At 39.3% G+C, this 60,991-nt stretch overlaps 6 protein-coding genes, 1 long non-coding RNA gene and 1 pseudogene across 12 annotated transcripts; 3 read left to right on the forward strand and 5 right to left on the reverse strand.

Annotated features, from left to right (window-relative positions):
• The first annotated feature begins 532 nt into the window (after positions 1-532).
• Positions 533-4,855, forward strand: LOC143892940 (uncharacterized protein At1g24485-like). Of its 2 annotated transcripts, XM_077397860.1 has the most exons (3): positions 533-669; positions 1,055-1,586; positions 3,144-4,855. In XM_077397860.1, exons 1-3 carry the CDS (start codon positions 594-596, stop codon positions 3,175-3,177), a joined length of 642 nt encoding a protein of 213 aa, XP_077253975.1. In that variant the 5' UTR covers positions 533-593; the 3' UTR covers positions 3,178-4,855. The 2 variants fall into 2 exon arrangements, with proteins under 2 accessions (XP_077253975.1, XP_077253974.1); XM_077397859.1 differs by having other exon boundaries at positions 1,055-4,855.
• On the reverse strand, positions 2,071-4,678 carry LOC143892939 (pectinesterase-like). The gene is made up of 2 exons (XM_077397858.1): positions 3,620-4,678; positions 2,071-2,898 (listed from the first exon to the last, which is right to left on the reverse strand). Exons 1-2 carry the CDS (start codon positions 4,560-4,562, stop codon positions 2,207-2,209), a joined length of 1,635 nt encoding a protein of 544 aa, XP_077253973.1. The 5' UTR covers positions 4,563-4,678; the 3' UTR covers positions 2,071-2,206.
• Positions 4,856-9,509: 4,654 nt separating the features above from the next.
• LOC143846476 (putative LRR receptor-like serine/threonine-protein kinase At1g51810) lies at positions 9,510-15,363 on the forward strand. Of its 2 annotated transcripts, XM_077354913.1 has the most exons (9): positions 9,510-9,793; positions 10,179-10,719; positions 12,027-12,493; positions 13,795-13,930; positions 14,265-14,336; positions 14,529-14,597; positions 14,682-14,753; positions 14,878-14,949; positions 15,032-15,363. In XM_077354913.1, exons 1-9 carry the CDS (start codon positions 9,718-9,720, stop codon positions 15,066-15,068), a joined length of 1,542 nt encoding a protein of 513 aa, XP_077211028.1. In that variant the 5' UTR covers positions 9,510-9,717; the 3' UTR covers positions 15,069-15,363. The 2 variants fall into 2 exon arrangements, with proteins under 2 accessions (XP_077211028.1, XP_077211029.1); XM_077354914.1 differs by lacking the exon at positions 15,032-15,363 and having other exon boundaries at positions 14,878-14,953.
• A 3,526-nt stretch (positions 15,364-18,889) lies between these two features.
• LOC143892942 (uncharacterized) lies at positions 18,890-24,379 on the reverse strand. The gene is made up of 2 exons (XR_013255659.1): positions 24,186-24,379; positions 18,890-19,644 (listed from the first exon to the last, which is right to left on the reverse strand). It is a non-coding gene; the product is annotated as an uncharacterized LOC143892942 (long non-coding RNA).
• On the reverse strand, positions 22,193-24,179 carry LOC143892941 (Tetratricopeptide repeat (TPR)-like superfamily protein). The gene has a single exon (XM_077397861.1). It carries the CDS (start codon positions 24,133-24,135, stop codon positions 22,420-22,422), a length of 1,716 nt encoding a protein of 571 aa, XP_077253976.1. The 5' UTR covers positions 24,136-24,179; the 3' UTR covers positions 22,193-22,419.
• Positions 24,380-28,775: 4,396 nt separating the features above from the next.
• LOC143892943 (polyubiquitin-like) lies at positions 28,776-41,512 on the reverse strand. 4 transcript variants are annotated; one of them, XM_077397863.1, is made up of 4 exons: positions 41,110-41,512; positions 40,131-40,488; positions 38,628-39,860; positions 28,776-30,401 (listed from the first exon to the last, which is right to left on the reverse strand). In XM_077397863.1, the coding sequence occupies exons 2-4, from the start codon at positions 40,458-40,460 to the stop codon at positions 29,022-29,024; spliced, it is 2,943 nt and encodes a 980-aa protein (XP_077253978.1). In that variant the 5' UTR covers positions 40,461-40,488; positions 41,110-41,512; the 3' UTR covers positions 28,776-29,021. The 4 variants fall into 4 exon arrangements, with proteins under 4 accessions (XP_077253978.1, XP_077253979.1, XP_077253977.1 ...); XM_077397864.1 differs by having other exon boundaries at positions 40,131-40,504; XM_077397862.1 differs by having other exon boundaries at positions 40,131-41,512.
• Positions 41,513-47,578: 6,066 nt separating this feature from the next.
• LOC143892944 (polyubiquitin) lies at positions 47,579-49,079 on the reverse strand. Its single transcript, XM_077397866.1, has 2 exons — positions 48,944-49,079; positions 47,579-48,681 (listed from the first exon to the last, which is right to left on the reverse strand). The coding sequence occupies exon 2, from the start codon at positions 48,679-48,681 to the stop codon at positions 47,764-47,766; it is 918 nt and encodes a 305-aa protein (XP_077253981.1). The 5' UTR covers positions 48,944-49,079; the 3' UTR covers positions 47,579-47,763.
• Positions 49,080-50,038: 959 nt separating this feature from the next.
• LOC143892141 (APO protein 4, mitochondrial pseudogene) lies at positions 50,039-54,633 on the forward strand (annotated as a pseudogene).
• Positions 54,634-60,991: the final 6,358 nt, after the last annotated feature.

A 60,991-nucleotide genomic window follows, 5' to 3' on the forward strand; every position in this document is an offset into this window, starting at 1 on the left:
ACTTTGAATATATATATATATATATATATATATATATATATATATATATATATATATAATATTTTTATATTTCTATTATACATATACTTAATAATATAAATTACTTATAATATTAATAAGTAATAGTTAATACTATTATTATAATAAGAAAGTAACTTATATTATAACTTTAATTAAAAGTTTTTATAAATTATAATTAATAATTAACCGGACCGAACCGATTATGTTCGGTTCGGTTCTACTGTGTACTACGGTTCGGTTCGGTTCTTATGGTTCATGGAACCGAGAACCGAGAACCGAAAAAAAGGGACCGAGAACCGAACCGGTTGGCCACCCCTAGGAAAATCATCCATCTCTCAACCCAAAAGGCCAAAACAACACGACCCACATCATGGTTTGACTTGGTCAACCCATGTATTCCTTTGCCATTCATTAAACTCTATCTTCAACTAGAGCCCTCCACGTGTAGACCCTGAAACACCCTCTATTACTCCCTACCGTTTCTTCCTCCTTAATCTCATCAACCTACAAACAAACAAAACCCCATTTTCCATTAATTTCAGAGTTGGGGGTTCCTCCTTTGCCCTCCTGTCATGTCGCTCTCCATCTTTCTCTTATGGCTAGTTAGCTTCCCTCTCTTTACTATCCATGCATTGCCTGCTCCTATAGGTAAATTAATATCAAAAGGTCCCCCCACAAAGTTAAAAAAAAAAAACATTTAACATTTCCATTCTTTCTTCCTTTCTCTTCTTGTTCTTGTTATGTTACTCACATCCATTTAATTTTATAGTTTTTTCTTAATGACACCCAAAGGAGAAAAACCAACTATTGCGATCTTGCATTCTTAGTGTACATTTTAATTTAAATTTAACATTAAAAAAATGTACATTTTAAATTTATGGGGTTTTAATAATATTTAGTGTTCTTAAGTCCATCATGTGCATTCTATATTTTGATCTTTTTAAGAGAATATTTTATCCATTTCTATTTCTCTGTCCCTCTAATTTTTCTTGTTTTGTTCTTGTGTGATCTTCATAAACACATAATTCCATAGGATTTCACATAAATTGTGGGGCATCTAACGAAACCACCGAGGGAAGCATCAAATGGATAATGGACGATGGCTTCATCAGCGTCGGGAACATGACGACACTCGATACGCGAGGCTTGATTCCAATTCTCGCTTCTCTGAGGTTCTTCCCCGACGAAACCGCGCGGAAGTATTGCTACACGATCCCTGTGATCAAAGGAGGGAAATATCTCGTGCGAACTACGTATTACTATGGAGGTTTCGATGGTGGAAAGGAGCCACCAGTGTTTGATCAGATCATAGAAGGGAGCAAGTGGAGCACTGTTAACACGTCTGAGAATTATTCGAAGGGTCTCACTTCCTACTATGAGATCATTGTGGCTGCTAGAGGGAAGCAGCTAAGTGTTTGTTTGGCGAGGAATGAGCAAACAAAATCAAGCCCATTTACTTCTGCTCTGGAATTGGAGGATTCCATGTATAACTCTACTGATTTCACCAAATATGCGCTTAGCACTGTCGCTCGCCATAGCTTTGGCTACAATGGCAAGACAGTGAGGTATGGAAATTCTTTTTTGTACTTCTTTTGTTCATTTACTTGTAGGGAAATGATATTTGCACCCACTTTCTCAGCATTTCACCCACTCATGGTTTTCTTTTCTAAAAAAAATGATCTGGACATACCCACATGAATTGAGCATGATTACAACCATTCATCAGACGTGCCCTTACATGGAAATGTCATAGCTTGAAAATCAAACTAAACAGACAATCTTGACCATCCATTTGGAGGACATGAATTTGCACTAAAGAAAATTGGGTTTTATCGGCAGTTAAAATCTCCGATAAAAGTCTTAAAATCTGTCGGTGTAATCTCTTAATCCGCCCGTAAAAATGGTGCTGGTAAACTTATACTGGCAGATACCCAGTATAGGACCCTAATATGGATTAATTCAATCAGTGTCAATATGGACTACCATAAGGGAGTCATCTCTAACATTCCAAACACCACACAGGCACACACATAAATTGACATGAAAAAAAGAAGCGAAACTCATTCCTCTCAATATAAAGCATAATAGAAAGCCTGCCACTTATTTCTCCACTAAGGATGTTATGAGTAGCCACATGACACGATAAAGATCTACACACACACATTCCCTCTGCAGTTTGAGAGATTCAGAGTCCTTCTGTAAAAGTCACTCCCGTACCCGTCAGCCATGACCCACCTTGTATCAAAGACCCCACTGTGAATTTCTTCGCCTCATTCGGATCCTTAATCACCCGATAACCAGCCCATTTAACTCGCCCACTCGTCCCAGCACCCGGTCCACGGTTCAAATACTCCCCGTAATACAAAGTCTTCAATGCAAAATCCCCACTCCATGCCATCCAACCCGCAGAATTAATATGATCACCAATATACGATTGCATAACAACCGTTCGCGAGTACTCCTTCCACGGACGGCCTAGATACGTCGGGAAACTCGCCTTCACCGGAGCCAAATCGGAGCTCGGAGTTATTTGGCAGTCCTGAATTGAAGTCCCAGTGTTCTGGTTCGGATCGGTTCGGCCTTGAGCTGTCACAAGGTTTTGTTGATTGCTCATCGGCTTTCGAGCAATGAGATTGCATTTTTGGAACACTACGGCCGCATCTCCAAATATGAAATCTACGGTGCCGGTAATAGTAGAGTCTCTGTAGAATTGACGCAGAGAGTGGGTGTAGAGAGTGTCTTGGTAGGCGTCGATTTTGCACCGGTTTATGACCGACATGTCGGCTCCGACTCGGAGTGCCACCGCTTGGTGCTTCTCTGGCCCTGCCGTGTTCTGAAACCAGATATCTTGTGCAATGAAACCATCTCCGACCGCAGCTGAGTTGCAAACAAAGAAAACAACATCAATTACTATAGATAGGGCTAAAACTCGTCGAGTCAAATAAAACTCATCTGAGTTGATTCGGCTAGCTAACGAATCTAGTTAGCTTGCATAGAAATATGTAGCTACATCACCAACAAATAAAACCCTTGAATTATTTTAGAAAAATATTATGAGAACATGACCGAGTTTACTGGCTTGCAAATGAAATGACTGACTGACTGAGGGTTTCAAAATGCAGATGTGGGTCAAAATGCGGCCAAAGCAAAACCTAATTAACTCGGTACAATGCGGTTGAGTACTCCGTAGACGCGGCTGAGTACTCACTTTATGCATTCATAACTTGAGAGTGTCAAAGGAATTTTGATTGACTTTGTAAGGTAAAATGAGGAGTCGAATAAGAACGTGGCCAAGGTAAAAGGGAGTTGATAGCTGTAGAAAAAATGAAAAACAAAACTTTAATGCTGAACATAGGACTTAGTATCTAAGATTTGAGATTTCAACTACAACAGATACTGGACAATGTATATAGTCATGCGTACGAAAAATATGTATTTATATTTGAGTTTTTATCGAGTCGCCTCTTACGTTTCGAGTTGACTCAAGTCCGAGTCGATTTTTTTTTTACTTTTTTTTAGTAAGTGAAAGCCATGAATTCACCCCAACATTATATACTATTTCAAATATCAATGTCCAAAAAAATTTCATATTCCATACCTACTGTTGCAGAATTGAAGGTTGTGGCTCCATCTACCACATTGAGGCTGCCTGTTATGATGGTAGAACCCATCCCATCACCAGTTAGCATTAGATTCTTCTTGCTTTTCCCTACCTCAACCTTCTCCTTATAAGTCCCCTTCTTAATATAAATCACATATCGTGACTTACTGTTATCCGGCGCCGCTGTAACTGCTGCTTGTACAGACTTGTAATTCCCACTCCCATCTTGTGCCACAACAACATTAGCATTGATGGCATTTGCCGGAGATTGAAGAAGTTTCCGGTCCTTGGCCATTAACCACGAGGGGAATTTCCCGTTCAACGGCCGGAATACTTCTTTTGAATCGGACGGCGAGATATGATTTAGAAGAGCAAGGGAGGTGCTTGCCAATTCTATCAAATTCTCAAGCTGGGCCTTCATCACTAGTTTGGGTGCACCTTGAAGCCCATCCAAACAAGTGACATGATTGGTGAGCACAGCACTAAGCCATGTATGCGTGTTAGCGTGCGATCCAACCGTTAAAGAGTAATCTAGAGCCAATATCGACTCTCCCAACCGATCTTGTGAAAGATCCATCATCTCCATACAATCGACTAAGCCCGAATCCTGTTTCGGGTCGTTGATCCGGCGCCGGATGCTGTCGGAAACTTGGGCAGCAGTGTTAATGTGGGTCATAGACCTTTTTAATAAGACTTGGAGGAGTTCAACTTCACTAATTGGTACGAGTCTAATTGTGGCCTCTTTGGAGATGATGGAAAGGCATGAAACAGGATTACGGGCGTGGGCACATATATGTAAGTGGTTCTTGGTGGTAACATGGATAGCTACAAGAGCACTTAGGCATAAGACTGTGGCTAATGAAAGTGTAACAAAGAGGGTTTTGCAAGAAGAGATCTTCCTCTTGGGAAAGCCAAGGAGGGGTTGATCTATTGTTGCCATGATGCAAGTGGATGCTGTCTTACAACAAAACCATCATTCCACTGGCCTTATATAGAGGTGGGAGCACTCCATGTGTGTGTGTGTGTGCATGTGTGTCTGTGTGAGAGAGAGAGAGAGAGTTTTGGTAATATCCTTTCTGTAATTCAATTATTTTACTTTGCTAGGTTCCAAGGATTTCCTTCCGCATTTATGTATTATATTCCAATTATTTTACTTTGCTAGGTTCCATGGATTAGCTTCAGCATTTGTGCATTATATTCTGAAATGGAATAATTTCTATATAATAGTCTGAACGAACATGTGAACTCTATGATTTTCTCCATCTATATGGAGTTGTTTATGGGAAATGATATCAACACTCACATGTTATGATAAGAGTCGCTCAAGTCTCTTGTCTTTGCAAGGTTCCAAGGGCTTGAAAGAGCTTTTTGAAAACTGTAATATACTTCTGACAGCCCTTAAAGTACTAAACCCTTGATCGCCTCTTATTAAAACATGTGAGTGTTGATATCATTTCCCTTGTTTATGGCTTGTTTTGTTTTTCTAATATGGAGGCTTGACTCTAGCCTTCCATGGACATCTTGCTATTTGTTTTTTTTTTCACGTGATTATGTTCTCTGATGAATAGGAGAGCAAGTGGTGTCATTTAAACCTTTCTAAAGAGTTTTTATATGATGAAGAGCCGTTCAAAGCAGTATTGGAGTACGAGATACACGTCTCATCCTTGATATTTTGATCCAACAGCAGCTCAGATTTTGACGCAAAAAGTGAGCTGCTGTTGGATCAAATATCAAGGATGAGATCTCCAATACTGCTTCCTAAGGCCTTTCATCATATAAAAAGTTAAAAACTTCCTTTCTAAATATCTTAAAAACTCCCTTTCTAAATATCTTCAAGCTATGGATAGGTCATAAGTCATCATGAAATCCACCAGCAAGCATTTTTCACACTCTTATGTTATAATAACGCTCTGTTTGGTTGCAAAAAGTAGGGAAGATGGCTGAGCATTTCTAGGAATATGAAATACCAAATGTTGTTTGGTTGTCATTTTTTAGCTCAAATCCCATTGGACTACTAGACATGGAAGAGACATCATTATTAGCTTTTTGCTTAGGTGGCGCCTATGTGGCAGGATTGTCCCCCCTACTTTTCCAATGCCAAACCTTGTTTTTGGTAAATTTTAGAGGGTAGAAGAGTAGAATATGAAATGCCATGTGTAATCAGTACTTTTTTCTCTCTTTCTCTCTCTTACACTATTTATTTTGTTAATGACACCCCTCCATTCTCCCACATGCTTTGACATCTAACCAAACACACTACCAAAATTCCCCAAAATTCCCTCTAATCTTCTCCGACAAGTCTACACATATCCCACCCTTGTCACCTCCTTGTTGACTACTACATCCACTAAAATCTCATCTAACCAAATAGAGCCAAGGGAAATGATACCTGCGCTTCTTAAGTCATCATGAAATCCAGCATAACAGAAATGAGGGCACTCGTTAAGGAGCATTTAAAGCACCTATTTTCATGCACCCCACGCATATATCCTCAGACACATTTATTACTGGAGCAATGATTGTAGTCGAGATTTTATTTCCATAATTACAATTTCAACAAAAGAGGCTTGGGTTTGGTTTCTACAAAAATACCCCCACCATGACAAAATAACAAGAATATCCTTATCTCATAAAGATAACGAAAATATCCCTACTTAAATCTCATGAAAAATGACAAAAATACTTATATCTCATAGAAAGTGTTAAATACACCTATTTCTTCGAAAAAAAAAAAAAACTCATATATCATGGAAAATAAAAAGATCGTATCTCATAGAAAATGATCAAAGTACCACTCACTCATAAAAAATGACCAATACACTTATATCTCATAGAAAATAATAAAAAAGACCTATCTAATGCAAGACAATTTACATGGTGGACGGCTCTGCACTTACGTGCAACCCGAAAAAAATACCGGTGGCCGCATTTTTTTGGTGATCCAACCATTCATTTTGTTGGGCCCGGATTTTATGCTCTAATTCAGATCTATTTTATTCTCTAATAAAATTTTCTCCATAGAATGATCTTAACCCTTTGATTTGAGAAGGTTTAAAATGGATACCGCAATATAAAAAAACTACATAGATCGGGGTTAGGATTGAAAATTATTTTTTGGGCACACCCCCAACAAATGAAAAAAATACGTGTGCCGACATTGTTTGGGTGGGTGATCGAACCATTCATTTGTTGGGCCCTAATGTAGATAGTGTGGGCCCGTAAAATCTTCTCCATAGAATGATCTTAACCCTTTGATTTGAGGAATAAAAAAAAATGCATAGATTGGAAGGTTAGGATCATCGATCCTATGAACCAAATACACTATCTCATGAAAATGACAAAAATAAACTTATATAATATAAAATAATAAAATATTTCAATCTCATGAAAAATGGGTTAAGGTACTTTGGCTATTATCTTTTATGACATAGGGGTATTCTTGTTATTTTCTCGTAATAGAAATGAAATTGTGGGAAACGGTTCTCTAATAATAAATGTGTTTTGAGGATAAAAGTGGAGGTACATGAAAATAGGTGCTTTAAATGCTCCTTAACGAGGGCACTCGTTAGCAAAACCCAATTATATTTTTCATCCTCTTTTCAGCTTTTCCACCCCTCCTTTAGCTTTTGCGCCCCACGTTTTGTTTCTTTTCTAGAAGTAAGTGCCTTATCATCATCTTCTGGTTTCAAAGAAAGACAAAAGGAAACGACAATGCAGGCACATGCCCTGTTTTGATCCCTTAATTTAGGGAAATGATTTCAACACAAGTGCACAACTATGTTTTGATACTCATTTTCTTGTCTTTTAGTATTTAATTGCCATTTAAGGCTCTGTTAACTTTTTTTCTCGGGAAAGGAAAAGAAAAGGTTTCCCGGGAATCTCACGTGGCATTAGAAAAAGAAATCCAAGGAAATCGTGTAGGAAAAGGTTTACCGCGCCTGTACACGTGCGCAGGAACTATGTAGGAAAAGGTTTCTTGAGAAACTGCTTGCCCACCCTTTTTCACTAGTTTTCTCGGGAAAGCAAATCCGACCAAAATAGTGGGATTTGGTTTCCCACACTTGTGAGAAAAGAGACATTTCCACATCATTTTTTGGCAATTTCCATGTCATTATTTGACATTTTCTACCTACGCTTGTTACTTTCTCAGGAAAGCAAGTGAACACCAGAATTCTGTCTTGTCAAGATAAAAAGAGGCTGTTTTCCAGGGATTTGCTTTCCCGGGAACGCAAGTGAAGAGAGCCTAAGTTTTTTTTGGAATGACAATAGAACCCAACAAATAGCCATTTCACACATTAACAACAACTTCCTCCTTTTTTTTTTCTTCTGTTCTCAAAATGGCAAAACTACCCCTCCCTGTACCATGTGGCATGTCTGTATTTGTTCGATTCCACTCTCAGTTAGGCAGCCAGTCTCCTTAGCAGTATTCGTTTGGAAAAGGAAATGATGTTTCCACTCTTCTTGTAATTTGTTAATAACATTAGGAAAGAGAAGAAAGTCTCGACCGTTTCTCAAAGAATGAGATTAGGTAGACTCGAAGAGAGAGAGAGACGGTTATATTTAGGAAACGTCAGTTGTAAAACAAATTGTTGTGCCATGAAGAGTAGAGAGAGCTTTTTATGTGCTGGAGAAGAGAGGCAGCTAGGGTTTTCTCTTAGAAGTGAGAATGCTTGAATTTTATCTTTTTTGGTAATTATGCTGGGGTTGAACCTTCGACGAGCTAGAGGCTCAACCCCCTGATGCAGACAATCTTGTTGAGACACGTAAACTCGTGTCTTCGTTATATGGTTTATGATTTGTTAATTATTTTCATTGTGTATGCACCATAAAAACTAAATCACACAAAGATGTGAAACAAAGTTTGCCTCATGATAAAATAATTAACAAATCATAAACTTTCAAAACTTCATTATTTACAACCTGATGCAGACAATCTTGTTGAGACACGTAAACTCGTGTCTTCGTTATATGGTTTATGATTTGTTAATTATTTTCATTGTGTATGCACCATATAGATCGTGTAAAGCCAAATGGATAATTACAACAAAGTGACATCAGAACCGTGGTTGGAGCAATTGTAAGCGAAACCAATCAAGAACAATGAAGTTTTGAAAGTTTGATGGAGATTCTAATGGGAGATGGTATTTCATCATGAGGCAACCTTTGTTTCACATCTTTGTGTGATTTAGTTTTTATTTTGGAGGTGTATAGATCGAATAAAGGATGATCTAGTCGAATGTATTGGGATAGAAAGCAAACAAAATCTGCTTAGATTTCTAAAATTTTCAACATGACATCCTATGTATATCCAATTGAAGTAGCAACCAATGGATCGGCCAGGGTTGAGTTATAAGTATAAAAGATTAAATAAGGCCATCTCCAATGGCTTAAACTTTTGGAGTAATTGGTTTTTTCACATGGTATCAGAGCATATTGCCTAGGTTCAAAATTCATTGATATTAAAATCCACATGTAATGGTCAACCCAAAAGAGGGGCTGCATGTGCCATATGTAGGCCAACCCTAAAAAGAGGGGTCACATGTGAGGGGGAATGATCAGGCTAAAGTTTAATACTTTGTTTTAAAAGCTTATGGAGTGATTCGACTCATGCTTGCTTCTTTTAGCTGCTATGTTGTATGAAACATACAACGATGAACGAAAATTACATGCCTATGTAATAAAAAAACCCACCCCTATTCAAAATAGAATTGAAACCTTATAAAATGAACAATGAAAACAAGAAAAAGAAAAAAGCAAAGCTTAAGAATTAAAAGACATTAAAAAAAACGAAAAGAATAATGATATGGAACCGAACATATGGCCTTTTGTTATCTTAAAATGGAACCGAACCAAACGAAAATCATCCATCTCTCAACCCAACACGACCCACATCACGGTTTGACTTGGTCAACCCATGTATTCCTTGGCCATCCATTAAACTCTATCTTCAACCAGAGCCCTCCATGTGTAGACCCTGAAACACCCTCTCTTACTCCCTACCGTTTCTTCCTCCTTAATCTCATCAACCTACAAACAAACAAAACCCCATTTTCCATTAATTTCAGAGTTGGGGGTTCCTCCCTTGCCCTCCTGTCATGTCGCTCTCCATCTTTCTCTTATTGCTAGTTAGCTTCCCTCTCTTTACTATCCATGCATTGCCTGCTCCTATAGGTAAATTAATATCAAAAGGTCCCCCCACAAAGTTTTAAAAAAAAAAACATTTAACATTTCCATTCTTTCTTCCTTTTTCTTCTTGTTCTTGTTATGTTACTCACATCCATTTAATTTTTTAGTTTTTTTTATGACACCCAAAGGAGAAAAACCAACTATTGCGATCTTACAGTCTTAGTGTACATTTTAATTTAAATTTGCCATTCAAAAAAATGTACATTTTAAATTTATGAGGTTTTAATAATATTTAGTGTTCTTAAGTCCATCATGTGATTTCTATATTTTGATCGTTTTAAGAGAATATTTTATCTATTTCCATTTCTCTTTCCCTCTAATTTTTCTTGTTTTGTTCTTCTGTGATCTTCATAAACACATAATTCCATAGGATTTCACATAAATTGTGGGGCGTCTAACGAAACCACCGAGGCAAGCATCAAATGGATAATGGACGATGGCTTCATCAGCGTCGGGAACATGACGACACTCGATACGCAAGGCTTGATTCCCATTCTCGCTTCTCTGAGGTTCTTCCCCGAAGAAACCGCACGGAAGTATTGCTACACGATCCCTGTGATCAAAGGAGGGAAATATCTCGTGCGAACTACGTATTACTATGGAGGTTTCGATGGTGGAAAGGAGCCACCAGTGTTTGATCAGATCATAGAAGGGAGCAAGTGGAGCACTGTTAACACTTCTGAGAATTATTCGAAGGGTCTCACGTCCTACTATGAGATCATTGTGGCTGCTGGAGGGAAGCAGCTAAGTGTTTGTTTGGCGAGGAATGAGCAAACAAAATCAAGCCCATTTATTTCTGCTCTGGAATTGGAGTATTTGGAGGATTCCATGTATAACTCTACTGATTTTACCAAATATGCGCTTAGCACTGTCGCTCGCCATAGCTTTGGCTACAATGGCAAAACAGTGAGGTATGCAAATTCTTTTTTGTACTTCTTTTGTTCATTTACTTGTAGGGAAATGATAGTTGCACCCACTTTCTCAGCATTTCACCCACTCATGGGTTTCTTTTCTTTAAAAAATGATTTGGACATACCCACATGAATTCAGCATGATTACAACCATTCATCGGATGTGCCCTTACATGGAAATGTCATAGCTTGAAAATCAAACTAAACAGACAATCTTGACCATCCATTTGGAGGACATGAATTTGCACTAAAGAAAATTGGGTTTTATCGGCAGTCAAAATCTCCGATAAAATTCTTAAAATCTGTCGGTATAACCTCTTAATCCGTCCGTAAAAATGGCGCTGGTAAACTTATACATAGGACATAGATAAAATGGTTATACTGTCTAAGTAGAGTGATTGGAATATGTCATTATGGAACCATATATTGCTCAAATTATCTTAGTCTTGCATGCTTTTTATTGTCTTAGAAAAAATGAATGGTAGTAATAGTAGTAGTAGTAGTAGTCATACTTATACTTCGTGTATATATTAAAATACAAATCAAGGTTTCTCAGCGATACCTCTGATAGCTTATCTGAGCAAGCTTATATAAATAGGGTATGTAGCTATGTTGTTTGGGTTATGTTATATGTTGATTGTATAGGACCTAACACAAATAGGGTGTCCCTAAGAAATCATCTCCATAGGATCATGGTAAGAGTTGATTTTGTTAGTGTATTAGGGTTTAAGCAAGGATGCTTAAAGCATTACACCCAAGGTATCTAGTTTGGAATACCTAGTTTGTTGCCTATTATATACCCAACAGATTTGTGGAGGTTTAAAATGGACGTCTAGAAAATGGGTTCATTTTGTGCTTCTACAGATCGAATGGTTAGGATGATTGTATGGAGATGGTTTGTTGGGAAGACCCTATCTATGTCAGGTTCTATGGAATGAATGGGTTGGATGAGTCAAACAACATGGCAGATGGTGTATTCATAGTAGCTTGCTCAGATAAGCTATCTGAGCTATAGCTCAGAAACCTCGCCCCCATTAAAAAAAAATGTGTGCTTCTGAATTTTTTCTCTAACTATTCCCAATGATTTCCCGCCTCACTGAATTATTCATGAATTCAATTTTGTTAATATAATTTTATAAAACTACATGTGTTTCCTAATATCATGAAGAAATGAAAAGGAAAACAAATTTTTTTGTTGCAAATAATTTTTAGACACAATTTTCTAAATTGGGTAGTTTTTGGAGAGTTGCTTTCCAAGTTTTTTGCCTCTAATAGTGACTAACTAACTATGAGAATTTTGAAACTAGCTTTCCAGATGATCCCTTCAACCGGTATTGGCAACCATTCAGAGACAATGACTACCCATCAGTTAGCTGCCATTCCAATGTATCTTCATCGGAATTTTGGAACCTCCCACCGGTAAGGGTGATCGATAGCGCTTTGACGACGAGCCGAGGCAAGACACTCCACGTGCAGTGGCCACCGATGGCGCTCCCTACTACCAATTACTACATTTCTCTCTACTTCCAAGACAATCGAACTCCAAGCCCGTATAGTTGGAGAGTGCTCGATGTTTCCATAAATGGGAAGAATTTCTACAAGAGTCTCAATGTTTCGACCACCGGCGTCACAGTCTATGGGACGCGTTGGCCTCTATCAGGGCAGACTGAAATCACTTTGACTCCTCAAGCTGGATCACCGGTCGGACCTGTCATCAATGCCGGCGAGATCTTTCAGTTATTGCCTCTTGGTGGAAAGACTGTTACTAGAGATGGTAGCTACATTTCTTAAACACAAAGGATTGTTCTCTGTGGGGATAGAAAGCCCGGGTTTATTTTATCCTTGGATAGACTTGGTATCCACAGTTCAAGTCGACTTTATTAGATAAAATATTACCAGAACAAAATTAGTGAATGGACAAGATAATTTCAATATAAAATTAACAAAGTAAGATAAATAGACCCAAGAATAGCTTATCCAAGGGTTTATATCACCATGGAGAACAGTATAGCCGGAAAAAGGATAGAGGAATCATGTGATGTGTGGGTCGTATATGGAACCACATATGCTACTCTGAGATAAAAAGGAGCAAATGTGTACATTGATTAACACAACTTTAAATGTGGGCTCCATTAAAAATGGGTTGAAGGAAATAGCCATCCAAGGCGGGCCGGGCTACGGTTTCAGATCTTTGTACATTTTCCAGGCAAGCATAGAGATGGGCCTCTGTATGTGGACCCGTAAATATCATATAATTCTCCTAATTGAGCTATTCTCTATGGGGATAGCAAGCTGGGGGTTTATAATATCCATGGACATACATGCTATCTTCTGTCCATATCGACCTTTGTTCTTGGATAAAGGATCAGTATAACAAAATTGGTGGACAGTACACAATATAATTTCAAATTAGATAAAGGAAAAGTAGAACAAAATTTGTGGACAGTACACTATAATTTCAAATTAACTTATGAAAAAAGAATATCTAATCGCCTGAACAGCTAATCCAAGGATTTCTGTCCTTGTGGTGAACAGCCACAGTTAGGCATTAAGTCCTGTCTTTTACCTACAGTAAATGAATCACCTAATTTAACCACAGTACAGAAATTGGAAGGGAAGTAAGAACATGGAATGTGTAAATTAGCCTTTTCTACAAGATATTAGTGCTAATTCATCCTTTCTTGGAACAATATCACCATAATTCTGAAAACCCACTTCGTCCCTTTACCTACCATTTCTATTTGGATTTTTGAAAGTCTTTTCACCTCTACAAGAAGAAGTCTTGCTTAGAGCTCTCTTCTACCCTTGGCAATATCACAAACCTCTGGTTACCCCAAAGCAAATGAAGATCAGAAAGCTCCAGTCCTTGTAAGACTCTATCTAGATGTCCATAAGTTCCAAATAGTGTAGTTTGAATTTGTTCCTGAATCTCTCTACTATCAATTCATCACAATTCAAATCCATGTTTCGTTTTTTGCTTCTGAGGAGTCTCCTTGCACTCAACCTAATCTTTGATACTTTACACATTGACCAATACACTGATTTAAATTGGAGTTTTTTCTGCTTCCTTTACAGTGAATGCCATGGAAGAAGTATCAAGAAGCTTGAACAACCCCCCTGCTGATTGGAGTGGAGATCCCTGTTTACCCCGTAACAGGTCATGGACAGGGGTGACATGTTCCCAAGGCAGCCATGTACGAGTAGTCTCTCTGTGAGTATAAAATTTCTGCCTGCATAATAGACTATTGTAGTATGTCTTTGGTAAATTCCAATGCTTGAAAACTCGTACTCAGATACGAACTCGGTAAAAGGAAAGCTGAGTCGGGCACCTCAATTTTTAAGTGAGTCGGCCAGGTCAGAGGTGCTTTCTATTGACTTGGTAGAGCCAAACCAAAATTGACTCGGGAAGTTTTTAAACAGTGATAAATTCTAGAACTATGTTATTTATAAGGTCGACTTAAAATGTTATGTAAATACTACTTTTTTTTCTGTGATTCTCTCATCTACTGTGTATAATGAGCTGTTTTTTGCTGAACTTGCTGCAGGAACCTAACCAGCTTTGGCCTCTCTGGGTCGTTGTCGCCCAAAATAGCCAATTTGACCGCACTATCTAACATGTAAGCATACTTATTGGATGAACCAAACTTCTAAACAACAAAAATACAAAAATTAGTAGGTTTGAACTGTCATATGAACTGAGTCACATGGGTCAACTCGGTTAAACTCACTAAACTGGTAATACTAGTGCTGGTTAAAATTTCAGTCCAAACCCATCTCAGCTGAGATATTGTTATTGGTGATGACCACAGTTGGTTGGGTGGGAACAAGCTCTCAGGTTCCATTCCAGATTTGAGCCATTTGACAGTACTCTCTTCACTGTAAGCTCCTCTTAAATAGCTTTACTTCAAATGCCATGTTAGTTTTATTTGACATCTTTTTTATCTTTGCTTCTTGTATGCAAGGCATTTGGAGGACAACAAGTTCAGTGGTAAGATCCCTGAGTCACTGGGGCAACTCAACAACCTAAGGGAACTGTAAGTTCTTACACATTTTCCTTTTGATCATGAGATGATAGAAGAGCCACTTCCATAGAAAGTAGTTGGTAACTTGGTATCTCACTCTCATTTTGCATGTGGGTCTTCCTAATTTGTCTCACAGATATCTCCAAAACAACAATCTCGAGGGAGACGTTCCAGATGATCTCAAGAAGAGAAGTGGGATAATCATTCAGTAAGTCCAAAACCCGATTTTCTGTTCCCCTTCCCAACATAATCTGTTTCCTTGGTTGCTGATTTTTCTTCTTGTGTATCAGGGTTTCTCCTGGGAACCATATTACAGGAGATACATGAATACAAAATGGTGAGAAGGGTGAGAGGAGCAAAAAAATCATCAGAAAAACGATTAGGGAAATGGGGAGTATTCTACCCTCGGAAGTGTAAGTTGGCCTCATGAGAGCGGCAAACTGGACATTGGAGCACTCAGTTGCAATTAAGATAGGGTCTTCCTAGGCCCCATTTTATTGTTGATTTGGATTCGGGATGGGTAGAATGGAATGTTTTCATTTTCCGTCTTTCTATATATAATATATTCTATCAAATATATACTTCCTGTATATCCGTTATATGAATGAAATGATGAAAATGTGACACAATTATATTTCGTTTGTTGTTTCTATATCAATCAACAAAGCTTCTGATTATCTGGAGTGGTACCACAAGGTCTCAAACATATCTGGTGGGCACCACATGAATAGGAAATAGCCCAAATTATAGTGATTGGCCAATCTTGCATTGCGAATGGTTAGAAAAAGTACATCAAATTTTTAACAATTAAAAACCACACAAACAAAGCAATTTGGAACAACGTTGTGACCTGCGAGATCAACATCGGTTATCATCATATACATCAGATTGATGGTGGGAAAAATGTGGCATGAGTATGAACTTCATGCAGGGTGCAAAAAGCACAGTATTTAGTTTGGTCATAAACATGAATTTTGGTAACCAAGGACATTGCAACAAAAGAAATTGCCACACATGTTTAAAGGCTAACCCAAATGAGAACCCCGCCAAAGGTAAGACTTGAACGAGTCTTTTATTGGCACTGTCAATTTTCATTAACCAGGGTAAGTCAAGGGAGTTTCTTTTAGACTGGTAGCGTCAAACTCAAGTTCAAATGAGAACCCAATCCAAGATAAAACTGAGTTGACTCGGGTGAAAGGATGACTCACTCAGAGTTTTTAAACAGTGATAGTTTTTTTTTTTTTTTGAAAATTAACGATAATTTTATTAATCTAAAATGAGGGACTAGATGTCCCATTACATCAAGCACAATCAGGAATTCGGCACAAAATGCCTACAGAGGATCTAGAGAATTAAAATAAATTACATTCGTTCCCATTGCAGAGACACCCTCTTTGGCCAGTGCATCCGCTGAAGAGTTGGCCATTCTCCTCCGGTGAACAAGTTGAGGATGAAGACTACGAACAAGATCCCGAATCCTGTCAATGATGTGGTTTAATCTCCATGGCCCTCCTCCTTGGTTTCCGGCCCAACCAACAACATTCGAGGAGTCCCCTTCCACAATCAGCGGACCTAAATTATTATTAGCATACCAGCGAAGACCAAAGAGAAGTCCCCTCGCCTCGGTCTCATTTGCATTACATGTCCCCGCAGATCCTGAATACGACATTATAGTCCTCCTCGAATTAGACCACCAAAGCCAGCGGGGCCTAGATTCCCTAATGAACTGCCATCAAAATTTAATTTTAACCATCCCTCCCCTGGAGCTACCCATTGCGGAGTAATTAAATTCCAAGGCTTTCTTTCGAACAGCACCACATTCCAGTTTCTAAGGCAAGCCTAGTTGGATATGATAGATTTCCATTCGCCTTGCCCAAGCAATGAGAGATAATTTTATTTCAAGGGCAATATGTTTCTAATGCCTAGCTTTATAAGAAAAGATTATGTTATTCCGTTCCTTCCAAACATGCCATATGATTGCAAATGGTAGGGCTTTCCTTAATGATTCACCCAGACATTCGTGGAAGGCACCCCACCAATTTAGTAAAACATCCGATATATCCTTCTGCATAACCCAAAGGAGTCCAAAGGATCGAAATATTGCATTCCATATACAGTTCGAATACGAACAGTGTATAAATAAATGATCGATTGACTCCTCAGCCGCACAACATAGAATGCACTGATAGTTACAAGGAAAATGCTTACAAGAAGTCATTTCTATGATCCTCCCTAAGAAACACTAACTTGGCATCTGGGCCCCACTTCTGGCTGGTTTATGTGATTAGATCCATTGTTCAGAATGCCGAACATATCTTTTTTTACAAAATGACATATTTTGCCCCCACTATGTTTGATTTTACACATCCTGTCTACAAGACTAGAGCCCTTATAGTAAGGGTAGAGATGGAATGTTGCAACTCATTTACCCTCTGTATTCTATTGCGCGAGGAAATAAAAGCAAAGGTGTTTGTCTTTGTGGTGGATAAGCAAGTTCCCTTCTATCTTTTTCTCTTTTCTGGCAATGATATCCCCAGTCCATTGTTTTAGTGCCTACACTTTTCTAGTTAGTTTCTTTTGCAGATTTTCTTCGGGGAAGAAGACCTTTCCCTTTCATGAGAATAATGAAGAAAATCCCTTCAGAGTCTCTTCCAATCTCTTCCAGGGACTTTTTAAAGGTCCCTTTAGAATCTCTTCCAGATACACCCCAAAGGGAAAAGACATTTCTCTTCCGGGAGAAAAATGATAAAGACGGTGGTTTCCTCCCAAAAGATAAAGACAGCGGTTTCCTCAAAAGAAAGAAGACCTTTATTTTTCATGAGAAGGATGAAGAAAATTCATTTAGAGTCTCTTCCAAGGACTTTCTAAAGGTATCTTTAGGATCTCTTCCCAGAGACTCCCTAAATGGAGAAGGCCTTTCTCTTCTGGGAGAAAGATGATAAAGACAGCGGTTTCCCCCCAAAAGATAAAGGCGGCAGTTTTCCCTCAAAAGATAAATATGACGGTTTTCCCAAAACAAAGAAGACATTTCTCCTTCGGAAGAAAGAAGAAAATCCCTTTATAATCTCTTTCCAGAGACTCTAAAGGTCCCTTTAGGATCTCTTTCTAGAGACTCCATAAAGGGAGAAGACCTTTCTCTTAGAGGAGAAAGACGAGAAAAATGACACCTCCCAAAAGGAAAATGAAGAAAGTTTGAGAAGATGAAGAAAGTCCCCAAGGCAAAGAAATTTCATCCGAGAAGATCTGTTAACAAAAATCAAATCTTTCTGGAGGATAATTAATTAAAAGTTGTATTTAGATAGGGAACCTCTTGATGAATAATTAGAGGTATTTTCTTTCTTCAAGAAATGTAATTAACGGCCAATAAAGCCGGAAGTGTACGATCCCTACCAAAATTAATGAAACCTCTTTTCACGAGAGGGAAATTTGATGTCAATGCATTTTATGTGTATGATTATCTTTTTCATGTATGTGAAATTTGTTGCGAACAACGGTAACATGGGTGCCTTCCCAAATTGACATAATGGGGACATGATGTTTGATTGGAACTTCACCTCAAGAAGTACTTTCACAAGCCATGCTTTTTCATCACATGGAGATTCTTATATCCAACATGTGCCAACCTCACATGCGAAAGATCTGGAGTCTCACTCTGTCTACTCCTCTCCATGTATTAATTCTCAAACGACATCTCATACATCAATCATCATTTCTTCCATTCGATAATACCATCTACACAGACTTTAACAAACCTCGTCATGTCCTCGGGTCCAAACAAAACATATCATCCTATAGTTGTTATCTGTACAATATAGACAACGAATTCGTCGTTGTATTTGTGATATTAGACACCTCACAAGATACTGGGTACTCACCAAAATTTTGCGATGATTTGCACATTGGTGGAATAGAAGTTATTAGGGGAAGAAGGGTCCACCGGGAATGAATGGGAAGATGGAAATATTGGAAGAAGAAAGAATTTTTTTGGTTAGATGCTTCACTGGATGGTGTGAATTATCACCTACAACTTCGGTGTGCAACAGAAATGCCCTTCACTTCTATTTTTGCACTGGTAGCAACATGATTCAGCAAGCTTGAAACCACGATCATACAATCTAAGGTAACAATTCAAAACTCTTATCGCCATCTAGAAAAGAAAATAATTTCCGACGGTACCATAGAGAATCTAGTGAAAGCATTATACAAGTGTTTAACGAATAGCAAACAATTTCCCTTCATTTACTTCTGAACCAAACAATTTCAGTAATACATGAACTAGTTAAAACTTTTGGTACTCATTTGAAGCAGAGAATTCTCATTCAATACAACTCCACTAACACTGCTTATCTATAACTTTGAAAAGATGAGCAATTGTAGGTGGTGTCATTGGGCACAGTAGACCATCTTTAAGACAGGCCATTTTATTATTTATGTCCTGTACTTTTTCAGATAGATCATAGCAACATAAATAGTTTACCTGAGATAAATGGCAAGTAGTCAAAGCCAAATAAGACTACAGGTTTCAGCCATATGTTGGATTGTGCCAAGAGCTAAGCGGACTGAGGTTTCATTAGATCATCACGAGGCCTCCACAACCCCAACCTGTACTTGTGGGTGTACTTCAGAATCAATTTCCTGTGTTTGCAGGGGATGCCGAGTTTCTTAAGCTTGAGAGTCCTGGTGACAAGCAGCTTCTGAAAGTCTTCAATCTCAGTCTCGAGCTTTACGACGTGGGTTTCGACGCCTCTTCCGACTCCGTTCAGGAATTCTGGAATTCCCACCTTCACTATGTAGGATGGGTTGGATTTGGAGAAGAATCTGGGGAACCCGAGAAACGAATGTGGCGGTAAGAGAGTAGTTGATCTGTTGGAGAGGATTTTCTTCCATGTCATTGCCATGGCTGCTGCACACACCAAGACAAGCCATATAAGTATTGTTATTGGTAGTCGTAAACAAGGATTTAATTGTCAAGCCACGAACACATCGAAAGATATTCTTCCTCCATTTCACAGTAATATCCTTAATAAACCATTGTTTCAAGGGGATATTAATAGGAAAAATAAAAGATGCATGTTGCTGCCCTCAAACTTCAAAAGCATGAAACTTGAGCCAATGGAGTAACCCCCTAAACATGAACTTTAAAAATAGTCCAAATAAAACAGCAAACATGCTTTTACGAGAAGATCTCTTTAGGGATTCCACTATTGCAATCCTCCTTAAGATGGCCGGATGCAAGCCCTTTTACAAGCTTTTACGCTCCAAGGGATTTAAGAACGGCGCCCTTCCACTCTTCAAATCTTCTCAAAAGTATAACTTGTGAATGCCTTCTTTTAAGGTATTACACCTCTTCAATGCAAGAAACTAGGTATACATAATCTTATACAAAATGTAAAGATACACTGATTTTATTTTGAATATTCCTTTATGTAAAAGCTCTGTGATTTTGTGTGTGAAGTAAGCATTCTATTGATAGTCATATTCATACTGCAGGGTGAAGTGTTGATCTGAAATCGACAGCCTACAGCATTGAACTTATCAAGGATCTAGCGCCAACTACATCCAAATCAAACCTTAGACCATGCTCACATAACCATATAGAAAGAAGTGTTTGGAGTTTGTGATGAAAATTATAGGAAGAGTTGACCTTTATCACAAGGGTGAGAAAGTGCTGGGTGGAAGGCAGAGCAACTACCAAAGATGTATAGATCGCTTAACTTTTACATAAATTCAAAAAATGGAAAAACTCCAAAATTTTCAAGGGAAGTTATGGGCTGTTGAACCAAAAGATAATGAAGCGATAAAGGAACAAGATTATTAGATGCAAAAAAAATATATTTTACTAATGTATGGTAATGAATGAGAGGTGGTCTTCTAGCTAGGGCTGCAACTCAGGTCGGGCGGGTCGGGTTTTGAAGAACCCAACCCTACCCTATCCGAGAAATATCTCGGGTCGGGCTTTTTTACGGAAAACCCACGATTCTCAAACCCGACCCTACGCATGATAAATCTTGGGTCGGGTCGGGTTTTTTTACGTTCACACAATTTTTTAAGAAAAACTCTTGTTTGGCAAGGCAACTCAACTCAAGTAGAAAAACTCAAGCATGGCAAACTCTTTAGTGCATTAACTAATAACTAGTCCAAAGAGAATAAATTGATGCATTACCAAATGAAAATGATTAACTCATATGAGATAAACAACAAACTATTTAGTGCATTAACTATTTAGTTGAAACTTGAAACCCTAGAGCTAAAGGAGGGAAACGAACAGAAGATGGAAAGAGTCCCTGTGATTGTGTGCGTGCGTGAGTTTTACTTTTAAGTTTTCACTTTTAAAGTAACAAAGTTTTAGAAAAAAAAAATACATACTATAACTTAAGTAACTCGGGTCGGGTCGGGTTGGGCCCCTTCAAACCCGAGATTCATGTGGGCTTTTGGATCGTAGACCCGGCTCAACCTGAAACCTGAGAAACATGAACTCCCAGCTCGACCTGAAACCCGAGAAACATGAACCCAACCCAAGCTATTTTCGGGTCGGGTCGACCCAAGTTGCAGCCCTACTTATAGCTGGATCTCAACTCTAGGACCAATTTTATAATTTAACATTGTGGATTGTGGGAGATGCTCTAATGCAAAGACAAGTAGTAGGGCCCGCATACTTGATTTGATGACATAAGCTAGCCTCATTTAGGTATCGCAACCGAAAATTGCAACCGGCATATGCAGACAAGGATGCACAGTTACAATACAATGAGCCCCAAGTCCTCTAAACGTTCTAGCCTTTTGTTTATAATCAATGCCTCCCTACCACTTCCACCATTGTAATTACTAATTAGACATAATTTTTTCACGGGCTGTGTGTCACCGTACCAATTCGTCATGTGTGGATGATGAGATTCCAGTGATACAAAGCCAATTCCAATGAACTTATCGAATGCTCCCGTTGGCGTGCATCCAGCAGGAAGAATTTTCCAATTATGAGTTGGGCGCTTTAACCATTCAGTCATGGATGCATAACAGGGATCATCGTGCACCTCGAATAACCAAATTCCAATTGAAATGAAATCTTTATGAGGAATCAATGAAATGACATCAATTCAAATTCTGGATCTTCGAAATAAGAGATCCAAATTCCAGTTTCATATAGACATATTTTTGGCTCCACAATTCTAATTTATCTTGAAACATGCATACTTCCTAGGAACTTTGTTTATATCCATTTACTTTAACGCCGCTCATTACTTTAATAAACCCTGCGCTAGCCAAAGTTTCTCAATTAACATCTTAAAACTAAAATACATGGAAAACTGCTCCAATGTTCAGGACTCAGCTATATTAATAGCTGATAAGAAAAAAACACATGTGACTAGAAAGTCAATGGCATGGATTCAAGCTCGCAGAGCATCTTCCTACAAGACTGTCACAGAAAGATGCATCAATACATCTTTAAGGGGAAGATAAAGGTTAAAATTTTACTAAATCATAGGGCAATATATACATTATCAGTAAAGACAAGGACAATTTATGTAATCCAGCTATGAGACACTAGCAACTGGCTTCCTCAAGCCCCATCCCCTTCATCATTTCATCATGAATCTCCATGGCCTTTCTCATCCCTGTTCACGAAAAAAGTGTTCCTTTCATAATTGAAAAAAAATTCAGTAAAGAGACAAGCAGCTGTTTACGCAAATCCAGATATGAGACGCTTGTAATTGGCCTCATCCGGCTTTAGCCCCTTCTTCACCATTTCATCGTGAATTTTCATGGCTTCTCTCATCTCCTTTTCACGACAAAGTGTACTTATCATAATTGAAAAACTAGAACTACTCACTATATTTTTTCTTCTCATACAATCAAATATATAGGTTGCTTCTTCAATCCTCCTTTCCATACAAAGCCTATCAAGAAGTACATTATAAGATGTAACATCTAAACTTCCTCCCAATTTCTCCATCTTATCATGCAACACAACTGCCAAATCAGCACGCCCATCAGTACAATAATGCTTTACCAACGAGCAACAACAAGAGGCGTCAGGCAAGAAACCCTTCTCTAAAATGGCATTCAAAAGATCATCTGCTTCCTGAAATCTACCTTTAGTACATTGAGCAGCTATATATTTCGAAAGATCACAAGAACTAGGAACAAAACCCTTGCCGATCACATCCTTTAACAATGCATTCACTTCCTCCGATGGTTCTTCCTTGCAAATGACACTCACAAGTGCATTATAACAACTAACATTAATAGCAATTTTCCTTTCCAAAATAATTCTATACACCCTCATTGATTCCTTCACCCTTCCTTCATTGGAAAATGCCTTCAGCATACACACATATGAAGCATCTTGTAAGTTAATCATTTCATCCTGAGATCTCTCAAAGAAGAATTCAACCGCATATGTCTTCCCCATTCCACAAAGCTTCTGAATTATAAAATCATAATCCGAAAAAGGCATCTTTGGCAGGAATCCCCTGTCAATCATCTCTCTCATTATAGAATCAATAACTCCAACATCTTTGAATTTACAAGCTCCATCAAGAATTGAGCTATAGGTACTAAAACCCGGCTCAAAATTATTCCCATACATCTCGTTCAAGAGATCAACCGCAACTTTAAAACTCCCAATTTTACAGTAACTATCTATAATCAAATTATACACAACAACATCCGAAATAAACGAATTCAACAACCTTACAGCCTTCACGAGCTTCCCTTCTTTGCAAAGAACCCTAACAAGTAAGACCCAAGTAAGCGAATCCGATACAACTCCACTGCGAACAACGGCAGAGTAAAAACACCAAGCCAATCTCATCTCATCTGCAACGCATAAAGCATCAAGCAATGCGTTGCAGGCAGGGAGAGAGGGGAGATATCTGTAAACCCTAATTCTTCTAAATATCTCTAGACCGTCAAAAACTAAACCTTTTTTCGAGTAATTTTCTAGAAAAAAACTAAGAACAAGAGATCTAGAACCACTATCCCTACAGATTTTTACCATCGAATCGAGAACTATCGATATGGGGTTTGATTTCATCAGCGAATCATCCAAGAGAGGTTTGGCAGGTTCTCGAAGGTTGGATTGGAGTAGGATTTCAATTAACTTGCAGTAAGATTTGAGATCTGGTTTAAACCCTAATTTTTGTTTTGTCCAGTTGAAGAAATGGAGAGAGATTTCGGCATTGTTGTTGGTTTTATGAAGGATGTCGATGAAGAGATTGGGGGTGAGATTGGAGGAGAGATTGAATTTTCTGAGAAGAGGGATCCAATTTTTTCTCTGTAAAAGGATGGTAGAGATTTCGAAAACGAGATTATTTTGTTTGATTTGGTTTCGCCATTTGAGAGAGGTTGCTGCGGTGGAAAATTTTGAGACGAGATGTGATTTTTTCAGAAGCATTTGAAAAGAAAGAAAGAAAGACAAATATTTGGAGGAGATGCGACACTGACCTGTTTCTTTCCAAGGATGTGTGTACTTACTGGTTGCAACAGCTTCTCTTCTTCGAATGTTTTAAAAGAGAATTCTGCGTAGCAATATTCGCGTAGGGCAAATGGGCGGGGCGTTACATTTAGTGCAACTCAGGTCGGGTTCAGCCCGTAAAAAAAAGTCGGATCGGGTTAGGGTTTTCCCAACATCGATTGAGTTCGGGTCGGGCTCGGCTTGGGCAACCCGACCTGAGTGAAACCCGACATTTTTAATCAGTTTTTTTTTTACTAAGCTTAAAAACTCGGGTTGGGTCAGGTTGTGTTCGGGTTCGAAAAAGGGTTGGGTCTCGTCGGTTGAAACTTAGATCAGGTCGGGTTCGGGTTGAATAGATGGTTCCTCGGGTCGAGGTTCAAGTTGGCCTCAACCCGACGCCACCCAACCCGAGCTGCACCCCTAGGGGGCGACTCACAAAAGGTGGGTCCGAGTCCACTCCATTAAAAAGCACACTACTTTCAAGAAAATGCGATTCATCTGATTTTAGTAAAGGGCATTTGCTAGTGAGGGCATTTCACAAATGGGCTGTTGTAGGGCTGCAACAGGGTCGTGTTTTTCAAAACCCTAGCCCAACCCTGGATCCCATTATCTCGGCTCTGACCCGCCCTGACCCTGAGTTAGGGCTGAAAAACCTCAACTCATTGCCCGCCCTACAGGGCTCAGTGCTGGCCCTGGTCCGTCCTGATTGGCCTTGATTAGGCAGGGCCGACCCTAATTGACCCTAGTGCAAATACATGTTAAGAGTGTTAAAAATAAAGCAACCACATATCATATAGAACAAATTGATCAATTAACAGAGAAAGGGAACAAAATAAGACAACATGAATTCAACAACATGACGGGCAATAGAGACAATTAATAATAATAATATAAAGAAACATCAATTCAAGATAATAGAAAACATTAGCAAAAAAAACATGCACAGATGGTTCAATTCTATAATAGAAAACTTAGGGTCGGACCAGGTCAGGGTACCCGAGGCATTAACCTAGAACCCAACCCAACCTGAGTCAGAGTCTAAAAAAATGAACCCTGACCCGCCCTCAGGGTTGGAAAATCCAGCCCTGACCCTGTTCGGGCTCAGGGCGGGTCAGGGCTGATAGGGCCAAACTTGCACCCCTAGGCTATTGCATGTCTAATTCATCTAAGTTGGCTGGCTGCTCTCACATGCAACAGCTGAACAACCCATCCACGAAATGCCTTCTTCGATGGTCCTAGCAAATCCCCTTATGGCCATAATAATATGAATTGGTTTTACATTTTACTAAAAATAAAAACAAGTATTATTGATTGAAATATTTATTGAAAATTTGATTCCATTCCGAAGTTAGTCTGGACGGTACCAAACGTTAGAATCGGAATTACAATTGATTCCCTCGGTAAATTTTGATGCAAAATTTAAACGCCCTCTTGACTGTATCTTCCAATTTTCATGAGCAAATTAAATGACATGCTAGTTGCTATACATTCAATTTGAAATACCCATCAATTGATTCCTCTTAACTAATAGCTCATTGGATGTTTCCTAAAGTTAACTTGAATTAGGTCCCATGCATCTTCTTTAAATCTCTTAATGAAGTTTAAGGATCAGTTCTTCGACATTTTGTTTAGCTTAATACTGTCAACTGAGAGCTCATAGTTATTTTTTTTAAGCCAGTAAATTCGGTTTGTAGTAAGTCCTCCAACTTATTAAATTAGCCATTCGACCTGCATCAGGTTGGTTGGATTTCTGTGCTTCCGTATACTTACTCTTGTACTGACTTCCACCCCTGCAAACAAACTGCATCAAGGAATTGGAATTAAATTGGAGTCTGATACTGATACCAATTGTTGATTTAGGAGCCCGATACTATTACTTCCAACGAAAAGAGACAAAATGGTGAATAATGCAGTGCATATACCTTAACTCGGTATATGTGCTGATTCGACTTCTAAAGGGTCGCGGGGCCTAGCAAATGGTGAGTGTACCCACTATATAGACCGACGGTGGTTATTGTATGATCCACTCACCACAAAGATCATCTCTACGTTTTTGTAACCAAAAGCAAGGGGTAATTAGATTTTTGGTGGAATGAGGGTAACACATGGGAATGCGCTTGGATTGTCAGAATAGAAATCGGCATCCTATTCTATTTCCTATTCCCATTCCCTTGAAAGCTGAATGGAATATTATTTATATAAAAAATAAAAAATTTCCCAATTAGGATAGAGTCAGAATACCACCTATTGGGACGGGAAATATATCACGGCAATTTTCACCTTCAATTCTACTCCAATATCATTTCCACTCCTTCAATTACATTCATTTTGAGATAAATGATAGAAATCAGGGTGAAAGCGGAGGATTCAAACACCTGATTCCGGCAATCCTAATGCACCCTCATTCCTGGACCCACATTTGGATTACAGGAATCACGAATTGAAATGGGAATACTCATTCTAATTATGGAGGAATCAAAATTCCTACTCTGGGATGGGAAACTGACAGTGCCATAAATTTCCTCATCTATTCCACCTCGGTTTTAATCCTACCCCTTATTTGAACCAAATCCCAGAATTGAAATGGAGTACCGATTATGATTCATGATCAGGCAAGGCAAACACAATCAGATTAATCTTATGAAGCACGATTCTGACGGATTTTATTGTCCTTTTTTACGGCATAGATTATAATATGTGACACTGTCATATGTTTGCTTTCTCTCCATTAGTAAACAAAGGGCATGTTTGATAGTAGAATACTTTTTCTGAGCAGAACTTCTTTTAGAATAAGTGCTTGTTCAACATTTGCTGAACAATTGTCCCAAGTAGAAATAAGCCTAGCTTATGGCTTTAAATAACAGTACCTAAAACTCTAAATGAGATATAATTTCACTAACTCTACCTGACTCAATCAATACGGCTAATGCACATGTGCAACCATAAACTTATTGACTCACCCAGACAACTATAGAGAGATCTCAATCTGTCCTCACCATTTGCAAGAGATTATGTTTGTAACTTGGAAGCCCATCTATGTACCAATTGCAAAAGAGACTCTACGCAAGTACTTCTCATTCGCGCACCGTTTCCAACCACCCATCTAGATCTTAGAACACTAGTCATTGTATCCCCAACCAGAAAATACAATCCGTAACGTATTAGCCAGACCCTTTGAAAAATTATATATCCTTCACCCTCATCTACCATAGCGTTCACCCTCATCTGCCATAGGGTGATATTGCCATTCCCGTCAAGCCTGTAGATGCTGAATTAGGTAGAACTCTTTTTTACCATCATCTCATATCGCCCTCAATGCGAAACTCCACCTGAAATGAGAATTTCTCGAATAATCTTTTTACCATTAATGACCGCTCTAACCGCAAATCCACTTTTTACCATTAATGATCGCTCTAACTGCAATCCAACTATGATACTCGCTCCAACCTGAGCTCTGATACAACTTGTTGAGAAAATTATTGGACAAAATTTGATCCGGTCGTGCACAAATAAATAGGAAAGTAGAAATAAACACAAACCACAAGATGAAAACTAAAATTTTGCACAGTTCGCCCAAGATGCCTACATCTCCATGGGAGAGAACACAATATTCCACTATGGGTAAAATAAAATAAAAGTAGAAATAAACACAAACCACAAGATGAACACTAAAATTTTACTAGAACACAATATTCCACTATGAGAAAAAAAAAACGATGATTACAATGGAATTAATCCGCAAACAACAACCATTTTCCCATCTCTTCTCAACCAAGACCGTACATGAGACAAACTCGAGAAAACCTCAAGAAACCCAAGAAAACCACAATAGAAAAAAAAACACAAGAGAAAACACAGAAGAATCTCTCTACCATTCTAAATAATAATAATAATAATCTCTCTCTCTCTCTCTCTCTCTCTCTCTCTCTCTCTCTCTCTCTCTCTCTCACACACACACACACACACACACAAAAACCGCCCACAATTTTTTATCTTGTTAGGAAGGGTTTTTATAACTAAGTTTCTTTTTAAAAAAAATTAAACCCCACACCTTTTTCATTTTTACCTTCCCACCTCAACTACAGTCCTAATATTAGGAAACTTGGTGGTGGGAAACAAAGTAATTTCCCCCAACAACCCATAAAGAAAAATCCCTCCCCAACATGTTTTTGACATACTGCCATATGGCATTCATCTCATCTTCTTTCGCACTTTCAATTTTCAAATCAAATTAAAATTTAACCAAAAAGGAAGAATTTTGGTTGAAAAATCTTGCAAAAAGTGTTATTTTCTCTCTCTATCTCCCTTCACTCTCTACCTCACCCTTCACTCTCTACATTCGTAATGACACCCCTACTTTTTCCCCTACTCCGAGTCTATTCCGTGCACACTACTGTAATATTAGGTAATTCTAGAGAATTCCAATGCTTGTCCCCGCCCTTTTGGCTTCTTATTCCACTACCCTCCGAACCTATGCCAGGCATCCAAACAATAACGCTAGTTATTTTGCCGTCATCACACTACCATAACAATTGCTGATAAGAAACAAACCATATTTGAAGACCAGTAATTAGACAATATACTTGAAACTGCAAACTAGATTAATAGTAGGTAGGTTCTGCAAGATAGCTGGATATAATGAAAGGATGACAAAGAAAGCACAACTAAAACAAGAACAAATTAAGAAAACCTAAATGTAAAGCATTGCAGGGTTAAAGATGTTCAAACATAAAACAATGAGCACAACCAGGAAGAGCTGTTCAGAGATTGCAACTTGTAGATGAAGAGTAGATTTTCTCCATCTCTTAAAGAGATGATCTTCTCAGTTAGATTTGCATACCCCCGCGAAGACGCAGCACCAGATGGAGTGTTGACTCTTTCTGGATGTTGTAATCCGCAAGGGTCCTTCCGTCTTCCAACTGCTTCCCAGCAAAAATCAATCTCTGCTGATCAGGAGGGATCCCTTCCTTATCCTGGATCTTTGCCTTCACATTGTCGATGGTATCAGAGCTCTCCACCTCCAAAGTGATCGTTTTGCCAGTTAGTGTCTTCACAAATATCTGCATGCCACCTCTCAGACGGAGAACAAGATGAAGAGTCGACTCCTTCTGGATATTATAATCAGCCAAAGTCCTCCCGTCCTCCAGCTGCTTGCCAGCAAAAATCAACCTCTGCTGGTCAGGGGGAATACCTTCCTTGTCCTGAATTTTTGCTTTCACATTGTCTACAGTATCAGAGCTCTCAACTTCCAAAGTAATGGTCTTTCCAGTGAGGGTCTTGACAAAAATCTGCATCCCTCCTCTCAAACGGAGAACCAGATGAAGGGTCGACTCCTTTTGGATGTTATAGTCAGCCAAAGTCCTGCCATCCTCTAGCTGCTTGCCGGCAAAAATTAGCCTCTGCTGGTCAGGAGGGATACCTTCCTTGTCCTGAATTTTTGCTTTCACATTGTCGATAGTATCAGAGCTCTCAACTTCCAAAGTAATGGTCTTTCCAGTAAGGGTCTTGACAAAAATCTGCATTCCTCCTCTCAAACGGAGAACCAGATGAAGGGTTGATTCCTTTTGTATGTTATAGTCAGCCAAAGTCCTGCCATCCTCCAGCTGCTTTCCGGCAAAAATCAGCCTCTGCTGGTCAGGAGGGATACCTTCCTTGTCCTGAATTTTTGCTTTCACATTATCGATAGTATCAGAACTCTCAACTTCCAAAGTAATGGTCTTTCCTGTAAGGGTCTTGACAAAAATCTGCATCCCTCCTCTCAAACGGAGAACAAGATGAAGGGTCGATTCCTTTTGTATGTTATAGTCGGCCAAGGTTCGGCCATCTTCCAGCTGCTTGCCAGCAAAGATGAGGCGCTGCTGATCAGGAGGAATCCCTTCCTTATCTTGAATCTTGGTCTTTACGTTATCAATGGTGTCGGAGCTCTCTACCTCGAGAGTGATGGTTTTGCCCGTCAGAGTCTTAACAAAGATCTGCATGCCTCCTCTCAATCGTAGAACGAGGTGTAGGGTGGACTCTTTCTGAATGTTGTAGTCTGCCAATGTACGGCCGTCCTCAAGTTGCTTTCCCGCGAAGATGAGCCTCTGTTGATCAGGAGGGATCCCTTCCTTATCTTGAATCTTGGCTTTTACATTGTCGATCGTGTCAGAACTCTCGACCTCCAGAGTGATGGTCTTTCCGGTAAGTGTCTTTACAAAGATCTGCATCTGTAAATTATATAGAGAACAAAATTAGAGACTATAAAGTAATAATAGCAGGGAGAACAGTATTCAAGAGTGCTCCCACACACACACAAACACACACGCGCACACACACACACACGCACACACAAAGTAAGGAAAGAAAAGAAAGACCCACTAGCCTAAACTCAATTTTTTGAGAAGAATAAGGCAAAAAATAGAAAGGAAATTTTAAGAGAGGGCAGAAATAGATAAATTGAAAAACTACGACACTGCTCACATATAGAAAGAATAAGAATTATGCTCAAAATAATTAAAAAGAAACCCTAAGAGCCGTGATCTCAACAAGAAGAACAGACGGAGACACAGATCTTTAATGTTAGTTACAGATGCATAGCAATCAGTAGATTTCGAGAATTGTATGTTCAGGAGACTGCAACAGAAGGTTATTGTGGAAAAAAACAGAAATCACTTCAGAAATCTAAACAAAAACGGATCAAATATGCCGCACACCCTATATGCAGAGGAAAACCCGATATAGATTCATCAGTAACTACAGAGCACAGGTCTCGAAAAGCAAAGAAGAAAGAAACATTCAAACAAGGTAAGCAGAATCTACAATCACAAATCTAAAACAGAAACCTCGTCCGATGCTCAATTAAAGACAAAAGAAACTAGAATTTCAACCATGAAAAAAAGATCAAAAGACAGATCTGTGACGATACAATCGTAAATTCATTGATAGGTTGTAATCACATAACGTAGATCTATCAATAAATCTAATAAAAAAGGAACAAAGAAAGAAACATCGAGATGCTGATCTACAATCACAAATATAAAACAGAAACATCGTACGATGCTCAATTAAAGACATAAGAAACTAGATTTTCAATCAAGAAAATAAGATAAAAAAACAGATCTGAGACGACAGGATCGTTAATTCATTGATCAGTAAATCACAGAACGTAGATCTATCAATAAATCCAGAAAGATCACAGAAAGAAACATCGAGATGCCGTTGAAACTTGTTTAAGAAATTTCCAAAAAACAAAAGAAACTCTAATTGGGGAAAAAACAGATCCCTACATTGATAGCAGGATCTAAAATCGCAAATCTAAAACAGAAACCTCTCAGATGATAAATTAAACACAAAGAAACTGCGCAAAAAGATGGAACGAAGGACGGGCGAGGGTTTCTATTTACAGGCGAAGATGCATTACATTACTTAACCCATCAGAAAAAAAAAGAAGAAAAAAAGATGCATTACTTGACGCTGTTAAAGTTGACGGTCATACGCCGTTATAGCAAAAGTAGCATCTCGGGAAGTTTCTGGAAACACCCTATTCCTAATTCCTAATCTCAGAAAACAAAGGCCGTTGGTTGTCAATGGAATTAGGATTTGTGTTGTCCTAGGAAAAAGAAGGATAACGTAGCTCAATGGAATTAGGATTTGTGTTGTCCAAGGAAAAGAAGGATAACGTGGTGGCTCAATGAAATTAGGATTTGTGTTGTCGATGGGTAAAAACAAAATAACCTGGCTCAATCTAATTGGGAGTTGTGTGATCCAAGAGGGGAATAGCGTGACCGAGAAGGATGGTTGGGGCAATCTGTACTTATTGAATACCTTATAAATGTAAATTATTTTATAGCTTTACCGGACCAAGAGGGATGCTTGAGTAGATCACCATACATGTGCCATTTGTGAGCTACTTCGTGTATAGATGATGATCGCTTCCCATCAATGGACAATCAAACCTTTTCATTCTATATACTATTTCTTAGCAACTTGTATGGAGTCATGAGGTTAGAAATTTAATTTATAATTTCCTTTGATACACCTCTTAATCCAATGCCAACTGATTATGTTGTTGAATCAGGCCAAGAAGGTTTGCAAGAAATCCATCTTGAGGAAATTTGGAATTGTCTGCTGTGATTTTCCTTCATTGATGGTGATAATGAAGAAGCATTGGAATAATTGGGGTAGAGTTTGCATTTCCTTAATTTCTTCAGCACATCCTGTGTTGTTACCTATAGTGGAGGATTTTCTGTATGTAAGATTATAATTGAGATCTAATTGTGATTTTTTTAAAAGATAATAACAGATTTATTGAGAATAAAAAGGAAATTACTGAAATAAATTACTGGGTAGAGATTGCCCAGTGTATAAAACAGGTCTAACAACGCCACTTTTGGCGAGCCTATCACCCAACACAATTGCTCTCTCTGCACCCATCACCAATTTCTCTGCACCCATCACCAATTTCAGCAATGTAAGTACCTATCACCCAACACAATTGCTCTCTCTGCACCCATCACCAATTTCAGCAATGTAAGTACCCAATCTCTGTTGCCCTTACTTGTTCTTCTTTGCCCTTGTTCTTCTGGCCAAATCACCTTCAACCATATGATCATCCCCCATTGTTTCCTAGAAAATAAGCAGACCCATAAGTACTTGCATTGCTGCAATAACAGATTTTTTTTTTTTGAAAGGTAACATAAATTTATTCCAAAATCGGTACAGCGTACAAGGGGGACTAGTTGTCCCCAACGGAAGTTAAAGGGTGGCTGTACACAGCAGCCAACGATACACAGTGAAATGAAAATCTACATTAGACACTCATATAGGTCCCCCCATCGGATCGGAGACCGAGACACGAGTGTTTAGTAGATCTACTCCCTCTTTTGCCAATCGGTCCGCCATTGAATTTGCTGTTCTACGCGCGTGCATTAATTGTGGGTGAATGATGCGGACCAGATCCCAAATCTCATCTAAAATATTGTAGAGTTGCCACGGCCCACAGCTTCTATTCGCTGTTCTCCGCATGTGCAATACAGAAATTTTGTATTTGCATTGCTGCAATAACAGAAAATTTATCATCCACCCAAGACTTATCTAAACAATATCACAGCTAAAAGGATAGATATCGATGTTCAGATCACCCAGGTAGTTATACAGTCTGTCTGATGGCAAACTGGTGCATACAGAATCAAATGATTTATTTTTTATATGGAAATTTTGCAATAGACTTGCTGTTGACAACTCTTGAAACTCTGTGAGGGAAAGATGGTCGGTACTTGCTTCTATGCTGCTACAACTATCACAAATAACTACAAAATTTAACCTCTAGGATTCTAGGTTTGCAAAGCTTATTGTCAGTAGCCCCATGGAATCGCCCCTACATGAAGAGAATGGTTCTCATTTCTCCCATAATGAATGGTAACAAACTGACAGCAGGGAGTCATCTTTGCACCAAAATGGAGTGTGTTTTTACCTCTTTTGGGCATGCAGAAATCCTAGCTATTGGTGCAGAAACGAAGCTGATTTAGTCATTAGTCAAGCCGAAGTCAATGGGGGTACTATCGTTAAAAAATTCCAGACAAACATACAGGCTTTGCTTTCTCATGCAGACATTCTCGAACGAGACTCAGCTTCTTTTTTTTCCTGTTTTTGAATGGCAACAATTTAGTTAAGAAAAAAGTGACTGAGCGGGTAAAGAACAAAGCCAAACAAAAAGAGAAACAAACATAAGATCAGGGGGGTAAATGATCGAAGAACTCCAAGGCTATCCTGCCAACTCTGTCTCTAGCAAACCGATTCGCGTCACTGTTAGGCACCTTCGAAACATGATAGAATTTGACTTTATGTTCAGACAAGTGATCCATAATCTCCTCTTTCACATCTGTATATCTCCAATGGAAGAAGGCCCCTGTAATAAACCACTGAATCACATTAACAGAGTCCCCTTCCACTATGAGACAATCGAGATCAGCCTCCTCTACTTGACAAGTGTCAGCAAGAATAGCCTGCACTTCTACATTGGTAGAGTCCGAGATGCCTAAAGGGCGCGAGAGAGGGCCCATTTAGCCCACTATCGACAAACACAGGTTCTCCATAGAAGAACCCATCGAAGTTGAGCATAACAAACCCTTGAGGGGAGGAACCCATTTAGGAGCCACAGAAGCTGAGGAGATCTTACTTGGCCGAACCCCATCCCACGCACTACTATAAGTGTTGAGCTCCAGACCTCTAAATTTCAGAAGGCTGCTAGCACAATTCACAATCGAGGAGAAAATTCACTGCTTCAAACTGTGGAGAATTCTATTGACTCCAAGATCTGATAGGTCATTTCCTTCTAGATAACTCAAATAGAAGGCAGAAGAAAGAGGCTCCACAGCTTTCGACCCCTTGTAGGTCACAGCTCGAAAGACAATTCCTCAAAAAGATTATCAGGATGCACAGGGAAAACCCACATAATGTCAAACAACAGGCAAAACCCACACAATGTCAAACAACTTAAGGACAAAAGCCCAGATGGTTCCAGCCATCATGCAGTTAATGAATAAATAGTCAAGTCTTACTAATATCAATGCATAAGACATAATGATCTACTATTATCTTCATGCGACTTCGAAGATGGTCTCCTATGAGGATTTGGTTGAGACACATCGTCTAGACAAAGTGGTGCAAACCTAGGGTTTGCAAGTCAATTATGAGAAGTTAGGAGCACAATAAGGGTTCTAATTCATATAAAACTGTAGCATGCATTCTCAAATCAGAATAAACATAACATAAATAATCAAACTCAGCAAGGATTTTCAAAGAAATTCTAAGCTTTAGAGTTCAAGCATCAAAAGAAATTAATTCATCCAAACATGTTCCATGCAATAAGTCCTAAAGGAAAACAAAAACTAAAGGGAAAAAATATCAGATCCAAACCAAAAATTTGTCATAACAATCAGATATATAAAAGTCTACCTAACTGTGTCCTATATGATGTCCAATAGGATAAGGGATAATGGGGATGATATGAATAGAATAGGGTGTTATAGGTAACAAGGGTAGAACTGGTTAGGGCAAACACCGATGGTAAGACTGATGGGAAAAAGGTTCAAAAGGGAAATGTGGGTAGGCTGTAATGAAATAAAAGTGAAGGGGACCCGTATCTGGGTGGTGTCAGGCCTCGGGCCTTGGTCGTCCAGGTGGCCTCCAAGAGAAGGGAGAGAGATAGCTAGAGTAGCAAGAAGGGGTTGATCTAAGCTTGAAGTGAAAAGACGGAGAATAGAGAGGAAATGTGAATGGCTGCAGCAGCAGCAGAAAATGACAGCAAGAGGGGAATATGTGGTGCTGTAATAGCAACAACAGTAGAGACAATTAAAAAATCGAGGAAGATGGGGTGTTGCAACAATAGCAGAAACAGAAGAATTGAGGAGGAAAGGGGTGCTACGCCTACAACAAAATGGAGTGGGGCCGAGAGGTGGAGGGGAAACAGCTGAGAGGTGATGTTTGTAGGTGCTCAAGCCGTGGAGAGAGAGAGAGAGAGAGAGAGAGAGAGAGAGAGAGAGAGAGAGAGAGAGAGAGAGAGAGAGAGAGATTGTAGCACATTCGCATATTGGGGGAGATCTGACCAAAATTTGATTCTGTCACCCAAGCCAAATCTGAATCTTATTCCTCTCTAGAAAAGAGACCAGCCTCTCATGACACTCCTCGAAGCAATTATAATCTAAATATTATTCCTCTCTGGAAAAGCGACCAGCCTCTCATGATACCCATCCAAACAATTAAACCCCCGTGCCTATGCAGTCACAAAAACTGTTAAAAGTATAAAAGATAAACAACGCCTTTCTCCAACAGCTTAAGCTTTTGGAGAAGTTGGAAAGTTAACATGGTATCAGAGCCAAAGGTCTCGAGTTCAAACATCCCGGATAGCAAAAATCCACATGCGATGGTCGGCCAAAGTGGGACCACATGTGCCACGTGTTTGCCAAGTGGGCCACACGTGCGGGGGATTGTTAAAGTATAAAAGATAAACAACGCCTTTCTACAACAGCTTAATCTTTTGGAGAAGTTGGTAAGTTAACAAAAACCAATCCCATATTTTCCAACAATCACCTCTCGGAAAAAATGAGATCGATCCTCAGCAAACTTCCACATCCATTTGCTTAATTAGAGCTTGTTCATCACCTTTAGATATCTAATACCTAGGCATCCAACAGCTTTAGGCTGAAAATCCTCTTTCCACCTTACCAAGTGGAATCTTCTCCTCTCATCTAAATCATCTCAAAGTAAATTACTTTGGAACTGCTCAATACAACTAATAACACTAGTAGGGCATTTGAAGATTGAAATAAAGTACAGGTGCAAATTAGAGAGCATAGCTATGATCAAAGTGATTTTGCCACCCAAAGAGAAAGTCCGCTTCTTCCAAAGAGAAAGCTTCTTTTCTATCTTTTCAACAATGGGATCCCAGAGAGTTCTACATGGACTTCCACAAAAAATCGGAAAGGGCTACCAAAAAGGTCTATGAGACATAGCTTTTAAGCAAGTCTAAGAGAGCTTCATCTACAAGTTGTCACTAGAACCCATTTTTCTAAAACTTATATAAGCTTATAGATGTGTTGTAGACTATGTAAGTAATGTACATTAGAAGTGACTAGTTATTGGCTTCAGAGAGGCCTTAATATCCTAATATCATATTTGCAACTCAACTCAACTCAACTCAACTCAATATCGTAATATCCTATTTCCAAATAAGATTAAATTAAAATAATCTTATTTGCAATTCTTAAAAAAAAATCCTATTTGCAAATAAGGACCTTTTTTGCTGGCCTCCAGTAGGGTAGTGCAAAGATGGAAAAATAGGATATTAAGGCAGGCTATTCTTGCTGGCACTTATTTGCCACCTCCAGTAGGGTTGTGCAAAGATGGACCTTTTTTGGTGGCCTCCAATCTTATTTGCCACTAGTCAGGAAAAATATCATTGACATGAAAAAGAGCAAAAGTAGGGTTGGGTGTGTGATTTGAGGGAAACCCAACAGACAGGTAACATATTCTCAATGTATTTGTGCAAAGATGGAAGGAACTGACAAGACAGGAAAAATCCCTCTAGTATGCATGTAATTGTGTATAGACTTGTAGCTCAATTGACCGGGGCTATGTATCTCAACCATGAAGTCGTAGGTCCAGTCTGGCTTACCTACCGAAAAAATTGTGTACAGACATTGTTATAGCTTACAAGATCCAAATTTTCCCACTGCATGCAAAATATGCATATGATATTGGGTCCTTGAAGGCAATACTAAATTTTCTTATCACAGTCTAGATTCCATGAGCTCTAATGTCATGATAAACTTTGAGGAGACAAAACAAATGGACAAGATATTTAATTGATATGGGTTATTTAACTAATAATGCTACTGCAAAATGAATATGAGCCCGATTTCTAGGACGGTACCATCTGGCTATGTCACAAATGTCGTTCTCGGGAATTTCTCGACAAGGGAAAATCTCGGGATATATTAATTTTTATTATTTTTTCAGGTTTATATCGGGAAATAAACGGTAAAAATAAAACTATTTAAAAATATATAAAAATGTTAAATTTAAGAAAAAAATATAAAATAAAAATATCGTAAAAATATCGCAATATTATCAGGATATTTTATGATAAAAACGAAAATATCGCTATATTTTTAAAATCTTGGGATTAGTTCGGGATTTTATCATTTTATCAAAATCTCACGATAAAAACACTATATTTTGAAAATATCGGAGATATTTGTGACATAGCCATCTGGAGCAACCCACGATCAACCTGTGGGTGGGTCCCGCACAACAACATGTATGTGCAATTGAAGCCATCGAACTTGTAGACCATCGTAAGTAACCCAAATGGTCATGGTCCCATCGCATGCCAATCAGACATTCCATCATTAAGATTAAGGCATACAAAAATAAGCGTCTTAGCTTTTCTTAGTGGAAACATAAATGAGGTTTGATGGATCAAAAGGCTAGGATCATCCAATCGAGGTGGGGTCAATGGCAATGAGCCAGACATGTGTTTGCCAGTTATGCTATATAGACACCCATAGTGCACATATACAATAGCTATATGTACAAATAAATGGTGCTGGTAAGTGGTAATACATGTGTGGAAAACAAAAGATTCAAATACCCCCCACAATAATATACAATGGAAATACAAGCAAGAAAGAATACAACACAATATAAACTTTCAGAAAAGAACACAACACAATATATATACTCTGTATAGAAATCATTGACAAGATGTACTCTAGCCACAGGAAATAACTGATCCAGATGTGAATAGAAAGTTTTACTTACACGAGATGGAACTAATTGCAAGTAACAAATAAATCTGGAACCTGTGAAAGAAGTTGGAAACAACTAGTAGTAACAGTCATTTGAACTGATTAGGTTTAGGCATCTAGAAGCTTATGGTAGAATTGCAAGACCTTAGGGTGTGCCTTAATCTTCCCTGGATTAAAACCAGATAAATAAAGGCCATCTAAGCTTCTAACTCGAGACAGGGCCACATATACCATCCCACAACCAAAGGCCCTTGAAAGATCTGTTTGAAGGCGGTTAAGAGTCATGCCCTGGCACTTGTGAACACTTAAAGCCCAGGCCAGAATGAGGGGAACCTGCATACGCGTCGCCAACACTGTTTCTCCCTCCATCACGTCCCATGAGTCAGTTTGAACAACAATCTCGATTCCCGAATCAAACAGAACCCTAGGCAGTAGCCCTCTATCACATATGCCGGAAACATTTCCCTTCTTTTCTTCAACAAAAGCCGTGATCACTCCAGTCGCACCATTCACCAGTCCAATTGTTGGGTCCATGTTTTTTACCAGCATTACCCTTGCACCTAAACAGAGCTCCAACTCATCAGGTCCAATCCCCTGTTTAAGCTGACTCCTCCAAGGCTCCTGCCCACTATCCTGTGCTTTATAAGTAATGATATCTCCACCTAAGCTTCTTAGCCTCTCATTGTTCAACCTCCTTACATCTTCATTCCTAGGATAGAGGCGTGTCACGGAGGAATCCCAGTTGCTTGATGTTTGTTCACTACAAGAACGATTCAAAAATAGTAGGTGATCGAGATTTTTCTGCCCTTTCCTTATCCCTTGTAGCAATTCAATCAGTTGGGAGTCCGATTGTCGGAAAATACGAGTAAGTTCGATCTGCAAGTCGAAACTCGCTGTCCAACAGTCAGCTTCAAACGCGAATTCCTTGCTGGGATTAGGCACATTAATGGGAGGAAGCTGAAAGAAATCACCACTAACAATGAGTTGTATTCCACCCCATACTTCACCCTTCATTTCAACCCTAATATTTCTCGCGATGAATTCAAGGTTGTCGAAAAGCTCTCCATCTATCATGCTCACCTCATCTATGACCAAGGCCTTAACTCTTCTCCATCTCTTATAAGTCCTCTTGTTCCTCGCAGCTTTACGAAGCAACAACTCTCTGTCTCCGGTGCCAAGTCCCACACCGGCAAATGAGTGAAGTGTCTGGCCATCGAGAGCACATGCGGCAACTCCAGTAGAGGCCGTGACGAAGACATGTTGAGGCTGGTGAATCTCCTTGAGAACTCTTATGGCATACTTGAGCAAAAAACTCTTGCCAGTGCCTGCGGATCCTGTGATAAACACTGAGCGGCCCTGGGCCACGGCTTTCAGTACCTGTTGAAGTACAAATGATTAAATGACACCAACTCTAACAGCTTAAGCTTTTGGAGTAATTGGTTGTTTTCACATGGTATCAGAGCTATTGCCTCACGGCACGTCCTGGGTTCAAAACCCAACAACTCCTTAATATTAAAAATCCACGTGTATGGCTAACCTCAAAAAAGAGGGGACACACGTGAGGGGGAGTGTTGAAATATTAATGATTAAATAACACCAACTCTAATAGGCTTAAGCTTTTGGAGTAATTGGTTGTTTTCACAGTACCTCTGCCTGTTGCTTGGATAGTGTTAATGTACTATTGTTGGAGGACGACCCCATGCCACAGCGATCACATTGGCCATTAAAGATGTGTCCATCCATGGAAGAAACAGGTTCCTGTTGGTAGTGTTGTTGTGGTTCCAAGGACTTTCGACGAAACAGCTGTTTGGCTAAAGCGATTTTCCTGTTTTGTTCCATCCTTTGTCTCTGTTGGGGTGTGAGAGGATGCTTTGTAGTGGCATTTGCATTTTCTAAGTACTTTTTGGAATTTTGTGATTGAACATGGATGCAATTCTTGTCATGGTGTTGAATGTGTTCGTCGCCTCCCCTCGACATGATGAACCCCCGAATCGCCGCCGCCACCCTGTTGAAACAGGGGACTGATGTGGTGTATTTCATAATACAAAGAGACCCCATTTATATAACTTTCTTCCCCAATTCACAAGAATGAAAAAAAAAAAAAAAAAGCACAGAAAAGCAAGAAAATGAGGGTAGTGGGTGAGGATTAAAATGACAGGGAATATCAGTTATCGTCAAGTAGAACAAGGGCAGATGCCCTAGTCGAGATGGAAAAAAAACAAACCCTAGTCCATTCACTCTAAGAAAACTCAGACCCTAGTACATCCGCTCTAAGAAAATCCAAACCCCAGTCCATCCACTCTAAGAAAATCCAAACCCTAGCCCATCAACTCTAAGATGGTAAACCAGTAGTAATCTGTTTCTCTAAAAGTGAAAGATGTTAGTGAAAAAACAAGAAGGAATTTATGAAAAAACCCAACTCGAATCATCTTTAACAGACGAAATTGGAACACGAACGAAGATAAACAAATCGATCAAATGGGGGTACAAACACAGAAGAAGAAATGTAGAACAAGAGGCAAAAGGGATGTGTAGTACATGGTGTTTGCGTGTCCATTTTTAATGTGCAATAAGAAGCATATGGAAATTAACTAAGCAAGGAAGGGGAAGGGATTGAAGTTCTTACCCAAAAGAGAGAGGAATGAAGATGGAAAGGGAACCCTCCTATTCGCAACCACCGATTCAAAGGGACTCAAATCTAACAAATCTCAATGGTAAAAAGAGAACCAAATTCAGCCAAGCAATGAAACAATTCTTACCGCTAGAGCCCCTCTCTCAACTCTCATAAATCACTCTCTTCCAGAGTCGCTCACACAATGAGAGCGGTTTTTACATGGGGTATGCACTTTTGGGGGAGGAGGTTTGATCCTAATAGGTCATAACTCATAAGACCCCTATGCCTTTTTAATCACCCTTGATCAAGGGTCTAGATCCCATCCTATTAACAAGATGGTTTTTACAGGGAAAATGATTCAAATAGTAAACACAGTTACACAGATAGCAAAGATGTTGTTTCTCCTGTGCGTCTCCCAAAAATAGCCGATTCACTTTCCCTTGAATGGCTGAGATTATTCTAACTGAAAAACAGGTTCTGTAGTCGTCTTCACACTCTTCTTGTCCTGGTTTTAATCTTCTCTATTTTTGATGCTCTTGTCATTATTTGACAACCCGTTTTGGACATTGAACTTGCTATTTACACACTCCCTAGATTAGGAGTTTTTGTATGGTACCCGTGCGTGAAGCCCAGTGCAGGCGACAGGACCCTTGATATTTGATCTAACAGCAGCCTTTTAAAAAGTGGGCAGCTGTTGGATAAAATATCAAGGGCGGCACTGGACTTCACCGTATATGTTCTCCTAACTTTGAATCTCTTGTCACGACTCTTTTGGTTCATTCTATACTACTCTCCTTTTCTAATCTCACGGCTCCTCTCCTCAATCATGAATTAATCTTATGCACTGGGCTCTGATGGCCCAATCCAGTCATCCAAATAATGTGGAAAAAAGGTGTGGGCATGGCCACCAGGGCTTCAACAATCTGACTATCAAGGCAATGATCACATCATGGTTGGTCTTGGTGTCAAAATCTGAACTGTGGCTCTCCGGCGAAGTGGCCCTGCGATGCGCTCAGCTCTTTTAGACAACCTGCAACACAGAGAGGCCCCGGAGTTTGGACTTTGGCTTTGGGTGATCATCTGATGCTCAAGTCAGAACACGCACCAACAATGGGAACTGAGCAGAGGTAGGAGTAGAGAACGAAGTTGAAGGGATGTGAATGTGTTGTTGTATGGGGCGTACCTTAGTGTTTGGTTCCTTTTTATTGACTTGGAATCTTCGGTAGTTTAGAAAACTCGCCGTTCTTGGAGTCCTTGAAATTGGCTGACTTCACTAAGAAATCAGTTTACATGTTTTTATCTTTGCCGCTAGCGAAGTTGCCTTCTAGGGTTCGGTTTAGGGCTTTTAGAAGAGGTGTGGAATGACCCCAATGCCCTTGGCTGCCTGTAGGATGTCCTGACACCTCCGAACACTTTGGCGTCATGCATCAGCCATTCATTGGCGGTCAGATTTTGACCCCAACAAATTGCCCCGCTTCCTCAGTCGCTTTGGGACGGGGAAGTAGCTTTTTCAGATCAGCCTTATTGGGTCAGCTTGCTAGGGTGGAGCTTCTCACCTCGGCTGATTGACCTCAGTCAACATTTACCTTTAAAACGAGTTCGATACATTTGACGTCGGAGTTCATCTCTGAGGTTCTCTGTATGATACAGCTTGAGAGTGTTCACCCTACCCAGATCTGATCAGGCCGTGGTGTTTGCATATATGGTACGAGTGTGGCTTCGGGCTGACTTGCCTTGAAATCGGTTCGAAGTTCTCCCCTAGGTTTGGATGATCTAAGCGGGCTGGATCTTCTGTGGAGAGTTCGGTGTTAGTTTTTTTCTCAGTTAGCCGTTTTACTTGGCTGGCCATTGTCTTGATCATGGACCAAAGAGACCGGTGCCTTTGGGATCCTTCCAAGCTGGATGCTCTGGATCAGTCTTCTTCGCTTTCGAGCTGATGGCATCTGGCTTGGTTCCGCCTATCCGAGTTGTCCTCGGATTTCATGTGGATGCCTCATTGTTTGTCCACCACACTTTGTCATCTTCAAAAGGGCCATATATGGACTCAAGCACATACACCTCGTGCATGATTTACTAGCTTCAACAACGTCTTGCTTGATTGTGGTTTCAAGTGCTAAATAGTACATCCCCTCTTTATTTGGCTCTCATATGCTACATGTATATTGGTGCTTCTTTGTGTTGATAATAAAATTGTCAACGGTATTGATACTACATGCATTTGTTCTCTAATCAATTATCTTTCTAGTTACTTAGGCCCGACGGTATTGATACTACATGCATTTGTTCCCTAATCAATTATCTTTCTAGTTACTTAGGCCCGATTCGATTCGATTGGGATTGCGGCAGACGACGGTGATTATTGGACTCAAAATTACATTAATCATGGTGAACACAGTATTTTTCATGGCATGGAGGTTACCGGCTCCCCGCATTCTGTTAAGCACATTCAAACAAAGTACTCTCCTTGATTGAGCTTTCTATGCTCGCAGCAAAGCCTCTTGCCACGTTGGGCCTCTTCAATACCTAACGATGACCCACACAGATATTTCTTGTGCTATAGAAAAATGCGTGCCAATTAATGGATGTAATCATAAGTTTTACTGCCAAACAAGTCTCTATTAGACTCATCATCCGATTGATTTGATTCTCAGTTTTATCAACACAAAAATGCCGAGGAGGTTCAGGGATACTTCAATTCATTAAGTAGAAGACGAAAAATACAACCATTAAAGAGATGAAGGCTGACAAAGAGGAAGACCTCCCCTTTTGCGAAATCACCCTGGCTTGCTATGATACCAAAACGATTTTTGATTTGTTTAACTCCAGTACTTCAACGAATCAGAACTATGGTGGGCGTTTATTTCCTATTTGACATGGGAACTTACCCTGTTAACCATTACCATAAGCACCTTGTTGTCTTAAGGGTGTGACTGCAATTGAAGTTTGAATCCAAACTTTATGGGAGACGAGAGATCCTCTCTTTATGGGAATTCCTGTTTATCTTTAGCAGTGAAGAGAGATATCAGGGAAGAACAAATTTGAACATATGATGTAGATCGGGTCAAGCCTTGATTTGGCATGGCTAGCATGGCTTAGAGATGAAGAACCTATATTTTGGATTGGACATGTAAGTTGTGATGCGGTTTGGTGATGGTGGGTGTGTTTAATTTTGTATTTACAAGTGAAAATGTGTGAGCGAGGCATATGTATAAGTTTGTGGATCACTAATTTGTGGGACACTTAAAAGGGGCTGAAATGTCTATAAATAGGAGTCTACACTTGCCAGACCGAAATAGATTGGAAGCAAAAATCGTGTCAAAATTTGAGCCTGCTCGCCAACGGGTAATTGGGGCAGCTTCCACTTCAAATTCATGTTCTCGTGACAGTTCCACAGCCACAAGAATGATAGTGGGTCTCTTTGTAGAGAAGCTTTAACAAGCTAATGTTTTCAAAAAATTAGAAGGGTTTGATTCTGCCAATGGCTGTACATCTGGGTGAGGAAATTCCATAGTGCAAATGTTGTACTAGCTAAGGTGTTTGATGGAATGTGTCAATGGCATCCTCTCACTGAAGAAGCCGAGCATATCTTATCACAATTACATGGATAGCTACAGAAAAAAATGATCTCTTAGCTTGACAATGAGGTGATGATTTCCAAATTGCTTTGCCTCTTAAATTTTTGGGATAATCTTCCTGCAAGATCGATATGGGTCAGATTATGTGTTGTTTGGATTTATAAACTCAAAGTTTGAAGCTGCCTACCAAGTGCTTGTTAAAAGTCTTGTGAAGGCTATTTGGAATTTTGCATGGTTTGGATGAACCATAAACCAAAAGGTGGAAGTTCCGTTCTTTAAATAGAAGTACTTTCAATAGTCATGCCTTAGCTCTCTTCTCTGATCTTATATGTACAGAACTTGTCATCCATCGGTGGATTTTTTTTCCAAGATAATATTTCACCCTATTGCTTTGGATAATTTTAGAGGTTGGATTTATATGCTTTAACATTTTGGCATTGGAAATTTCCCTCTTTCATTGGAATTACAGCAGTGGTCTGTTTGATTTGGAATCACACTCACATACTCAGTGCATGCAATCGCTATTAGTATCCAATGGAAGCTTGTTGATGAATGACACAAATAACTCAGTTCTTAACATAAGCAGAAGTCTTTGACAAAGTGATATTGAATTCATTGCAAGTGTCTTAGTTTCAGTCCAATATTCTAAATTTGGGTTAAAGACCACCTCTCGGTGATATTTCTTTGTTCAAATCACAATCGCAACTGGAAGTTGTGCTCAGTTCTGTATCAGCTCATCAAGTTTTGCATGCCTAGTGTTTGGTTTAGGCTTGGGTGAAGGACAGCATCCTATCTGCTTCATATTCCAGCTAATTCTCAGCTTTGAGTTTCTGCTATAAGAAGAGCCATATCAAGACATTTACAATTGAAGTCTGTTTCAATTCCAGAGACTCAAAATTCATTGATGATGCGGTTTTAAGTTGATTTAAAGAAAAGACTTTTGATGATGTTGTTTAGACCAGAAAGATCAGAAACGGCATGTGCAAGAGGGAGTTTGAGCTACTAATGTATAGAGGTACTTGAAGGAGCTTAGTCGTGTATGGAAGTGTGGTTTTTTGGCTATAAAACTAGCTGTCCAGAGGTTAATTCCATCATTCACGGGTCTGCTAGTCAGTTGAAAATTCCATTCAGGCTCTTATAATTGATGGTATTTGGCTGATGTATTGGTTGACAGAATCTCAGTTTTAGGAAACTCTTTCATATAGTTTCTCTTGTCCACCCAACCATTGAATGCTTGCAAAGTGACCAAGAACTTCCATTGATTTGATCAGACTTGGCACAATTGTCATGCTCAAATCAGTTTCAAGCAATAGTTGCACTCCATTACATCTTATTGTTTCAAAGATAATATTTTGTCCTAACAATATGTTGACAGCGATCTTAAGATGAAGAGGCAGAGAAATCCATGTTCTGCAGCAAATGTTGGGCAACAGGGTGACTTCACTGATTTCACTTGACATACCTCCTTCCACAAATTCTCAGAAGTGCTAGAGCTTTTTACTGAGACTTCAATATTTGAGGAGTCTGATGGTACAACGTTAACTTTCTGAAATTTGTCTGCAAGTGGAGTTTTGCTACAGTTGTTGAGCTCACATATTTCTAATTTTGTTGTGGCCGGTCATTCGAAAACAAGAGAAGACCGACCAAGGGCAGGTGCTGAATTTTGGGGAATCCATCAGTGGTTATGGAGACAGGATATTATGCTCAGTTCTCATGATATTGGTTCAAAAGGGTCTGATCAAAATGCTGCTACTCCAATATAAAAAATGCGAGTTTGAGAAAATCATATGGCTACAAACTGCTGGGCTCTGTCAAGTGTGTGAGATTTAATGTGGCAGAGAAAATGGCTCATCTGCAATTAGGGTTGGCTCTAACCATCAACATTTGGAGATTCAAACACATGAGTGAGGAAGTTACACAATTTTGGACAGATGCAGAGCGGGGGGAAATTTCCCTTACTCCCTTATGTTAAGGAAGGTTCGAGCTTGAGGGCAAGCTCTTTTTAAGAGGGGGGGTTAATGTAGATCGGGTCAAGCCTTGATTTGGCATGATCGTTGATCAAGGGCCGAGATTTGGCTAGCATGGCTTAGAGATGAAGAACCTATATTTTGGATTGGACATGTAAGTTGTGATGTGGTTTGGTGACGGTGGATGTGTTTAATTTTGTATTTACAAGTGAAAATGTGTGAGCTTGGCATATGTATAAGTGTGTGAATCACTAATTTGTGGGACACTTAAAGGGGCTGATTTGTCTATAAATAGGGGCTTGGGTAGAGTTTTAGATAGCTTTTGAAAATGTAATTTTTGGAGATTTTGGAGTTTGTAGAGGGGCTTGGAGGTGTTCCGAGAGGAGATGGAGGTTTCATTCGTTAGAGATTTGCATGATGTGCATTTCCTCTTCGGATCGTCTTGTCGAGTGCAAGGCCCGGCACCTTCACGGTGAGTAAATCTTGTCAAGTGCAAGATCACTTGAAGAGCTGTAACTTTCCATTTCTTTTTTTGGAAATTCTATCCATTTTCTCTGCATTATCTTCTTTAGTATTGGTAGAACGTATGAATTTCTATTTTAATTGCTAGTTTTCGTCCATAGATCTCATTTTCAGTTCGTAATTTGTTGGGAAATAAGATTTTAGATCTGATCAGAAAGGCAGCCCCTAATTCCTTACAAATAGCTCATTTTCCTTAGAATTCCTGCACATTTCTTGTGAATCGTAGATTTGATCTCATACTTAAAGATCTAGGTCAGATAAGAATTTTTTTCGGCCATTTGCCCTACATCAACACACCAGGTTACCAACATTGCACTACATTTTGAAACCTCCACTTAAGGGTATTAATGCAATGATTTTAATCAGAACTATAGCCTATATAACCAACTTAAATGAAAAACCCATTAGTCATAAAAATACTAAAGAAGACGATTTATTGAAAGAAAAATGGAAAATCAATAACCCAGAACAGATTCTTAGAGCATTAAAAAAGAAGCTACAATTCCTACAAAGAAAAAAGAAAGAAAGACAAACAAGCCATGGATTCACTATTAAGAACCCGCACCCAGACCAAACACAACTGATGATATAAAAAGAAAGACTCAGAAACCACCACGGAGACGGAGGACAAGGTGAAGAGTTGATTCCTTCTGTATGTTATAATCTGCAAGGGTACGCCCATCCTCAAGCTGCTTACCAGCGAAGATGAGGCGCTGCTGATCTGGAGGGATCCCCTCCTTGTCCTGTATTTTAGCCTTCACATTGTCAATTGTATCAGAACTCTCCACCTCTAGAGTAATCGTCTTACCCGTCAAAGTCTTCACGAAAATCTGCATCCCTCCACGCAAACGAAGCACTAGATGTAGAGTCGACTCCTTCTGAATGTTATAATCCGCAAGCGTCCTTCCATCCTCAAGTTGCTTCCCAGCAAAGATCAACCTTTGCTGATCAGGAGGGATCCCTTCCTTATCTTGAATCTTTGCCTTCACATTATCAATTGTGTCAGAACTCTCAACCTCAAGTGTAATAGTCTTGCCAGTTAGGGTTTTAACGAAAATCTGCATTCCACCCCTCAATCGGAGCACGAGATGGAGTGTGGACTCTTTTTGAATATTGTAATCGGCTAAAGTTCGGCCATCTTCGAGTTGCTTTCCTGCAAAGATGAGACGCTGCTGATCTGGAGGGATTCCTTCCTTGTCCTGGATTTTGGCCTTAACATTGTCGATCGTGTCGGAGCTCTCGACCTCGAGAGTGATGGTCTTGCCTGTTAGGGTTTTGACGAAAATCTGCATCCCTCCCCTGAGACGGAGGACGAGATGGAGGGTGGATTCCTTCTGGATGTTATAGTCGGCGAGGGTACGGCCGTCCTCGAGTTGCTTGCCTGCGAAGATCAGACGCTGCTGATCTGGGGGGATGCCCTCTTTGTCTTGGATCTTCGCTTTAACGTTGTCGATCGTGTCGGAACTCTCGACCTCGAGAGTTATGGTTTTGCCTGTTAGGGTTTTGACGAAAATCTGCATCTGCAACCACAATAAAATTCAAAATAATGGCAAGCAGATCAAATAAGGGCAAGCAGATCACATCTTCTCGTAGATCCAAAATAATCAGTTGATTTCTTCATAACGAAAGTAAAGTTAGAAACATCAATAATCAAAGTGGAACAAATGATGAGATTTAAAAGACCAAAAAAAAAAAAAAAGGATCGATCGGATGATGTAAATCGCGTTACACAGAAGCAAATAAAACCCTAAAAGCAAATCGCCAGGATATTCAAAGAATTACCTTGACTGTGGGAAAAAAGAGAGAGAGATGGGAGCTTTTCTTCTTCTGCAAGAGAAAAAACAATTGAATGAAGCGGGAAGCCAGAGAATCTCAACCCCTTTATTTATAGTCGCGGAAACCTACTTGATTACGCAGAGGCTGAAACAAAGAAAGAAATTCGAACCAATCATTGAACGACACGTGTTAAATATGAGCTGGCAAACACCGAATAATAGTAAATCATCGTGGCAATTATGATGGGTTTTCTTTTACTTTTTTATGGTAAGTGCGCGTCAAAGAAATTTAAAAAAAAAAAAGGAAATGTACGGTCAAGATTTTACCTCGTACTCTTAAAATCGACATCGATCCATTCATCGGTATAGGGCCCATTAACATGAACGGAGGAATGAATAGACCTACTATCACACATTGGATCCCATCTCTCTTGTTCAAAATTTTCATACAATAGCCGAGGTTTTGGTCATCCACTTCGTATTCTCTGACATCGGATTGATTTAAGGATTTTCTAACGGACGTGATCTTTGGGCTGTTTGAGATTCACCCTAAGAACTATTATATGGACGGTCTAAATAGACCAAAGGCGGGCCCATGAAAAGACAATCGGTATACCTTTTTTTTTCCACACGCCCCATTTAGACCTGGCAAACGGGTAGGTCGGGTCAACCTGCGGGCTGCGGGTCAAAATGACCCGCAGTCCTACGGGTCAGCAACCGGCGACCCGTACCAGTGCGGGTGGGTTGGGTCGACCCTGGGTTGACCCACAATTTTTTTCTAAAATAGTGTTTTCTATGCATGAATTCACCCCCTAATTTTCAAAATTGACGGTACATACTACACCATGGGATGATCCAAACCATCCATTTGATGTCCCTGGAGGATTGCTTAGGTCGGTTTTTATAGAGAAGGAAAAAAAAGACATTAGGACGTATCAATCAAAGGGGATTTTAGGTTTTCTTTTATGGTAAATCAGGTTGTAAATATGATATTTCTTGAGAGGTGACAAGGGATTTGGGGTCTTTGGCCAGATTCGGCCATTTGCGGAAGGAATTTGAGGAAAAAATGGGTTCTTGGAGATTTTTGGGGAAAATAATACAAATGGAAAGAAGAAGAGCTCGTTTTAGGTGTGGAGGTATTCAAGGGTATTCTCAAACGTCAAAAAAAAGGCATGCTTAGTTGCTTACACTCATTTTCTCTATTAAAATAAAAAACATTAAAAAAATCCAAAAAACCCGCGGGTGCCTGCGGGTTGACCCGACCCGTGTTTTTGCTGGTTGGGTCACCTGTGGATCGGTTTTGAGGGGTCATTAAAAACCCCACACGTACCCGCAAATTTGTGGGTGGGTTGGGTCGACTCGCGGGCACGGGTCGCATTTGCCAGGTTTAGCCCCATTCAAGCTTTCCGCAAAGATTTCAAGGCCTCTAGGGTGCAACTTTGGTCTCACCAACCCTAACCCAACATGAGATAATATTCCCTCAGCCCTAACCCGACCAACCCTAGAATCAGATTGAGGATGGTCAACCCTAACCCGACCAACCCTAACCAAACCCATCTAACACGAAATTGGGGTGGGGTGAGTCGGGTTGGGTTGGGTTCACCTAGGGCCAAACAAAAATAATACATGAAAAAAAGCATAACCCAAAGAAAATTAAGATAAAATTAGAGGGCGGACGGGTTCAAAGTGAGTCAGGTCAGGTTGCGAAAGCCTCAACCCTAACACAACCTAAAATTAAATCGAGTTGGCTTTTCCAACCCACGAGCCAAAGACGGGTTGAACCTGCCAGGTTCGGGTTGAGCCCGACCCAAGTTGCACCCTTACCATTAACTTCTAAATAGTGGGCATGTTTGGATGAAAAAGAAAATTATGGAAACTTTTCGAGGAAAAGTAAATACACATGGAAAATAAATTTCTAGGGCATAGGTTTACAATTTTACTTGAAAGCGATAATTTTTTTTTATTTTAAAAAAAATTTATATACAAAAAGAGTTAACTAAATGCTAGAAAATCCGTTTTCTACAGAAGGAAATTTCCTATACAAAAATTTTATTACCTTGCCGATTCCGTTATTTTGTGAGGGAAGCCCTTTTCGTTGTGCTTTAATTTTTAGAGGCCAAGAAAATCTTCTCGTTCTTCACATTTAAGTCGTGAATTCATTCAAAAATCTCACAAAGGACTGGAAATCCTAGGTGCTTGATCAAGGGAGAAATAAATATTCATGGAAAATATTTCAGCGTCTAGTTCTCTGCTCCATCTTTATATGTGTCTCAAAGTCTTGGTTGGAAGAAGCGGCTCTTCCCACGGCGGAGTTCTAAACCATGAAATTTTTTATTTTGGAAAAACACTCTGAAAAAAGAGGTTACCAATTGCTAGAAAATTTATTTTCTATGGAAAAAAAATTTCCAATAAAAATTTCCCTAAATCCCAATAGCAGTCAAAGAGACGATCTTATTATTTTGCAAGTACTAGACTATTTTAGAGGCCAAGGAAATGTCCTCATTCTTCACAATTCACCACACGTGCAGCCTATCTTATCGATTTCGTTCATCAAGTCGAGATTTCGATCTGTGTTTTTTAATGACTGATTGGGGCTCGTCTCTTTCCATCAAGAGTAGAAAGCCATTTCTTCCCTACCCATTTCAGCCACCGGAGATCTGAGTAGAAAACTAATCAAGAGTAGACGACGATTGGCAAAGAATTTCTGTGGCAAGTAATTAGTCTCTATCATCTAAACTTCGCAAGTAATTTTTGTGGCAAGTAATATTCATCTTTGGAAGAATATTAATAGTTGTCTCACGTACTCTAGAATCTACAGTTCGCAAGTAGATTGGAATAAACTTCGGCCAATGATTCTTAAAACAATAAAGAAGAGGGTTAAGGACTATCCGGTGAGGAGGATGGTTCCTGACTTCCTGTTGCGTATGATGTTCTTAATGCTAGTGAGGTTCTTATTGAAGGTGTTTCAGCTCTTCTCAATGTTATTCCAATCAAGGCATGCAAGTAAGTCAAAGTGACATCAACCTTCAATCCAACAACTGTTTTGATTTATTAACTAGGAAATTCTTATGCATGATAAGCGAAATATGAAAGTAGAATATCACATTTTCTATTTGAGGAGAATGAAAGATAAACTTAGGGGAAACCATATAAATCTCATTCAGAAAATGAATAGAGAAATCTCAATACATGGGATGCTAAGTTAAGTTTTGAATGGTGCCATATCTCTAAATCCGGGCAAGGACTGTAGATTATTAGAGTTCAAGGATTGTGATTAGTGGACCCTTGGATTTAATTAGGTGGTTATCACATTATATACCATTAGTTTGCTGTTTTGTTTATTTTGTTATAGTAGAGTTGTTAAAGGAAATTATGGTTTGAGGATTTTGTATTGAAGTGTTAAAATTAGGGAAGGAAGTAAGAACGTGAGCATGCTTGACCAATATTTCTTTCACATTGAATTCGGGTTTATATCTCAACTCTTGAAGATGTTGTATATTCTTGAGAACATGGATTGTGCAGTGTGTACAATCCCTGGTCCTTTCGGCTGTGTATTGGAAGTGATCGAATTCCATCATTGGGGCATTGAGAAATTCATGTTCCGTCAAGATCCTGTTCTTTTTGGACCTTGCTTGCAATCGGATTCCAATCTAATTGTCCGCGTGTGTGTGATTCGTTTTTGTTAGATTTGCATTTTTCCTGGGATTTATATACCACACTATGGAATACTATTAGACTTCTTTCTGTTGATCGATTCAATCTTGAAGGAGACTTCATTCTATTGAATAGCAACCATAACTAGTGGAGTTTCTGTTTCTTGTAGGGACCTGAGTTTAGTGCAAACCTGGAAGCTGAACTAAGTTGTGAAAGGAGCAACAACTTGGGTTCTCATCACCTTCAAAACCGTATATTTAGAAGCCGGATTTTAGATGAATCTCTGCTGTAATATATGTGATTTTTGGTGTTGGATTTCCTAAACAAAACGAAGATCTCACAAATTCATTTTCATACCTTGTTTAAACAGGGAATTGCACCAGCAAAAAAGGAGCTCTTCTTATCATACAGACATGAGTGGTAGGAGCTTCTTTCTCCTCATAAAATCATCTTGAAACATCCAATAAGCACAGGGTTTTTTTCGACGATCTTGTAGAAGTTGATATCAAGAATAATTTATGAACTCCTGAAAGGAATGGAACGCTTCAATGTTTCATCCATTCCATTGTCACGATATTGAACGAGATCCCCACTACAATACAAGGGTCAGCGTCAGATCTCATAACGTCACTGATCTCTCTAATATTATGTTCTCTATTCCTCGGATTCGCTCCACTCAATACAAGTTGCATGAGTCAATCTAGTTTCTAGTTAATCATAACCACTGTTTGCTCTACTCGCTAGATCCCATCCGACTTGGTGTTAGTGGCTCTTCTCTTTGGCATCACAACTCCTGAAAGGAATTCATAATTGCGAGCTTTCTCTGGGATCACTTGATGCACCATACTTGAGATGCTAGAATGCATCTAATTAAAGGACAAAGATGTGAGGAATCTTTTTTCCTTGTTATCTTTCTCCTCTCCTCCTACCATACTTGAGATGCTAGAATCCACCTGTTCTGCTTTCTCCGCTGCCATATATATATTTCATGGGTATGAACTTCCTAGTTCCCAGGGCGATGATTGAACCTTTTTGACGAAAAATACTTTTCCAGGGGTAGTTGTTTTAGTAAGTTTGGTGAACTTGTTCAGCGGCATTGCATTGCAAAAATCGCAGGTGTACGTTTCTTAGCCAAAACATTATAGATAAAAAGTGGATTTTGATAATTTGCCTTGAAATAAATAAATTGTAGCGATTTTACTTTTACTTCGCATAAATTCTCAATACTAGATTACTGGTCTGTCTTGGTATGCTTTCAATTCTATTAGAAAAAAAAATTGTTTTATGATTATTTTAGATCATGAACTATCTTTTCAGGTTTTGTCCTGAAGGACACATAGGTGAAACAGGCCATTGTATACGCACTTGCCATGGTTATAAGCGAATCACCAAAAATCAGCTCCACGGGAGGATGGATGGTAGCTTGAATGATATCATTGTCCCGGTCGAGTCCTTCCACCTTCACAACATGTTCCAAGATGTCATAAAACACGACCAAAAATTTGATTTTGATCGTGTCCCTGCGATCCTAGAACTATGTTATCAAGTGGAGCTGAGATCCCTAATGAAAGTCTATACACCTATAGCCAGAGGTCAGGTCTCAGAGTCATTACAGAATAGCAATGCTGGTATATCTTTGTTGCCGGATGAGCTCAAGTATGTGGCAGAAATAACTTTGGCAGCATGGGAGAGGGTGAGAATGGGAGTGCAAAAGTCGTTGCTGGTTTATCCAGCAAAGGTCTGTCAGTATTGTTCAGAAGTTCATGTGGGGCTGGCCGGACACAAGGCTCGTCTTTGTGGTGTTTGTAAATATAAGAGTTGGAGGGGGTGTCATTTATGGAAGAAGGTGGAAGTGAACGATTTGGTGCCCCCGATTCCCGAAGTTTGTGTGGCACCGGCGGCCTCAGGATCCTCTAGTACTCTTGGATAGTGGGCGGGGGTTTTATGGGCACACTCCAGCTGTGGTGGAGCTGTGTGCACGGTGTAATTGTGCCAACCAAGTATTTCTGTATGATGAAAGTGAATGGTTTAACGCGCACTTAAAAGGTCATAATAAAGCTTTTCTTGCATGGTTTTGGTTTCTTTGCTTGGAGAGCTTCCCAGTCTGTTGAATCCTGCTCCGAGTCTTCTCAACAGGGAAGTTACAGCTAGTGGGTATGTTGCTAGAGACTAAGGGGCCGTTTGGATACGCAGATTTTAGAGTCCAGGTTTTTTGTTTGAAAACAGTGTAAAAGAGGGTTTATGATCAAGCCGATGCCGCTGTCCTGGAAGTATTTCTTGGATTTTACGTAAGAAAACCAAGTTTTGTAAATCTCTTGATATGGGAAAGATTTCTAAAACCTGGTTTTCTACTTAAAATCCAAGAAACGCTGCCATGACAGCTGCAGCAGCTTGATCATGAACCACCGCCTTGGTAATAAATAAATTGGTTTTAGAAACGCTGCCATGACCAAGTATTTCTGTATGATGAAAGTGAATGGTTTAACGCGCACTTAAAAGGTCATAATAAAGCTTTTCTTGCATGGTTTTGGTTTCTTTGCTTGGAGAGCTTCCCAGTCTGTTGAATCCTGCTCCGAGTCTTCTCAACAGGGAAGTTACAGCTAGTGGGTATGTTGCTAGAGACTAAGGGGCCGTTTGGATACGCAGATTTTAGAGTCCAGGTTTTTTGTTTGAAAACAGTGTAAAAGAGGGTTTATGATCAAGCCGATGCCGCTGTCCTGGAAGTATTTCTTGGATTTTACGTAAGAAAACCAAGTTTTGTAAATCTCTTGATATGGGAAAGATTTCTAAAACCTGGTTTTCTACTTAAAATCCAAGAAACGCTGCCATGACAGCTGCAGCAGCTTGATCATGAACCACCGCCTTGGTAATAAATAAATTGGTTTTAGAAACGCTGCCATGACCAAGTATTTCTGTATGATGAAAGTGAATGGTTTAACGCGCACTTAAAAGGTCATAATAAAGCTTTTCTTGCATGGTTTTGGTTTCTTTGCTTGGAGAGCTTCCCAGTCTGTTGAATCCTGCTCCAAGTCTTCTCAACAGGGAAGTTACAGCTAGTGGGTATGTTGCTAGAGACTAAGGGGCCGTTTGGATACGCAGATTTTAGAGTCCAGGTTTTTTGTTTGAAAACAGTGTAAAAGAGGGTTTATGATCAAGCCGATGCCGCTGTCCTGGAAGTATTTCTTGGATTTTACGTAAGAAAACCAAGTTTTGTAAATCTCTTGATATGGGAAAGATTTCTAAAACCTGGTTTTCTACTTAAAATCCAAGAAACGCTGCCATGACAGCTGCAGCAGCTTGATCATGAACCACCGCCTCAAGGAGTATTAAAAATAAACTTTGATGGTGCTTGCTTTGGGAATCCTGGTCCAGCCGGGGTGGGAGGTTTATGTTGTGATGATGCCGGCCAGGTTCTTTGGACTTTTTGGGGCCCTTTAGGTGTGACTGACGCTACGGAGGCGGAAGTCCAAGCGGCTTTCAATGGCATAAAAAAGGTGAGTAGGGACTGTCTGAAGAGTGTAATTGTTGAAGGGGACTCGTTTAATGTTATCCGGTGGCTGAGGGGTGGGGTGGCTCCGCCTTGGAGGTTTTTGGATCTTTTGACAAAATGGAAGATATATTGGCGAAATCAGATATTGAGTTGATCTATGTTAGAAGGTCTGCTAACGAGAAGACAGATGCGTTGGCTAGAAGAGGGGTGGTATGCAACTCGATGAATTAGTCTGATCAATTTCCTATTTGATGTCCTATTCATTGTGTAATTAGTTTTTTATTTTTGTGTTCTGTAACTTCGGGATTTCCCTTTCGGGTGTCCCTTCTAATTCTTTTATAATATTTGCCATTTCAAAAAAAAATCATGAACCATCTTTTACACTGTTTTCAAACTAAAAGCTAGTATTCTAAAATCTGCGTATCATAAGGCGCTGTTTGGATACGTGGATTTTAGAATCCAGGTTTTTAGTTTGAAAACAGTGTAAAAGAGGGTTAGAGACAAGAGAAGAAGAGGACCAACTGCCGTTTTCGACTCATTTTTTACTTCTCTCTCTTCTTTTCATCAGCAAGAGAGTAGCAGATCCTCCCATATTTCCGAGTTTTAGAAATCATAGGATGTAGGAGAGATTTTTAAAACCTGATTTTCTAGCTTAAAATCCAAGAAACACTGTCAGGACAGCATCCAGCAGCTTGATTCCTACCCTCTTTTACACTGTTTTCAAACTAAAAACCTGGATTCTAAAATCCGCCTCCCTATACCTTGTACGTGATGATCAATCTAAAAGGTTTCCGGGATGTGTGACCAAATTTGCAGCAGGACGAGAAATCACCCGAAGGTATTTAGCTTCCTTTTTAATCATCCAAAGGTATTTAACTATATAGCCTACATAATGTTTTTCGAACCATCAAACCTTCCTGTCCTAATCTTATGGACAAACCTTTTTAATCCTCTCCCATAGCCTATGTTAATACTTATAGAGTGGAGATTTTATCTGCACTCCCTTATTTTGATAATTGCATTCCATTCTTTATTTTACACTTCTTTGATTAGATGTTGATAGCTTTCAAGGAATAATTACAGCTCCTAACAGCCAATTAGCAAAGCGTAAATCAATGAAAGGAGTGTTATTACAGAGTGCACATATCATTCTCCACATAGAAACTAATCTACGACACTGCTAGCTCTTCCGTATTAAATCCTCCCATCCAATGTCCTAAGCCATCTGATTAAATGCCAAAGCCCGATAAAGAAAAAAAGATATCATTACCTAAGAAAAAAATAGAACTAACAGGGGTAGCTGACCGTGAAAATGCATTCCACTATTGATTATTTAAATGCAGATTAAAAGGGAAATGATAAATTTGCCACCCCCTTTTTTACTTGGGACAGCCCCCTCTAGAGGAAAAGAGTAGTAAATAAATACATCAAATGGGGTTGTCCCAAGTAAAAAAAAAAAGGGCAAATATATAGCTTCGGCGGTAAAAAAAAAGAGAAGTGATTTTAGCACTCCATCTTTTGATAGGTGGCCAAAGCTTATTGTCTTTTATTGTTTAAAGGGCTGTCAAATGGTAATCCGATCAGTGAACATTCAGATAAATCCAGACCGTCCGCCATAGGATCATTAAAAACTAGATTTGATGGTCAGCTTAATCCATGAACTAACATGTACAAAAGAACCTCATTTATTTGACCATGTTCGTGGGTATTCTTTTCTTCCTTAAGAAAAGCAACAGAAAGCTAAAGTTGAAGTAGTAGTCTTTCGTATTAATGAACAAACCAAGCAACAATATACCGAATTTCTCTCCGGCCTATTTGGATCGGGACTTCCCTATTTGCTCTCTACAAAACCCATATGTATTTTTAAGGTTTCTGATAAAAAAAGGAGAGAGAGAGAGAGACACAGAGAGAGAGAGAGAGAGAGAGAGAGAGAGAGAGAGAGATGAGGGTTGTGATTGAGATAATGACAGGGAAGCTTTTCCATATAGAGATAGACGAGGGTGCAACAGTTGGAGAGCTTAAGAAAGAGATTGCAACTATGGAGACATCTTTACCAGAATGTCGACTAGTTCTTGTCCCTAACAATGGGGCATTGATGAAGGACGATCATCATGCCATTGCTGATTATGGCATTCGAGATGGGTCCCATATTTTTCTGTTTTTCTCCTTCGCTGAAGATCAGAAAAGTGCAGGTGGTCACAATCCTCATTGGTGGGAGAAATGGGAGCCCTGGAAATGATTACGGCACGCCCCACTTTTGCTTGTAGTGCTCAGGTCTTTTGAAATCGAAGCCTGTTGAACGAGTAGATATTCAGATTGAAAGAGGTTTAGATGTCAATAATTTTTTTTCATTTTTTAAAGAGAACAATAAGAAGACGCGCTTGCGTCAGGATTGTCACAAAATGGGCTATATATGTCATTTTATCAAATAGACAGGTGTTTTGTCTCTCTCTCTCTCTCTCTCTCCAGAAAATGGTCATCAACATTAATCTTAGGCTCGAGATATACAGGAGTTCCTAGCATATTACTTTTTATTTTTATAGTTTTTCCACAAGGACTCTGTCAGTGATTTTTTTTTCCTTGTAATTATTTATTTATTTATTTAATGGTATTAAAGATCGATTTAAAGAGTTATGGATATATTATAAGTCATAGTTTGAATCAAAACATGCAACCAAACACCACTAGTAGATGGCGTGGTGCCCCAAACCAACGAAATCACATATTAGTTAGGGTAGCCAATCCCAAGAACAGTTGTATTTGTATTCATTTACCAACTGATGAGACATAAATACGGCGCTACTCCCAGATCTCGCAATGTGTCATCCATGCACCAATGAAGCCTAAACCATCATGAGGAAAGGCGCTGATAAACGGCAAAACCGCACGATTACGACACGTGTCACTTTCTCGCCGTCCAAACATCATCATCACAAATTATGGAAGGGATTATCCAGCAAAGCCACGCCCGCCGTCGAAACAGGAGAACGGCCAAATCCTGCAAATGAAGGTTTTCTCTCCATAATGATAAAAAGGTCCGCATGCCACCTCTTAAAAGAGAGGAGAAGGGAAGAAGAGATAGATCCTTTTTTGAGCTCACACAAGACAACCGGAAAATAAAGAGGCAAGGCAACAGCAGAGGAGGCCGGGAACTTAATCCCACTCTCCCTGTTAGTTCCCTCTGACCCATCCACCCACACACCAAGAAAAGAACATGCGCCTTGCCTTGGTAAACCTGATCGAACCCTCTCCTCTTCTTGCTGTCATTTATATTGATTGGTTGAAGAATCTGACTTGGGTGTCGAAGTGGTCGTCCGGGACCCACCCAAAACCACCCTGACCCCTTTGTTTATTATTGCAGACCCCGCGGAGACTCTCTACCGACCGCGCGATCGCAGACCCGGATTCCGACGCCATCACCAACGAAACACCACTAGTTTTATTCCACCTTACTACCTGTATTTGTATTCATTTTGGGAAAAGATAATTAATGGCAATCCTTTCTTACTCTTCTAGTCAGCTAATAAAGGCTGTTATAGTTCCCAAAAAGCAATTAACAGTCAATGAAAACATTGTTTAAGAAAATGAGAAGTGCCATTACCAAAGTAAGGTAGTGTCTTTAAAATTTCGATCCCTTCTGTTTTGGTGAGTTACCTATCAATCCATGAAGCCCGGCATATCTATACACCACCGGTATAAATTTTTGAATATTGTGAAATTATTTATTATTTTTAAATTTATTTCCTTTTATTTAAATATCCCTTTTTGAAGAGGTGAGCTGGTGAGGTGTCTATTGCGCCTTCACTTTCCATAAAGAAGGATTAGGAATCTCAATTTTAAAATACTCTCTTTTTACAAGATCCAATGATCTCTAGGATTCTGTTTCTCCATTCTTCTTTTTTCGTGTCAGATTCCTTGAATTTGTTCTCTTATTGATGGGTGATGGGTTACAACTTTGCATCCAATCTAAACCAATTTCCATTTCCTTCACATCCAATCCAAACTAATTTCCAATTTCCATTTCCATTTCCTAGGGATGTCCTAGCTAGACATATAAAGGAGTCTTCCTAGCAAAATACTTTTTTATTTTTAAAGTTTTTCACAAGGACACTGACACTGTCAGTGACAATACTTTTGATTTTCAGTTTAAAGAGTTAAGGTTATATTAGAAGTTCTTAGTCTTAGTCGGAGTAGAGATAGAGTTTGATTAGATATAAAGTTTATTCTAATTCTACTTGGATTAGATATAAAGTTTGAGTAGGAGACATATTTGAAATCTATAAATATGTGGTCATGTGGTGCATCAAGTTACATATTTCATCCAATAAAATTCCGTGTTTTCATATTTCCTTGTGGATTCAACGTTTTTCCTTTTATTTCCTAATGATCGGTTATCTTCGTCTTTTTTCCCCGCTACTCTAAGAGGAGACTACTTTGTTGCTATTATACTAGTATACTAGTGGTAAGTAGTGTTTAGTTGTCAACTGAGTGTCATTACCAAATTAAGAGGGCAGTAGGATTGTTATGAGAGGGAGAGAGAGAGCTAAATCCCAAAACTCTACTAGCAAAAAACCTTTTTTTTTTCAAGTTGTTTGGTGGGGATAAAAGTCATACCATATGGTCAGGTTTGAATTAAAACATGCAACCAAACACAACTAAGTAGATGAAGTTGTTATTTTTTCGTGTGTGTTCCCTGTTGGATTTCCAGAATTTGTCCAATTGTTTACAACTTTGCATCCAATCCATAAACCAATTTCCATTTCCTTCATGCATGTATAGATGTGCAGAATTTTTTTTTCAGGAAAATATTTTTTCCCACAAGTAGAATCCATAAATCCAAACCAGCCGTTTGTGTACCAATCCAAAAGCACTATCTTGCATTCTTTATTTACAAAAAGTATACTAAATCTT

This window comes from Tasmannia lanceolata, unplaced genomic scaffold (genome assembly GCF_043159265.1).
Source record: "Tasmannia lanceolata isolate RefF3 unplaced genomic scaffold, GAP_Taslan_0.1 ptg000015l, whole genome shotgun sequence".
Classification (NCBI taxonomy): domain Eukaryota; kingdom Viridiplantae; phylum Streptophyta; class Magnoliopsida; order Canellales; family Winteraceae; genus Tasmannia; species Tasmannia lanceolata.

Excerpts from the sequence above, each read along its gene's own strand:
- LOC143892940 (XM_077397859.1), top strand. The coding sequence starts at position 594 with ATGTCGCTCTCCATCTTTCTCTTATGGCTAGTTAGCTTCCCTCTCTTT. Across the intron at positions 670-1,054 it reads TGCATTGCCTGCTCCTATAG|GATTTCACATAAATTGTGGG; the intron begins GTAAATTAATAT and ends ATAATTCCATAG.
- LOC143892943 (XM_077397862.1), bottom strand. The coding sequence starts at position 40,541 with ATGGGGTCTCTTTGTATTATGAAATACACCACATCAGTCCCCTGTTTC. Across the intron at positions 39,861-40,130 it reads TATCCAAGCAACAGGCAGAG|GTACTGAAAGCCGTGGCCCA; the intron begins GTACTGTGAAAA and ends GTACTTCAACAG. Across the intron at positions 30,402-38,627 it reads AGATTAAGGCACACCCTAAG|ATGCAGATCTTTGTAAAGAC; the intron begins GTCTTGCAATTC and ends TATAATTTACAG.
- LOC143846476 (XM_077354913.1), top strand. The coding sequence starts at position 9,718 with ATGTCGCTCTCCATCTTTCTCTTATTGCTAGTTAGCTTCCCTCTCTTT. Across the intron at positions 10,720-12,026 it reads TACAATGGCAAAACAGTGAG|CTTTCCAGATGATCCCTTCA; the intron begins GTATGCAAATTC and ends TTTTGAAACTAG. Across the intron at positions 14,598-14,681 it reads TTGACAGTACTCTCTTCACT|GCATTTGGAGGACAACAAGT; the intron begins GTAAGCTCCTCT and ends CTTGTATGCAAG.
- LOC143892941 (XM_077397861.1), bottom strand. The coding sequence starts at position 24,135 with ATGCTTCTGAAAAAATCACATCTCGTCTCAAAATTTTCCACCGCAGCA.
- LOC143892944 (XM_077397866.1), bottom strand. The coding sequence starts at position 48,681 with ATGCAGATTTTCGTCAAAACCCTAACAGGCAAAACCATAACTCTCGAG.
- LOC143892939 (XM_077397858.1), bottom strand. The coding sequence starts at position 4,562 with ATGGCAACAATAGATCAACCCCTCCTTGGCTTTCCCAAGAGGAAGATC. Across the intron at positions 2,899-3,619 it reads CTTCAATTCTGCAACAGTAG|CTGCGGTCGGAGATGGTTTC; the intron begins GTATGGAATATG and ends TTTGCAACTCAG.